We start from the raw sequence: 72,089 nt of genomic DNA, 5'->3' as shown, positions 1-72,089 counted from the left end.
CCTGCATCCCTGGGTCACTGACTGACATCACTACCATGGCCCGAACATTAAGTGTACAAGTCCCACCCTGGTTTGTTTCACAACAATGTAACACTTCACGTTTATCTTATTAAACTCCATCGAATAGTCTTCAGCCCACTATCCCAGTATTACTGTTCATCATGTTTATCATAGATAACCTTCTGCACTGTCCACTTTACCACCAATTTCAGTGTCACCCAAAACACTTACTTACAAGGAAACCAATATTCCCATCCAAACCATTTATCCAAATGACAAACAACAGGGAACGCACTCCACCACTGGTGACATGTCTCCAGTCAGAAAAACAACAAGCCCAATTTTGCTTCCAGTTGACTAGCTCCTCCTGAATGCAATATCCTTCTACATTGATCTGAGTTTATTACCCAGTTTACCATACAGAACGTAGAACACAGAACAGTACAGCACAAGACCCTTTGGTCATGATGCCATGCCCATCTTTTACCCGACTGTAAGATCAAACTAACCTACATACCCTTCATTTTGCTACCATCCATGTGCCTATCCAAGAGTCTGTTAAATGTCCCATTCCACCAATTCACCACTCTCTATTTAAGGACCTACATCTGAAATCTCCTCTTACCCATCCTCCAATCACCTTACAATTATGCCCCTGGTACCATGTATACCATGGGATAAAGAGGTCTCTCAATATTCACTCCATCTATGCCTCACACCATCTTGTTCACTTCTATCAAATCACACCACACTCTTCTTCACTCCAATGAGAAAAAGCCTTAGCTCCCTCAACCTTTCTTCATAAGACATGCCCTCCAGTTCAGGCAGCATCCTGGTAAATCTCCTCTTTATCCTCTCTAAAGCTTCCACATCCTTCCTGTAATGAACGGATCGAAACTGAACAAAGTATTCTAATTGGCATCTAAACAGGGCTGTATAGAGCTGCAGCATAACCTCATGGCTTTAAAACTCAATCCCACAGCTAATGAAAGCCAATACATCATATTCTTTCTTAACAACACTCTCAGCTTGGTGGCAAATCTGATGGATCTCTGGTCATGAAATCCAAGATCCATCTGTTCCTCCACACTATCCAGTATTCTTCCTTTATCTCTGTATTCTGCATTCAAGTCTCACCTTCCAAAATGCAACACTTCACACTTTTCCAGATTTGACTCTATCTGCCACTTCTCAGCCAGCTCTACATCCTGTCAATGTCCCGTTGCAACCTCCAACAGTCCTCCACCCTATTCACCACTCCACCAACCTTCATCTCATTGGCAAAGTTACTAACCAACTCTTTCACTCACACATCCAAGTCATTTATAACTCACAAAGAGCAGAGGTCCTGTAACCTCTCCGTGCAGAAAACCACTGGTCACCGAGCTCCAGGCTGAATGCTTTCCATCTGTCACCACTCTCTGTCTTCTATGGGCCAGGAATTCTGTATCCAGACAGACAGATTTCCATGTACCCCATGCTCTGTACTTCCTCAATGAGTCATAAATGTGTTTTGTCACATTTTTAAAGGATTCAATAAGATTTGTGAGGCATGACCTGTCCCTTACAGAGCCATGCTGACTATCCCTAATCAAACTATGGTTTTCCAAGGAATCACAAATCCCGTCTCTCAGAATCCTCTCCAATAATCTGCACATCACAGAGAGAAGACTGACAGGTCTGTGATTCAAAGGATTATCTCCATTCCCTTTCTTGAATAACGCATGGCTGATTCACATCTTTGGGCTGTGGGTGAAAACCGGAGCACCTGTCGGAAACCCACACAGACATGGAGAGAATGTGCAAACTCCACACAGACAGTCGCCCGGGGCTGGAATTGTAATCGCGTCCCTGGTGCTATGAAGCAGCAGTGCTAACCACTAAGCCACCGTGCTGGCCCATGTAACTCTCTAGAGCCCTCCTTCTGATCCTTGGTTCCTCAACCTTATGTCAGCTTCCTTCTTCCTCTTGACTAGATGTTCTACATCCCTTGGAACCTTGTCAAATGCTTTGCTGAAATCCATGTAGACAACGCTGACTGCTCTGCCTTCATCTATCTCTTGGCCACCTCCTCGAAGAGTCAATCCAGTTTGTGAAACATGGTTTTCCACTCACAAAGCCATGCTGAATATCTCGAATCAGCCCTTGCCTTTCCAAATATATGTAGCTCCTTTCTCCTCCAACAACTTACCCAGCACTGGCTCACTGGGCTGTGATTTCCTGGCTTTTCCCTGCAGACCTAAAGTGATGGAATAGCATTTGCCACTCTCCACTCTTCCAGTAACTCATTGTGTCTGTTGATAATATAAATTTCTCTGTTAGGGACAATGCAATCTCATGAATATTCAAGGTAGACCTAATGAGCTACTGAGGATTAATTAACCTTTAATTGTTTTAAGATTCCAACACTTTCTCTTCTCTGGTGAGGATTCTTTCATGACATCGCTATTTATTTCCCCAAGCTCCCGAGATTCCATGTCTTTCTCCACAGTAAATTCTGACGACACTATTTTGTCTAATTTCTCACCCACTTCCTGATATTTAAGGTGCCCTATTCTGTCCCAAGTTACTCCTTAGCCCTTATTGAAACTTGTGTAAAGGTTTCTGAAAATTCAAATAAATCGTATCCTCGGTACAGCCACTCCTACCCCCGTATCTATCCTGCCATTCATACTCACACCAATAAAAATACAATCCTACAGGCTCAAAGCCACATTCTCTTTTTATTAAATGTGCTTCTAAGTGTCCGGTTAGTGTTCACTGACATATCCTTTTAAACATATTTTAGCTCCCGACCTACTATCAGGCTAACACTGTTTGGTTTCAGACTGGCAGCAGAAAGGGTTATGGGAGTTCGTGTTTAACAATCTGAAAAAGGGAGTTTACAGGTTCAACAGGTAATAGAGGTTTTGGAAATAAGGAGGGTCATGGGGACTGAAGGACATTATGGAGATAGCGAGTGATATGGGGACTGAATGAGATTATAGACATAAAGAGTGCAGTGGTGACTGAAGAACATCATGGAGGTAGGGAGTGCTGTGGGGTCTGAAAGGGGACAAAGAGATCGGGAGGGCTGTTGGGCCTGAACGCAGTTGCACAGATCAGGAGGATCATGGGAACTGAGGGAGGTTACACTGAATGGGAGGGTCGTTTGGTCAGGGTGAGATTATGGAGATAGGGAGGGTCATGGGGCCTTTTGGTGGTTATGGAGTTAGGGAGGTTTTGGGGAATGATTCAGGATACATGGATAGGAAGAGTCGTGGGGACTGAAGGAGTTTATGGAGATAGGGAGGGCTGTGGGGACTGAGGAGGTTATAGGAATAGTAAGTTTATAGAGAAGCACAGGAAAGAAGAGCAGGTATTGACCATTTGATCACAGAGTCGGTCCCACCATTCAATATGATCAGGACAGATATCTAACCCAGTACAGTGTTCCTGCTTTCAGACCTTACTCTGATATTATAGTGACACTGGCATTTAGTGATACAGCGGGCTGTAGTAACTGGGACGGGTGGGTGGGGCTGCGGGGGGGGGGGGGGGGGGGGGATCGGGGTGTTGTCTTACAGAGATGAGGAGGATCGTGGAAGCTGGGACATTCCTAAAACAGGGCGGGTTTTAGGAATGGGAGGACTTTACAGGGATTTGGAGGAATGCAGGGATGGGAAGTGGTAACAATCACTGGGAGGACTTTGGGAGCTCGATCTGAGACAGGTACAGCTGAGAACAGCAGTGAGTCAAACAGTCAGGGCAGGCAGGGACAAGGTACGATTAATAAATTAAACTGCATTTATTTCAATGCAAGGGGCCTAACAGGGAAGGCAGATGAACTCAGGGTATAGTTAGGAACATTGAACTGGGATATCATAGCAATTACAGAAACATGGCTCAGGGATGGGCAGGACTGGCTGCTTAACGTTCCAGGATACAAATGCTACAGGAAGGATAGAAAGGGAGGCAAGAAAGGAGCGGAGTGGCATTTTTGATAAAGGATAGCATTACGGCTGTTCTGAGGGAGGATATTCCCGGAAATGCACCCAGGGAAGTTATTTGGGTGGAACTGAGAAATAAGAAAGGGATGATCACCTTATTAGGATTGTATTAAAGACACCCCAATAGTCAATAGGAAATTACCAAACAAACTTGTAAGGAGATCTCAGCTATCTGTAAGAATATTAAGGTAGGTATGGTAGGGAATTTTAACTTTCCAAATATAGACTGGGACTGCCATAGTGTTAAAGGTTTAGATGGCGAGGAATTTATTAAGTGTGTACAAGACAATTTTCTGATTCAGTATGTGGATATACCTACTAGCGAAGGTGTAAAACTTGACCTACTCTTGGGAAATAAGGCAGGGCAGGTGACTGAGGTGTCAGTGGGGGAGCACTTTGGGAGCAGCGACATAATTCTATTCGTTTTAAAATAGTGATGGAAAAGGAAAGGTCAGATCTAAAAGTTAATGTTCTAAACTGGAGAAAAGCCAATTTTGACGATATTAGGCAAGAACCTTTGAAAGCTGATTGGAAGCAGATGTTCGCAGGTAAAGGGACGGCTGGAAAATGGGATGGCTTCAGAAATGAGATAACAAGAATCCAGAGAAAGTATATTCCTGTCAGGGTGAAAGGGAAGGCTGGTAGTTATAGGGAATTCTGGATGACTAAAAAAATTGAGGGTTTGGTTCAGAAAATGAAGGAAGCAAATGTCAGGTATAGACAGGATAGATTGGGGGAATCCTTAGAAGAGTATAAAGGAAGTAGGAGTATATTTAAGAGGGAAATCAGGAGGGCAAAAAGGGGACATGAGATAGGTCTGACAAATAGAATTAAGGCGAACGCAAAGGATTTTTACAAATATATTAAGGAAAAAAGGGTAAATAGGGAGAGAATAGGGCCCCACAAAGATCAGCAAATCGGCCTTTGTATGGAGCCGCAGAAAATGGGGGAGTTATTAAATGAATATTCTGCACCAGTGTTTACTGTAGAAAAGGATATGGAAGATAGAGACTGTAGGGAAATAGATGGTGACATCTTGCAAAATGTCCAGATTACAGAGGAGGATGTGCTGGATGTCTGCAAACGGGTAAAGGTGAATAAATCCCCAGGAATTGACCAGATGTAACCGAGACCTCTGTGGGAAGCTAGAGAAGTGATTGCTGGGCCTCTTGCTGAGATATTTGTATCATCGATAGTCACAGGTGAGGTGCCGGAAGACTGGAGGTTGGCAAACGTGGTCCACTGTTTAAGAAGGGTGGTAAAGACAAGCCAGGGAACTATAGACCAGTGAGCCTGAACTCAGTGTTGGGCAAGTTGTTGGAGGGAATCCTGACGGACAAAATGCACATGTATTTGGAAAGGCAAGGACTGATTAGGAATAGTCGACATGGCTTTGTGCATGGGAAATCATGTCTCAAACTTGATTGAGTTTTTTGAAGAAGTAACAAAGAATATTGAGGAGGGCAGAGTGATAGATGTAATCTATATGGACTTCAGTGGGGCATTCGACAAGGTTCCCTATGGGAGACTGATTAGCAAGGTTAGATCTCTGGAATACAGGGAGAACTAGCCATTTGGATACAGAACTGGCTCAAAGGTAGAAGACAGAGAGGTGGTGGTGGTGGTTGTTTTTCAGACTGGAGGCCTGTGACCAGTGGAGTGCCACAAGGATCAGTGCTGTGTCCTCTACTTTCTTTCAATTACATAAATGATTTGGATGCAAGCATAAGTGGTACAGTTAGTAAGTTTGCAGATGACACCAAAATTGGAAGTGTAGTGGACAGCGAAGAGGGTTACAACAGGATCTGGACCAGAAGGGACAATGGGCTAACTGGCAGATGGAGTTTAATGCAGATAAATGCAGTGTGCTGCATTTTGGGAAAGCAAGTTTTAGCAGGAATATTACACGTAATGGTAAGGTCCTAGGGAGTGTTGAAGACCAAAGAGACCTTGGAGTACGGGTTCATAGCCCCTTGAAAGTAGAGTCGCAGGTAGATAGGATAGTGAAAGCGGCATTTGGTATGCTTTTCTTTATTGGTCAGAGTATTCAGTACAGGAGATGGAAGGTCATGTTGCGGCTGTACAGAACATTGGTTAGGCCACTGTTGGAATATTTTATGCAATTCCAGTCTCCTTCCTATCGGAAGAGTTGTCGTGAAACTTGAAAGGGTTCAGAAAAGATTTACAAGGATGTTGCCAGGGTTGGAGGATTTGAGATACAGGGAGTGGCTGAACAGGCTGGGGTGGTTTTCCCTGGAGCTTCGGAGGCTGAGGAGTGACCTTACAGAGGTTTACAAAATTATGAGGGCAAGGATAGGATAGGATAAATAGACAAAGTCTTTTCCCTGGGGTCAGGGAGACAAGAACTCGAAGGCTTAGGTTCACAGTAAGAGGGGAAAGATATAAAAGAGACTAAGGGGCAGCTTTTTCACACAGAGGGTGGTACGTGTATGGAATGAGCTGCAAGAGGATGTGGTGGAGGATGGTACAATTTCAACATTTAAGAGGCATTTGGATGGGTATATGAATAGGAAGGGTTTGGAAGAATATGGGCCGGGTGCTGGCAGGTGGGACTAGATTGGGTTGGGATATTTGTTTGGCATGCACGGGTTGGACCGAAGGGTCTGTTTCCGTGCTCTACATCTCTATAACTGTGTCACTCATGGAGGTTATAGAAATAAACTGTGTGGTCGCATCTGGAGGAGATTAAAGGGATAAAGATTTGTAGTTACTGAAGGAAATTACATCAATAGGGACCAGCAGAGTTTACAGAGACTGAGTGTGTCTTTGAGACAGGAAGAGTTTATAGTCATCATTAGAAATGCAGAAACTAATTTATGAGAGAAGCAGGGTCACTCTGCCTTGTGCCCAGAGACAAGGAGGAGTCTAACAGCTGGGGGAGGTTAGTAAGGTACAGAGCTTTTTTGTTGTCGTGACGAGAAGGTTACAGAGATCATGAAGGTAGTAGGAGTTCAAAAAAGTCACAAAGACAGGGAGGTTTTTCAGGTCTGGAAAGGACTACACTGACCGGGATGGCTTTAGGAACTGAAGAGTTGTTTTTCGCAGATAAGGAGAGATGTTACAGAACCCGGGATTAAAGGCAAAGGCAGAAACGTGGAGAGTTTTACTGATATGAGGAGCTTACAGGGATAAGCAGGATTGTAGGGGCTGATAGAGATAGGGGAAGTGGTATCGATGAAACAGAGCGTGGAGAAACTGACAGACATAGGGAGGTTCTGTGGAACAGATGAATTTACAGACAAGATGGTGATAATGAAGCCTGAGATTTTTCTCATGATCCTTGCCCAGCATTGTTCCTACATCATGCCCTCAGGGTCCGAATTAAAGCCCATGAACCCCTCCCTGTGCTGTTTACTGTGAGCTTACCAGCTGCAGGATTTACTGAAGAATCCAGATCTCACTCTCCATCTCTCTCCGGCTGACCAACCGTCTTCAATGTGGTGATGGACGAGACAGGAATTGGGAATTCGGTTGAGTCAGGGACATCAGGAATACCTACAGGAGACAGAGAAATAGACAGAATGCGAAATTAGACTGATGAAATGATGATTACACATGGACAATGGCACTGAGTCCCACAGAGATCTGGAAAATCACAGTCTCCAGCCATGGCCTGTGCAGTTGCTTCCCTCTGGAGTGGAGAATGCTGTTGGCTCAGGATCTGGAGTAACTGCAAGAGCGAGAGACACTGACAGAGTTAGCAATTAGACCCACACAGTGAGGGATACCACATGGAGAGAGGCTGAGTGATATCAGCAGAGTGCTGGAAGGTGTCAGGATCAAGCAATGGTATCATCAGAAGTGGTTCTGACCAGTGAGCACTGCTCCCAGTACTCAGGGAGGACTGAGCTATTTTATTGGGATAGGCTCTTCTGGTACCTGGATTATGCAGTGTGCGATAAACGGACACAGATGAGGAGGGGGACAGGTCTGAGGTGAATGGAAATTCCCAAGTCCAAAGAGAAAGGTTGAAATATTGGAACACCATGGAGATGTGGATGAAGATCAACAGAAATAAACAGTAAGAGACTGAGGTTAATTAAAATACGACATTGTCAAACAGATTTGTGACAGGAAATTATGTGTTAAAATAAAGTAAATGCCATTCCGCCCCTCACAATTCCTCATGCACCACAAGTGACATCACTTCCGCACCTCACATCATCGCTGATGTCACACACTCAGTGACTGCCGCTCCCCCCACTGCCGTGTTTGCCACCACTTCTGTCCCCACCAACGCCATCACCTGCATTCTGCTGACACCACCCCAGGTCCCACCGTCACCATCCCCGCCCACCAGAACCCTGAGGGGAACATCACCCCTGCTCATGACTCCATCCCATTCCCCCTAACACCACACCCACTCCAGTTACAGGCACCGTCCCCTCTCCCAACTCCACACCTACGCCTGGTCCCAGCTCCCACTCCTGCCGAGTTTTCACCATTCCCCCGACCTCCCCCTCACTGAGGACGAATGATCAGTCCTCAGCAAAGGCCTCATTTTTATCCCCCTCCATCCACACATCAATTAATTTAATACACGCCGTGACATCGAACACTTCTTCCACCATCTCCGCCTCAGAGCTTATTTTTACAATGAACATTCCCACCTATTTTCTGAGAACCCCTTTTCTGGCCTCCAATGCACTCCATCCACCTGGACACCCCGCGCTGGCCTATTACCTGCCTTCGATCTCTTCATTTCCAACTTCCACCGAGACATTAACCGCCTCAACCTATCTACCCCCTCCCCCACTCCAACCTCTCACCCTCACAACGTGCAGCCTTCCACTTCCTCTGCTCCAATTCCGACCTCACTATCAAACCAGCAGATAAAGGGGGTGCAGAGGTAGTCTGGTGCACTGACCTCTACACCGCTGAAGCCATGATGCCAACTCAAAGACACCTCCTCCTACTACCCTCTCTACCATGACCGATCCCCCATCACCAAACCGTCATCTCCCAGAGCATACAGAACCTCATCACCTCAGGAGGAGATCTCCCACCCACAGCTTCCAACCTCATAGTCTGAGATCCCCCACTGCCCGGATCTACCTCCTTCCCAAGATCCACAAGCCTGACCACCCTGGCCGACCAATTGTCTCAGCATGCTCCTACCCCACCGAACTCATGTCTGCCTACCTCGACATTGTCCGATCCACCAGTCTAGTAACTGTCCACATTCGTTCGAGATATCACCCACACCCTCCACTCCTCCAAGACTTCCGTTTCCCTGGCCCCCAACGCCTCATCTTCACAATGGATAGCCAATCCCTCTACACCTCCATCCACCATGACCAGGACCTCCAAGCCCTCTGTTTCTTCATCTCCGTTTCTTCATCTCCTGATGTCCAAAACAGTACCCTTCCACCGACACTCTCATTCGTTTGGCTGAACTTGTCCTCGCCCTTAACAATTTTTCCTTCAAATCCTCCCACTTCCTCCAGACCAAAGGGGTAGCCATGGGCACCCGTATGGGCCCCAGCTCTGCCTGTTTCTTTGTTGGCTATGTAGAACAGTCCATCTCCTGGAGTTACAATGGCACCATTCCCCACGTCTTCCTCCACAACATTGATGACTGCATTGGCACCACCTCGTGCTCCCGCGAGGAGGTTGAGCAATTCATCAACTTCACCAACACATTCCATTCTGACCTTAAATTACCTGGACCATCTCTGATACCTCCCTCCCCTTCCTGGACCTCTCCATCCCCATTAATGACAACCAACTTGACACCAACATCTTTTACAATCCTACCCACTCCCACAGCTGCCTAGATTACATATCTTCCTACCCTACCGCCTGCTAAATTCCCAACCATTATTCCCAATTCCTCCGCCTCCGCCGTACCTGCTCCCAGGTGGGCCAGTTCCAACACAGAACACACCAGATAGCCTCCTTTTTTGGAGATCGGAATTTCCCTTCCCAAGTGGTAAAAGATGCCTTCCAATGCATCTCGTCCACATCCCACAACTCTGCTTTCAAACCCTACCCCTCCAACCGTAACAAGGACAAAACGCCCCTGGTGCTCACCTGCCACCCTACCAACCTTCGCATAAACCAATCATCCGCCGCCATTTCCGCCATCTCCAAACGGAACCCACCACCAGGGATATATATCCCTCCCCATCCCTCTCCACTTTCCGCAAAGACCATTTCCTCCGTGACTACCTAGTCAGTTCCACGCGCCCCAAAAACCCACCCTTCCTTCGTGGCACCTTCTCCTGCCACCGCAGGAAATGCAAAACATGCACCCACACCTCTCCCCTCACCAGCATCCAAGGACCCAAAGGAGCCTTCCACATCCAAAGTTTTAACTGCACATCCACCAATATCATTTATTGTATCCGCTGCTCCCGATGCGGTCTCGTCTACATTGGGGAGACTGGACACCTCCTAGCAGAGCACTTTAGGGAACATCTCTGGTACACCCGTTCCAATCAACCCCACCGCCCTGTGACCCAACATTTCAACTTCCCCTCCCACTCTGCGAAGACATGCAGGTTCTGGGCTTCCTCCACCGCCATTTCCTCACCACCCGACGCCTGGAGGAAGAACGCCTCACCTTCCGCCTCGGAACACTTCAACCACGGGGCATCAATGTGGACTTCACCAGTTTCCTCATTTCCCCTTCCCCCATCTCACCCCACCTCCAGCCTTTCAGCTCAGCACCGCCCTCATGACCTGTCCTAATGGCTTATCTCCCTCCCCACCTATCCACTCCATCCTCATCTCTGACCTATCACCCCCATCCCCACTCCATTCACCCATTGTACTCATTGCTACCTTCCCGCATCCTCCACTCTGACCTATCACCTTCTTCCCCACCCATTCACCTATTGAACTCTAGACTACTTTCTCCCTATCCCCATCCCCATCTCATTTATCTCCCCACTCTGCCACACCTTGCCTCTGTTCCTGATGAAGAGCTTTTTCCCAAAACATCGGTTTTCCTGTTCCTCGGATGCTGCCTGACCTGCCGTGCTTTTCCAGCACCACTCTAATCTAGACTCTGGTTTCCAGCATCTGCAGCCCTTGTTTGTACCTTATTGGAGGTGGAGACGACTGAGTTAAGGCATGTTGTAGACACTGAAGTAAGTTACAGCCATAGGTTGGTAGTCTGGAATGCAGTACATTTCAAATATGTGGAGGGGCTATTGGGAAGCAAGGAGGTTACAGCGATAGGACCTGTTATAGCAATTAAATATTATTGAAGACACTGGACTACAAGACATGCCATAGATACAGTGTTGCAAAGTAGTGAGTTTTAATATATCCGAACTTACATTAGGGACGGTGATTGAGGCTGGGGTGTGTGTGCACTGTGCTCCCCCTCCAGCACCGTGTCTATGTCATGTTGTGTTAACAGATGCTTGGAGCCCTCTCATTGTTCTTTGCTCTGTGCACTGTGGGCGATCTTACCTCACTACAGGATTTATTGAAGGCTCCAGATTTCCCTGCCCTTTGTCTCTCTCTGGCAGACCAACCATCTTCAATGTGGTGATGGAACATCCACCCCGCAGCTGTGAAGGCTATTGAGTCAGGACTTTCCTGAGTACCTACAGGAGACAGAGAAATAGACAGAATGGGAAATTAAACAGATGCAGTGAGGGTACATGAGAAATTTGGGACTGAGTACCACAGAGATCTGTAAAATGGAGAGATATTAAGTAATAGTCCCAGATTTCTGGAAGATATCAGGATCACACAATCATGTTGGAAGAGCGGGTTTAGCTTCAGGATCCCCTGGTATCAGCTCTGAGGGATGAGCATCCTGTGAGCAGGTGAAGTAATGGCCTAGTGCTATTATTGCGAGAGGATGTATCTCAAATCTCAGCTAATGTTCAGGGGAGGCAGGTTTGAATCCCACCATCTGAAAAGGAGACATTTGAAATCAATTATTTTAAAAATAATTAACAATCCACAAATAAGTGTGAAACCATGACTGATGTACAACAAATACAAACCCCTGTCCTTTAGAGAAGGACATCTGCCCATCCTCATGTGGTCTGCATGACGTACCCACAGCAAAGTGTTTGCCTCTCAATGATCCTCTGAAATGGCCGAGCAAGCTACTCAGTTCAAGGGCAGCTCCGGCTGGGCAAGAAAGGCTGGTCAGCCAGAGACACCCACATCCCATACCTGATTTAATAAATAATCCATTAGGATGGTCCCACTGGAACTGTGCTGGGACCAGTGTCCTGGCCAATCATGTCAGTAGTTTTATGGACAGGGCTTTAAACTGACAGAGAGGATGCAGGGACAGGGTTCAGGTGAAAGGAGCTTTCCAAATCCAAATAGAAAAGGTGAAGCAATGGAACAGCATTGGGATGTGACCGAAGACAAGCAGAAAGGAACAGGAAGGGACAGAGTTTAACTAAAATTGTACATTAACAAATAGATTTGTGACAGAAAATTGTGGGAAAGAGTATATTATGTTTTTTTAATGGACAATGTCGCTGCAATACGATCGATGGATTTGTGATAAAAGGGATTTAGACAGCAGGGAGACATGGATACAGGGTGAACAAAAATATTCAGTGGTTCACAACCTTGTGCAAACTCAGGTAAAACGGACAACGCGAACAATAATGGATAACGAACGTATTACAGAGAAAGCATTTGGTCTCAGATCATGAAGTAGAGTCAGTCTGAATGTAAATTCTGGCTACTGCTTGCCAGGGACACAAGCAGCAGAACAGCTTTAGTCACTGAACAGTATTCCATTGCTCATCACTGCATTACACAGGAACTCTTTGGCATTTTGTAACAAACACATTGTGATAATTTTGGAAAAACTTCAATATTTGTATAATCTGGGACAATCACACGGACAACATTGACATTGCAAGAGGAGTTTGGTTAATTTTCTTTCAGTGTTTCTTTGAAAAACACATTGTGCAACTGGCTGGGGACATAACTACAGCAGAGTGACTGTGTAATGAAACTTAGTGAATGAGTAATGTCACCTGCAGAGATCCTTCGGGAAATTGTGATAAAGTGAAGTTTAAAGAAATATAAAGTTTTAAAGAGAATCACCGAAAGGACAAGCTACAACCAGAAACAAAAATAGCCAAATACATGGGTTTGAGAGGAGAACTGACAAAGGTAAACAGGCGAAACAAACTGAAATATGTGCCTGTAAATGAACAGTGGAAACCATTTGAAGGAACAATGTAAAACACAACAGAAGGACATTCGATTGTAACAGTAAAAACCTCAGCAAGAAAATCCCACTTATTCCTCACTCAGGACAAAAGGGATCATACTAGATCACGAAAAAGTACTTAAAATCCTGAAGTGAGAGATTGCTTTAGGAGTAAATGTTAATGGATTGCAATGTGTCTGCTCGCAGGAGGAGGGCTGTGGGAAGGGGAACCACGGTCTGGGTTTATTGACACGATAGGAGCAGGGAGAGGTGAAGGTGCTGGAGTGGTGAGAGTGTTACAGAGAGTGGTCAGGGTGTTACAAAGCCAGTACGGATTGCTTCAGCTGGAGGGGTTTGCAGAGATAGGGAGGGACATAGGTATTTGTATATATTCATTCATGGGATGTGGGTGTCATTGCCTGGAACAACGTTCTTTGACCCCACTGCTAATTACCCAGAGGGTAGCTCAGAGTCAGCCATATTGCTGTGGGTCTGGAGTCCCATGTTAACAAGACCAGGTTAGAATATTTGATGTCCTTCCCAAAAGGAGGTTAGTGAACTAGATGAGTTCTTCCTACTGATCATCAATGTTTTTATGGTGGCCCCACCAATGTCTTTTACAGCCACAACATGACATCCCAACTCTTAAACTCAATGATCTGCCCAATGAAGGTAACCATCCCAAATGCCTGCTTCACCAGCCTGTCTACCTATGACACCACTTTTAAGGAACTGTGTACCAGCATCCCTGGGTCTCTGACTGACAACACTACCCAGGGCCCGAATATTAACTGTACAAGTCCCACCTGGTTTGTTTCACCACAATGCAACACTTCACATCTATCTATTTAAACTACATCTGCTATTCTTCAGCCCACTATCCCAGCAGGACTGTCCATCCTGTTATTTCATAGATAACCTTCTTCACTGTCAACTTTACCACCAATTCCAGTGTCACCCAAAAACCTTACTTACCAGTAAACCAATACTCCGATCCAAACAATTTATTCAAAATGACAAACAACAGTGGACCCACTACACCGCTGTACACATGCCTCCAGTCAGAAAAACAACATGTCTCCCATTGCCCTCTGTCTCCTACCATCAAGCCAATTTTGTATCCAGCTCACGAGCTCCTCCAGAATGCCAAATCCTTTTTACACTGATCTGAGCTAATTACCCATTTTTTCAACAGAACATAGAACGCAGAACAGTTCAGCCCAAGGCCCTTCGGCCATGATTTCATGCCAACCTTTTATCCAACTGTAAGATCAAACTAACCTACATAACCTTCATTTTACTATTATCCATGTGTCTATCCAAGGGTCTATTAAATGTCCCTAAAGTATCTAAATTTACTACCACCATTGGCAGTGCATTCCAACCACCTACCATTCTCTATCCTCTTATCCATCCTCCATTCACCTTAAAATTATGCCGCCTTGTAATAGCCATTTATTCCATGGGAGGTAAAGTATCTGACTATTCACTCTCTCTGTGCCTCTCATCATCTTGTTCACCTCTACCAGGTCGCCCCACCCCCTTCTGCACTCCCATGAAAAAAGCCTTAACCCCCTCAACCTTTCTTCATAAGAAATGCCTTCCATTCCAGGCAGCATCCTGCTAAATTTCCTGTGTACGCACTCTAAAACTTGCACATCCTTCAGTAAAGACGGGACCAGAACTGAACACAATATCCAAGTGTGATCTCACCAGGACGCTATAAAGATGCAGTAAAACCTAACGACTCTTAAAATCAATCCCCCTCTCAGGAAAGCCAACACAACATAGGCCTTGATGAAGGGCTTATGCTCAACGTTGAATTCTCTATTCCTGAGATGCTGCCTGGCCTGCTGTGCTTTGACCAGCAACACATTTGCACTGTGATCTCCAGCATCTGCAGACCTCATTTTTTACTTTTTAACAACCATATCAATGTGCGTGGCGATTTTGAGGGATCTATGGACACGGACCCCATGATTTCTCTGTTCCTCCAAACTGCCAAGTATTTTGCCTTTCACTCTGTATTCTGTATTCAAATTCTACCTTCCAGAATGAATCACTTCACACTTTTCCAGATTGGACTCCATCTGCCACTTCCAGCCCAGCTCTGCGTCCTGTCAATGTCCCAATGCAACCTACAACAGAGATAAAGAGGTTTGTATCATCTGGAGGAACAAATAGAGATATGGAGGGTCATCGTGACTGAAGATGTTTATAGATCTAGGAAGGCTTAGGTTCTGGGGGTTATTTAGACACGGAGGCTGTGGAATCTGGATTTTTTTTTGAGAGATTGGGTAGCAAGTTTGGTTGGAGACAGTTTCACATATAAGGGAGCATAGCACAAATAGAAGGAAGTTTCTGTATTAGGTTCGAGTGGAGAATGATGTTTACACAGATAGGGGGGTACGAGCTGGAGAAGGTTATGGAGATCGGTAAATGGATGGAGATACAGGAGGAGCTTACACTGACACACAGTGGGTGACAATGACGGGAGGATGTTACACAGTTACAAGGAACAGGAACGGGAGAGGCACAGGCATAGGAGTGGGATCTACAGATCGGGAGTGTTGCAGGGACCTGAGAGGCTAACATAGATAGGGATGGTGGTAGGGTCTCCATAGACTGATTGCGGTGTAGGGACTGGAAGAGGTTATGAAGACAGGGAGGGCTGTAAGAGCGGCAGGAGCTTATGGAGAGTTGAAGAGTTGGAGCAGTTCACAGAGGAAGGATTCTCTGACAGGAGTAGGTCACAGATAGTGAGGGTTGTGTGGCCTGAGAAAGTTAAAGAGAGGGGGTTTTTCGGCTCTGGAAGATATTACACTGACAGGGACAGTTGAAGAGACTGAAGGAAAAATGCATGCAGAAGGCTATACAGATAGGGAGGCGAGTCGGGACTGAAGGTGAATACACAAGCATGGACAATTGTATTGTTAGACGGAGCTTAGAGGGATAGGGACTGGTATAGGGAATTATACAGATAGGGAAGGTTGTGTTTTGGGTGAAGATTACAATGATACAGATAGTGTTAGGGAGTGTTTAATGGACTACAGAAGAGCTCAGAGAGAATGAATTCTGGGGAGTGGAGGATATTACAGACACAGAGATGGCTGTCGGTTTGAAAAGAGCTTCTACAGATCCTCAGTGCTGTAAGGCTGGACGGAGGTTACAATAATAAGGGTTACCTGCACTTAATTATTTTTTGATATAGAGAAAGTCTCAGAACGGGACTGTCAAAAGGAAGTATAGACAGTTCAGATGAGTTTACAGAGATATAAATGTTTTGGGCGGTTTCAGGATGGAACAGTGATGGGAGTGATGTAACCAATGACAACAGTTATAGGGATTGCTCGTGGTAAGGACAGGAGAAGCTTACATCGCCCAGGAGTGTTTTAGAGACTGTTGGAGATTACACATCTAAGGAGAGTATTGGGGATGAGGCAAGGTTCAAGACACAGGGATGGTTGACAGGACTGGACAATAACCTGAATAGAATCTCCACACTGTGGAAACAGGCCATTCGGCCCAACAAGTCCACAGCAATCCTCTAAAGAGTATCCAAACCAGACCCATTTATCTCCCTGTCCATTAAACCCTACATAAATCGCGGTGAACTCACCTATACCACACTTGCCAGAATACTACGCTCAATTAATGATGGCCAATCCACCTATTGTGCAAATGTTGAGCTATGGCAGAAGAAACCCACACAGTCAGGGGGAGAACATGTAATGTTCACACAGACAGTCGGCCAAGGCTGGAATTGAAGTCAGGTTCCAGGCACAGTGAGGCTGATTACTAGGTCACAAAGTTCACAAGGTTCATTGGAACAGGAGGAGAATATAGTCAGGATCAGGAGAAGGTTACATAAATGGTGTCCATGTGGTTAACGCAATAGGGAGGATTGTGGATTCCCTTGACAATTAGAGGTAAGGGCGGTTGGGGAGACTGGATGAAGTTAGGCATACTCAGAGTTGTACACACAGGGTGAGGTTACCGAGTTAGCAAAGGTTTTTTGGACTGGCTGAGGTTATGGACAGATGCAGTTGTGGGAATGAGAGTTGTTACAACAATTGAGAGGATACCTCAGGCACATGGATGGTTTTAGTGGCTGCAGGATGTTCGAGAGCTAAGGAGGCTAGAACTGACTGGAGGTGGTCAGAGGTAAGGAACATTGTACTGATGGGAGTTAGTCACAGAGACAGAGAACATTGAAGAGAGAGAGGGGGCAAGGTTACAGATCACAGAAGCGTTCAGGTGGCTTCAGAACTATACACAAAGGAGGGCTGGCAGGAAAGGCTGTAGGAACTGGAGGACTCTGTACAGACAGTGAGGGGAAATGGATGGTGGAAGGTTAGAGGTAATGAAGGTGCTGTAGGACAGGATGGAGGAGTGCTGTTGGGACTGGAGAAGGTTACAGTGACATCATGTGCTGGAGAGGCTGGAGGGAGGTACACAGATGGGGAGGTCAGTAAGGGCTGGATGTTACAGACAGAGTGGGCTGTAGGTACTGGACAAGATGACAAAGTTTTGTTATAGTGTTTTGGTGATAGTGGTCATAACACTAGCTTTCAAAGTCATTTTGGAAAAAAAAATATAAAGATAGGCCAGAAGTGAAGAGGCCAAATTTGTGGAAACCCTCTCATCATTAGAATATCACTGTCACTGTGCATTATCATTATCACGAGACAGGATCTGGCAAACACAGACCGGGAGAAACTATTTGCAGTTGGGTTCATATTCAGAAAGAGGAAGTGTGTCAAAGTGATACAGGGAGAACTCAAGGCCAGTGTGTTCTGTGAAGAGTGAATGAAAAGGCAGTAACTCCAGTGAATACTGGTCAAGCGATATCCTGAGCTTGATAAAGGAAATACAATGCGATGAAAACAGGCAAAGACCGACCAATGTATAGAGAGTGCAAGGGGATCCTTAAAATGACGGGCAAATAATGGGAACGAAATATCCTTGGCAGACACTGTTATGGAAAGGCGATGAGGTATTTAACGAGTATAGTTGGAGGAAGTGGATTCCCAGGTAAAGAGCGAGGCTTGATAGAAACCAAAGGGACAAACTGTGCATGGAGCCAGAGGAAGTAGGTGAGGTCTTCAATGAATACTTCCCATCTGTATTCACACAGGAGAAAGGCATTGCAGCTGGGGATTTCATTTGGGACAGTGAGGTTCGAGAACAAGAAAAGATGAATAAGGAGGAGATATTAAATGTTTTCACGGGCATAAAGGTGGAGAAAGCCCCAGCCCAATGAAATGTATCCCAAGCTGCTATGGGAGGGAAGGCAAGAGATTGCTGGGGTCCTGGTGGATGTATGTAATACTTTGCTGGCCACATGTGAAGTGCCGAATGACTAGAGGATGGCTAAAGTGGTTCATTTGTTCAAGAGCAGCAGGGACAGGCCAGGTAATTACAGAGCGGATAGTCTGACAGCAGGGAGAGGGAAATTATTGGGAACGATTCTGAGGATGCATCAACACTTCCAAGGATCACCTCGGCAGCGTCACCACGGATTTGGTCTGAGGAAATACTGTCTGAGGAAATCAGTTCAGTTTTTTTTTAACTGGTGTTTTAAAATATTGAGGAGGGCAGTGCAGATGATGTGGTTTACATGGACTTGAAGAAGGCCTTTGACAAGGTCCCTCATGGAAGGCTGGTCAAAACGTAAAGAGCCACTGGGATCCAAGGCAAGTTGGTAAACTGGATCCACAATTAGTGGATAGACTTCTTCGTGTTTGGAATTCTTGCAACAGTGGGCGTCCAACAGGGATCTGTGCAGGAACCATTGCTGGTTATTATGTACATTAATAACTTGGATGCGAAAGCAGAAATAAAAATTAGCAGGTTTGCAGAGGATATGAAAGATGAGGGGATGTTCTCAGCCTGCAGTCTGATGTCCATCATATGATAAACTGTGTAGAGTAATGGCAGATGGTGTTTACTTCTGATCACTGTGAGGTAATGAACTGTGGAAGTCTCATAAGCGAAGGATATACATCATGAATGGCAGGTCGTCTTGGAGTACCGAGGAACACAGGGACCTTGGTGGGCAAGTCATTGGATGTCTGAAGTTGTAAGAACAGGTAGACAGGGTGGGGAAGACACCTGAACTGGATCAGGAAGGGGACGCATATCCTGGTGGGGCGAATTGTTAGAGCTGCTTGAGAGGATATAAACTAGTCTGGCACTGTGTTGGATCTTAAACAATCGTAAGGCCAGACAGAAGATTGAGGCTGGTGCACAAGTTAGAGAGAGCAATTTCAGCAGACAAGACAGGAAGAATATAGCAGGAAATGGGGCGAAAACCGATGATTAAACTACATTTATTTCAATTCAAGGGGACTGACAGCTAAGGAAGATGAACTCAGGCCATGGATTGGAACAGTGGAATGGGAGATTATAGTTATTACAGAAACACAGCTGAGCGAGGGGCAGGACTGACAGCTCATTGATTCAAGATAAAGGGACTGCAGGAAGGGGAGGCAAGAGAGGACGCGTGATGGTGGGTTTTGATTGCATGAATAATCACAGCAGTACTTAGAGAGGATATTGCTGTGGGATTGCCCACTGAAGTTATGTTAGTGGAACTGAGAAATAAGAATGGGTCATCACTTTGATAAGATTGTCCTACTGACCCCGAATAATCCGTGGCAGACTGAGGAACAAATATATCAGGAGATCTCAAATATCAATCAGAATAATAGGGCTGTTATGGTTGGGATTTTTCAACTTTCCAAATCTAGACTGGGACTGCCAGTGTTCAGTATTTGCAAGGGAGGAATTTGGTAATTGTGTTCCAGAAAACTCCCAATCAATATGTAAATGGCCTGAAAAGAGAAAGGGCAAAACCTGACCGCCCCTTGGGAATCAAGGTCGGGAAAGGGACTGAGGTGTGAGTGGGAACGCATTTTGTCAAAATGACCACAATTCTATGAGCTTGAAAATAGAGATGGAAAAGGACAGGTCTGGTCCACAAGTTCAATTTATGAAATGGGGCCAGACCAATCTTGATAGTATTAGACAGGAACTTTCAAAAGGTGATTTGCGAGACTATTTGCAGGAAAAGGGAAGTCTCGCAACGAGAATATTTAAAAAGTGAGTTAAATTGAGCGATCACCACCAGTATGTTCCTGTTTGTGAGCAGCTCAATGCTGACAGCACTCGGAAACACTGGCTGTCTATTGAGGATCTGGTCAAGGAAAAGGGGGCACATGTCAGGTATCGCCAGCTGGATCAAGGGAATCCCTGAGGATCACAGGGGCTGTAGGAATACACTTTGGGTGGAAATTAGGAATGCAGAAAGGGTATATGAAATAGCCTCGGCAGAAAAGGATAAGGAAAATCCAAAAGTGATTGTATAAATATATTGAGTAAAAGAGTAACTCGAGACAAAATAGTGTCCCTTAAGGAACAATGAGACCACTGATGTGTGGAACCGCTGGAGATTGCTAAGACGTTTAACACATTTTTTTACTCCAGAACTTACTGTGGCCAAACACTGGGGAACTCAGGGAACAAGAGTAATACGTTAGACCATATTTGGAGTTCGCTGCAATTCCAGTATCCCTGCTCTAGGAAGGATGTTGTGAAATTTGAGAGTGCTCAGAAAAGATTTACAAGATGTTTCTGGGGTTGTTGCTGAATAAGCTGGGGTTATTTTCCCTGGAGCATCGGAGACTGACTGGTGACCTGACAGAGGTTTATATAAACATGAGGGATATTGTGTAAATATTCAAGGTCTTTTCCCGGGGGTTGGAGAGTCCAAAACTAGAGTGAACAGGTTTAAGGTTAAAAGGGAACGGTTTAAAAGCGACTGAAGGGTCAGCTTTTTTATGCACACGGTAATGTGTGCATGGAATGAGCTGAGAGAGAAAGTAACACATACTGATACTATGACAACCTTTACGAGATGGATGGGTATATGAATAATAAGGGTTTAGAGGTACATGGGCCAAATGCTGGTAAAAGGGATGGATTTATTTACATCTTCTGGTCAGCATGGATGAGTTGGACCGAAGGGTCTGTTTCCATGCTGTACATCTCTATGACTTGAAAAGAGGGCATTTATAGAAGAGATGGTGTTGGAGGTTTTAAAAACACAATGATTATGTAAAGCCCCAGGACCTGATTAAGTGTATCACAGTACATTGTGGGATGTTAGGGAAGAAATTGTGGAGCCCCGAGCAAAGGTATTTGTACCATTGACAGACATATGTGATGGGCTGGAAGGCTGGAGGCTGACATAGTGGACAGTGAAGGAGGTGTGCTACGATTACAAAAGGGATCTTGATGATTTGGGTGAATGTGCTGAAAAATTGTAGATGGACTTCAATCTGTATAAATGCAAGGTAATGCACTTGGTAAAACAAACAAAGGTAGATTCGATACAATTACTGTTCGGACCTCAGTTAGTGTTTTAGAGCAGAGGGACCTCCGAGTTCAGGTACATAATTCTTGAGGTTTGCATCACAGGATGGATAAGACAGTGCTTGGCATACCTGACTATTGCTCAGTCCATTGAGTGGAGGATTTGGGACGTCATGTTGAGATTACACAGACATTTGTGAGACCTGCAATAGTCTGTACAGTTCTGCTCGCCCAGTTATAGGGAGGATATTATTGAGCTGCGGGGGGTTCAGAAGAGATTTACCAGGACGTTGCTGGATACGGAAGGTTTGAGTTCTGAAAAATGGCTGGATAGGCTGAGTTTTTTTACTGGAGCCTGGAATTTGAGATGTGATGTTATAAAAGTTTATTTTAAAAAATGACTTATGGATCAATTTAATGGTAGTTGCCTTTTCCCCAGGATGGGGGAGTCTCAAGAGGAGGGACCACATCTTTAAGGTTAGAAGAGAGAGATGTTAAAAAAAATGGGTGCAAATTGTTACACAGAGGCTGTTTTGATTGTGGAATGAACTTCCTGAGGAAGTGGTGGATGTGGATACAATTACAACGTTTAAAAGCCAGAGATACTAAACGAGTATTTTGCATCAGTTTTTACTGTGGAAAAGGATATGGAAGATATAGAATGTAGAGAAATAGATGGCGACAACTTGCAAAATGTCCATATTACAGAGGAGTAAGTTCTGGATGCCTTGAAATGCATAAAGGTGGATAAATTCCCAGGACCTGATCAGGTGTACCCTCGAACTCTGTGGGAAGTTAGAGAAGTGATTACTGGACCTCTTGCTGAGATATTTGTAACATGGAATTCTCACAGGTGAGGCGCCGGAAGACTGGAGGTTGGCTAACATGTTGCCACTGTTTAAGAAGAGTTGTAAGGAAAAGCCAGGGAATTATAGGCCAGAGAGCCAGACGTCGGTGGTGGGCAAGTTGTTGGAGGGAATATTGAGGGACAGGATGTACATGTATTTGAAAAGGCAAGGACTGATTAGAGATAGACATTTGTGCGTAAGGGATCATGTCTCATAAACTTGATTGAGTTTTTTGAAGAAGTATCAAAGAGGATTGATGAGGGCTGAGTGGTAGATGTGATCTATATGGACTTGAGTAAGGCGTTTGACAAGTTTCCCTATGGGAGACTGACTAGCAAGGTTCGATCTCACAGAATACAGGGAGAACTAACTATTTGGACACAAAACTGGCTCAAAGAAAGAAGACAGAGGGTGGTGGTGGAGGCTTTCTTATCAGACTGGAGGACAGTGACCAGTGGAGTGCCACAAGGATTGGACCTAAGAATGGTGAAAATGCCAAGGGTAAGGGAGTCCAAAACGCAAGGGTACAAACTGGAGGTGAGAGAGCAAAGATTGAAAAAGGGAGCTGAGGGGCAACACTTTCCACAGAGGATGGTGTACAGATAGAACGGACTGCCAGGGGGCACATGCGAGAAACAAGAACAATGACAACATGGAAAACACATTTGTGCATGAACATGGAGAGGAGAAGGTTTGAAGAGCTAAGGGCTAAACGCAGGCAAATGAGACTCATTCAATATATGAAACATGGGCAGCATTGACGAGTTGGGCCACAGTTTCTGTTTCCGTGCTGTATCACTCTGTATCCAGCTAAAGAGGATTACAGTACGGAAATAAAGCATGCTGTAGACACTGAAGCAAGTTACAGCGATAGGGATGGTAGTCTGGAATGCAGTACGTTTCAAATATGTGGAGGGACTATCGGGAAGGGAGGAGGTTACAGGGGCAGGAACTGTTATAGGAGTTAAAAATGACTGAAGACACTGGTACACAAGCCAAGTCATAAGTACAGTGTTGCAGAGTAGTGAGTCTTAGCACAGTGTTGGAGGGAGAACTCAGAACAGAAAGATCCCAGGCAGCATTCACAACATCTTGTCGGAGGCCTGCTTTCCCCTCTGATGTTCTGATGCTCACTAAGACAGCACAGGACTGGATTGATAACTATGAACTCCCTATGCTGTCTCAATGCAACATAAATTAAAGTAGAGTTGGTGTTTGAGCTAGGGGTATGTCTGTACTGTACTGTGCTCCCACTCCAGCACTGTATCTATGTCATGTCTTGTTAGCGATGTTAGCAGCCCTCTCATTGCTCTCTGCTCTGTGCACTCTGAGTGATCTTACTTCACTGCAGGATTTATTGAAGGCTCCACATCTCCCTATCCTTTGTCCCTCTGGCTGACCAATCATCTTCAAAGAGGTGTTGGACGAGACACCTAGCAATTGGGAAGTCTATTGAGTCAGCACCTTCCTGAGAACCTACAGGAGACAGAAATAGACAGAATGGGAAATTAGACTGATGTAGAGAGGATTACACATGGAGAATGGAAATGAGCCCCAAAGAGATCTGGAAAATCCCAGTCTCCATTCCTGGCCTATACTGTTGCACCTCTCTGGAATGGAGAATTCTGCTGGCTCAGGATCTAAAGGAAGTGCAAGAGTTGGAGGCACTGACAGAGGCGGCAATTAGATCCACACAGTGAGGGATACCACATGGAGGGAGACTGAGTGATATCACCAGAGTGCTGGAAGACCTCAGGATCACACAGTCATATTGGAAGAATGGGTTTAGCTTCATGATGCCCTGGTATCAGTGCTCAGGGATGAGCAACCAGTGAGCAGGTGAAGTGATGACCGAGTGGTGTTATTGCTAGAGCATGCATCCAAAACCTCAGCTAATGTTCAGGTGGAGGTGGATTTGAATCCCACCATCAATAAATTTAAAAATAGTAATTAACAATCCATGAATAAATATGAAACCATTGCTGATGTAAAAAAGAGAAGGACATCTGCTCATCCTCACGTGGTCTGCACGATATCCCCACAGCAAAGTGTTTGCCTCTCGATTACCCTCTGCAATGGCCGAGCAAGTTACTCAGCTCAAGGGCAGCTCGGGCTGGGCAAGAAAGGCTGGTCAGTCAGAGACACCCACATCCCATACCTGATTTAATAAATAATCCATTAGGATGGTCCCATTGGAACGGTGCTGGGACCAGGGTCCTGGCCAATCACGTCGGTAGATTACTGATAGAGAGGATGCAGGGACAGGGTTCAAGTGAAAGGAGCTTTCGAAATCCAAAGGAAAAAGGTGAAGTATGGGAGCAACATGGGATTATGGCTGAAGACAAGCAGAAAGGAACAGGATGGGACAGTTTAACTGAAACTGTACATCAGGGAATCGAATTGTGACAGGAAATTATGGGAAAGAGTAAATTATGGATAATGTCTCATCAATAAGGTAGATTGATTTGTGCCAGAGAGAAAAGAGATTTAGACATCAGAGAGATGTGGTTACAGAGCGAACAAAAGGTTGACATAAATATTCAATTGTTCACAACCTTGCGGAAACTCAGGCAAAATGGGTAACACTAACAATAATGGGTAACAAAGGCATTACAGTGAAAGTATTTGGTCTCAGATCATGAAGTAGAGTCAGTATGAATGTAAATTCTGGCTACTACTTGCCAAGGACACAAGCAGCTGAACAGTTATACCCACCGAACAGCATTCCGTTGCTCATAACTGCAATAAACAGGAATCAATTGGAATTTTTAATAAAAGCTTTGTGATAATTTTGGGACACTTCAATATTCCCAAAATCTCACACTGACAAGAGCGATATTGAAAGAGGAGTTCAGAGAATTAGTTTTCAGTGTTTCTTTAAGTAACAAATTGTGCAATGGTTAGGGTCACAACTATCTCAGAGCGACTGTTGTGTGATCAAACTTAGTGAATGAGTAATGTCACCTGGGGAGATCCTCTGGGAAATTGTGATAAAGTGCAGTTTAAAGAAATATAAAGTTTTAAAGTGAATCACAGAGAGGACAAATTACAACTAGAAACAAAAACAGCCAATTACATGAGTTTGAGAGGAGAACTGACCAAGGTAAAGAGGCGAACCCGACTGAGATATGTGCCTGTAAATGAACAGTGGAAAATATTTGAAGGAACAGTGTAAATCACTCAACAAAGAATATACCATTGAAACAGACAAAACCTCAGCAAGAAATTCCCACCTGCCCCTCACTCAGGACAAAATGTATCCTATTAGATTATGAGGCTTAGAAGATCACCAAAAAGTACTTAAAATCCTGAAGTGAGAGTGTGTTTTCGAAGTAAGTTTTAAAGTGATTGCAAAGGGTCTGCTAGCAGGAGGGCAGCAGTGGGAAGGGGAATCACTGTCAGGGTATAATGTCACAAAAGGAACAGGGAGAGGTGAAGGTGCCGGAGGTGGTGAGAGTGTTACAGAGAGTGGTCAGGGTGTTACAAAGCCAGTACGGATTGCTGCAGCTGGAGGGGTTTGCAGAGATAGGGAGGGACATATGTACTTTTATTTATTCATTCATGGGCTGTGGACATCACTGCTAATTACCCAGAGGACACTTCAGAGTAAGCCATATTGCAGTGGGTCTGGAGTCACATGTTAGCCAGACCAGGTTAGAACGTCAGATGTTCTACACAAAATGAGGTCAGGGAACCAGATGAGTTCTTCCCACTGATCAACTCTGCTTTTATGGTGGCCTGACCAATGTCTTGTACAGATACAAGATGAAGTCCCAACTCCTACTCTTAATGCTCTCCCCAATGAAGGTAACCATCCCAAACGCCTGCTTCACCGGCCTGTCTCCCTGTGACACCACTTACAAAGAACTGTGTACCTGCATCCCTGGGTCACTGATTGACAACACTACCCAGGACCCGAACATTAACTGTACAAGTCCCACCCTGGTTTGTTTCACCAAAATGGAACACTTCATATCTATCTAATTAAACTCCATCTGCTATTCTTCAGCCCACTATCCCAGCAGTACTATTCATCCTGTTGTATAACAGATAACCTTCATCGCTGTCCAGTTTACCGCCAATTTCAGTGTCACGCAAAAAACTTACTCAACTTACTTAACAATATTCCCATCCAAACCATTTATCCAAATGAAAAACAACAATTGACCCACTCCACCGCTGGTCACATGCCTCCAGTCTGAAAAAACAATACGTCTCCCATCATCCTCTGTCTCCTACCATCAAGCCCAATTTTCTGTCCAGTTGACAAGCTCCTCCAGAATGCCATAACCTTTTACACTGATCTGAGCTTATTACCCAGTTTAACATACGCCATTTAGAACACAGAACAGTACAGAACAAGACCCTTCGCCCATGATGACCCGCCAATATTTTATCCGACCGTAAGATAAAAAAAAAGTATCAGATAGAGTTTAATTCAGATAAATGCGTGGTGCTGCATTTTGGGAAAGCACATCTTAGCAGGACTTATACACTTAATGGTAAGTTCCTAGGGAGTGTTGCTGAACAAAGAGATCTTGGGGTGCAAGTTCACAGCACCTTGAAAGTGGAGTCACAGGTAGATAGGATAGTGAAGGTGGTGTTTGGTATGCTTTTATTTATTGGTCATAGTATTGGGTACAGGAGTTGGGAGGTCATGTTGCAATCGTACAGCACATTGGTTAGACCACTGTTGGAATACTGCGTGCAACTTTGGTCTCCTTACTATCGGAAAGATGTTGGGAAACTTGAAAGGGTTCAGAAAAGATTTACAAGGATGTTGCCAGGGTTGGAGGATTTAGGCTCAAGGGAGAGGCTGAACAGGCTGGGGCTGTTTTTCCTTGGAGCGTCGGAGGCTGAGGGGTGACCTTATAGAGGTTTACAAAATTTTGAGGAGCATGGATAGGATAATAGACAAAGTATATTCCCTGGGGTTGGGGAGTCCAGAACTAGAGGGCATAGGCTTAGGGTCAATGGGAAAAATATAAAAGAAACCTAAAAGACAACTTTTTCACACAGATGGTGGTACGTGTATGGAATGAGCTGCCAGAGGATGTGGTGAAGGCTGGTACAATTGCAACATTTAAGAGGCATTTGGATGGGTATATGAATAGGAAGGGTTTGGAGGGATATGGACTGGATGCTGGCAGGTGGGACTAGACTGGGTTGGGATATCGGTTCAGCATGGACGGGTTGGACAGAAGGGTCTGTGTCCTTGAAGTACACCTCTATGACTCTACCTTCCATACCCTTCATTTTATTATCATCCATGTGCCTACCCAGAAGTATATTAAATGTTCCTAATGCATCTAATTTTACTGCCACTGCTGGCAGTGCATTCCATACAGCCACCAATCTGTATGTAATGAACCTACCTCTGAAATCTCCCCTTAACCATCCGGTAATCACCCGAAAATTATAACCCCTTTTAATAACTATTTTTGTCAGGGTAAAATAACCTCTCTCTATTCACTCCATCTACGAGTTTCGTCACCTTGTTCACCTTGCCAAGTCACCCCTCACCCTTCTTCACTCCAATGAGAAAAACATTAGCTTCATCAACCTTTCTTCATAAGACATGCCCTCCAGTCCAGGCAGCATCCTGGTAAATCTCCTCTTTACCCTCTCTAAGGCTTCCACATCTGTCCTGGAATGAGGGAACCTGAACTGAACACAATATTCCAAGTGGTGTCTAACCAGGGCTCTATAGAGCTGCAGCATAACCTCACAGTTTTAAAACTAAATCCCCAAACTAATGAAATCCCACGCAATATATCCCTTCTTAACAAGCCGATCAGCTTGGGTGGCCACTTTGAGGGATCTATGGACTTGGAACCCTAGATCCCTCTGTTTCTCCACACTGCCAAAGATCCTGCCTTTAACCCTGCATTCTGCATTCAAATTCAATCTTCAAAATGAATGACTTCCAGATTGAACTCCATTTGCCATTTCTCAGTCCAACTCTGCATCCTGTCAATGTCCCCTTGTAACCCACAACAGACCTCCACACTATCCACCACTCCACCATCTTCGTCTCATTGGCAAACTTACTAATCAACTCTTCCACTCACACATCCAACTTATTCATAAAATCACATAGAGCAGAGGTACTGAAACCACTCCCAGCAGAAAACCACTGGTCACTGAGCTCCAGGATGAATTGTTTCTACGTATCATTACCCTCTGTCTTCTGAGGGCAAGTAATCCTGTATCCAGACAGACAGGTTTCCCTGTATCCCATGTCTCCGTACTTTTTGAATGAGCCATAAAGGTGTTTTGTCACATTCTCAAAAGATTCAATAAGATTTGTAAGGCATGACCTGCCCCTGATACAAACATGCTGACTATCTCTAATCAAACTATGGTTTTGCAAGGAATAATAAATCCTGTCTCTCAGAGTCCTCTCCAATAATCTGCACACCACAGACATAAAACTGACAGATGTGCAATTCCCAGGATTATGCCTATTCCCTTTCCTGAACAAGGAATAATATTTTCCTGCCCACAATCATCTGGTCCGACTCCAGTGGACAGTGACGGTGCAAAGATGCGCAGCAGTTCATTCCCCCGGTTCCTGAAGAAACCTTGGACGCATCCAGTCTGATTCAGCGACTAATGTATCCTTATCTTTTACAAACTTCTCAGCACATCCTCCTTCTTAACATCCACCTGTTCACGTCTATCAGTCTGTTTCACACTGTCCTCACAAACGACAAGACCCTTCTCAGCAGTGAATACTGAGGCATAGTATTCATTAAGGACCTCCCCTACCTCCTGTGATTCCAGACACAAGTTCCTTCCACTATCCCAGAGTGGCCTTATCCTCACTCTGACCATCCTCTTGTTCCTCCCATAAGTGGAGAATGCCTTACGGTTTTCCTTAATCCTTCCCAACAAAGCTTTTTTTATGTCCCCTTCTAGTTCCCCTAAGTCCATTCCTCGGTTCCTTCCTGGTACCTTCAGGAAATCCCTACAGTATGGAAACAGGCCATTTGGCCCAACACCTCCATAACAACCCTCCAAACAATATCCAACGCAACCCCATTCCCCCACCGTTTTACTCTCCATTTGCCCTGACTAATGCGCCAAACCTACACATCCCTAAACACTATGGGTAATTTAGCATGGCTGAGTCACCTAACATGTACATCTTGGGCTGTGGGGGAAAAGTAGAGCACGTGGAGGAAACCCACACAGACACGGGGAGAGTGTACAAACTCAAACAGACAGTCGCCTGAGGCTGTAATCGAAATGGAGTCCGTGGTGCTGTGAAGTCGCAGTGCTAACCACTGAGACACCGTGCCACCCAATGTAACTCTCTGGAGCCCTGTCTGATCCTTGCTTCCTCAACCTTAAGTAAGCTTCCTTCTTCCTCTTGACTAGATGCTAAAGTCCATGTGGACAACGTTGACTGCTCTGACTTCACCTATCTTTGGCCACCTCCTCGAACTGTCAATCCGGTTTGTGAAACATGGTTTTCCACTCACAAAGCCATGCTGACCATCTCGAATCAGCCCTTGCCATTGTAAATGTAAGGAGCTGCTTTCTCTCAGAATCTCCTCCAACAACTTCCCCATTACTGGGCTCACTGGGCTGTAATTTCCTGGCTTTTCCCTGCAGCCCTTAAGTGGTGGAACAGCATTAGCCAACCTCCAGTCTTCCAACACCTCACTGTGTCTGTTGATAATATAAATATCTCTGCTGGGGACATTGCAATCTCTTCCCTAGCTTCCCACAATATTCTAGGATCGACCTAATGAGCTACTGAAGACTGATCTATCCACAACAAATACTGGCTAGACTATTTTGTCTAATTTCTCACCCATCTCCTCTGGTTCCACACATAGGTGAACTGATTGATCTTTAAGGGACCCTATTCTCTACCAAGTTACCCTTTAGCCCTTATTGAAACTTGTGTAAAGGCTTCTGATAATTCAAATACACCACATCCCCCACATCACTACACCCCTCCTAAACCCCTACAATTTAGCCATTAATATTCACACCAACAAATTAAATCTAACAGGCTCAAAAACACATTCTCTTTTATCAAATGTGTTTCTAAGTGGCCAGTTATTGTATATTGACATATCCTTTCTAACAATGTCAGTATGGTCCCGACGTACTGTGAGGATAACAATATTTGGTTTCAGACTGACAGCAGAAAGGGTTATGGGAGATCTTGTTTATCAATCTGAAAAAGGTAGCTTACAGGTTCAGCAGGTAATAGAGAAGGCAAATCAAATGCTGCCATTTATTACAGAGGGAATGGAGTCTAAAAATAGGCGGGTCTAGCTAAAACTATACAAGGTACAAGTCAGTCCACACCTCAAATATTATGAACAGTGTGAGTGCCCGAAGGAAAGATATTGTCGCATTGGAGGCAGGTCAGAGAAGGGTCACTCGGCTGATCCTGGGAATGGAAGGATTTTCCAATGAGAAGAGGTGGAGTAGGTTGTGGTTGAACCCATTGAAGTTTAGATATTGCGAGAGAAATGGAATGAACCATCCAAGATTCTGAGGGGCTCTGATCGGGCAGATGCTGATAAGTTCGAAAATAGAACAGTAGAGCACAGCAACTGGCCCTTCGTCCCACCACCTCTATGCTGTTCATGAAACTATTCCAACTCATACCATCTGCCTGCACATGGTCCATATCCCTCTGTTCTCTGCCTGTTCATGTTTGTCTCAATCCCACTTCAAAACTTTACTCACATTTCTGCTTCTACGTTCTCCCTCGGTAACATCCACTCCACGTAAAAAAACAAACTTGCCTCACACATCTCGTTTAAACTTCCTCTTTCTCACTTTAAACCTATGCACACAAGTATTTGAAAATTACACATTGGGAAAGAGATTCTGACTAACTGCATTATCTATCCCTGTTCCCAATGTTATATTCCTGTGCCTAGTCAGGTTGTGTTACTCTCATTAAACAATCCAACTTTGTTTAATTTCCTCTTACACCTAACATACTCTTAAAAAAACCTTAACACAGACAACGTGCTGATAAACCCCTTTTGCACCCTCTCCAGATCCTCCCCATCCTCCCTGTTGTGTGGGGATGAAAACTGCACACAGTTCTCCAAATATGGCCAAACAAACGTTTCATAAAATTGCAGCGTCAGATGCAAACCACTTTACCCACTGTGCCCGATGAAGGCCAGTGTTCCATTTGCCTGCCTTCCCATCTGACATACTTCTGTTGCCATTTCTGGGGTTACTGACTTGCACCAAGATCCTTCTGTATATCAATATCCCTCAGTATGCGAACTTTCTTCTTGAATTTGACATCATCTCACACTTGTCCAGACTAAACTCAATTTGCCATTTCTGTCTATTTCTCCGACTGTTCTGTAACCTCCTGCAGACTTTAATGCATCAGGGAAACAAGGGTTTTGAGGAGAAGGCAGGAAAGTATAGTTTATCAGAGTCAGATCAGCCATGATCTGATTGAAGAACAGAGCATACTCAATGGGACAAATGGCATCATTCGCCTCCTACATCTCATGGTCTAAGCACAAACTCAATATGTCCTGCATAATATTATGGGTCTCTGCTCACAAATCTCCTTTATAATGGGATTGTTGTTTATTTATTAGTACACAGCATTTGATCTACAAATATGACATTATGTTGGAGAAAACCATCTCACATACAATCCAGGATTCTATCCGTTACAGCACTGATACTCACTGCTGTATCAGTCGGCATGGAGACCACTGTCACACACAGTTACTGTACTGCCCTTGCAACAAGTACATTCAGTGTCCTGACTGTAACCATATTGACATTCCCATCACTGTTTGGTGCCTACAAAAGAATTCCTGCTAACAGTTGCTGCTGCATGCTTATTCTCAGATCCACTTTTGATATTCAGATCCACATGATTGTCTTATTAATGCGTTGACCTCATCCTTCCTTCACAACTTGTTGGCTTTTTGCCTAGTCTGCTTATTGGGACTAGATTGGGTTGGGATATCTGCACAGCATGGATGGGTTGGACCGAAGGGTCAGTTTCCATGTTGTAGTACATCTCTCTGACTCTATGACTCTATCCCAACAACCCTTCAGTTTTCACTTCCCAGCGATTATCATTCTGCAGCTAAATCTCCAGAAAGAAAGTTCCATCATATCTGTTCACTGTCATTCCATCTGCCTTATGGTGAATGCAGGGAGTCATTCCTCAGTAGTGAGGGGTTGAACAGATTGTTAGAGTTACAGAGATAGGGAGGCTTAAAGGGAATCGAGGAAGTTAGAATTAAACAGAGTTACATCTCGTAAAGAATGTCAGTGGGACAAAGGGATTTGGGGATTGGAGGAATTTACAGAGATTCAGGGAGCTGGATTAGATTCTGGAGATAGGGATAGGGATGGAGAAAGGAAGAGGTAGGCAGACTGAGAGGCACAGACAGGGGACTATTTCATCTAGGAGAGTATTGTGTATAATAACAGAGATATGGAAGGTGGTCATGACTGAAGACATTTACAGATATAAGGAGCTTCTATGCTCTGGAGGCTACATAGATAAGAAGGCAATGGAGAATGCCAGGTTACTGGGTTGGAGACAGTTACACAAATGGGGAGGGTTACACAAACTGAAAGAGTTTTCTGTGGGCGTGAATGGTGTAGGGAATGAGGTTGACATTTAACAAGATAAAGATCAAAGAATTGGAAAAGGATAAGGAGATTACAAAGTTTTCACAGCTAAGGGAGGTTTCTAGGAGCTGGAGAAGATTACATAGGTAGGGACCCATGGAGAGTTTCAAGTCAAATACATTGACATGGAGGGTGGTGTTGGTGGGAGGAGCTTACAAGGATAGACAGGACAGTCAGGGATGAAGGCATTTAGTATCTCCTGCAGAAGTTTAGGAATTAGGATGTTAGGTATTGGAGAACCTGACAGAGACAGAGAGAATGATGTGGACTAGAGAAGATTCCAGACAGAGGTAGGATTATTGGGACTGGAGGATATTACAGAGATCACTAACACAGCATGGGCCAGGATTGATGCCTGCGATCCCCTGTGCTGTCGCATTGAGGACCAGTACAGCAGAGGTGAAAGCAGGACCCTCACAAAATGGTGGGAATGAAGCCTAGAATGTTGCTGTTCCTTGCCCAGCTCTGTATCTATGTCCTGTATTCCAAGTCTGAATATAGAAGTCTACCACCCCACCCTGTGCTGTTTACTGTGAGTGATCTTACCGGCTGCAGGATTTACTGAAGGCTCCAGATCTCCCTCTCCACCTCTCTCACTCGGGCTGACCAACCAGTTTCAATGAGGTGATGGATGAGACAGGAGTGAGGAACATCCTGATTACCTGCATGAGACAGAAGTAGACAGAATGGGAAATTAGACTGATGCAATGAGGATAACTCATGCAGAGTGGCACTGAGTCCAACAGAGATCTCGAGAATCCCAGTCTCCATCCCTTGCCTGTGTTGCTGTGTCTCTCTGGAGTGGACAATTCTGTTGACTCAGGATCTCAGGCCATCTGTAAGAGGGAGAAATGCTGCCAGAGGCAGCAAATAGACCGACACAGCGAGGGATACCACATGGAGAGATACTGAGTGATATCACATTATTAGACACTGCATTAACAGGGAATTTTTTGAATTTGTAACAAAGGCACTGGGATAATTGTGAGGGGATTCAACATTCCTGTCTCGTCATCCCTTTGGCGGTGGGTCACAGACGAGGCTGACTCTCTCCCACTCTCGGGGCGGGCGGGGGGTAGAGGGGAAGTTTGTTGTTGGCTGTACAGACCGATGTGGACTTTCACACACACTGTTAGACTTGGGGCAGAAGGTGGCCATGGGAAAGGGGTGGGTGGGGCATTGATGTGACAGCGCGCTCCTTGTGCTGTTTTCTCCTGGATTCCCAATTTCACCACAGCAAGTCTCGAGGTGCTCAACATTTACATATAATAAATAGAAAGCAGGAGACAACAGCTTCGCTTCACTTAGAGGTCACCACTGATGATGTTACCGAGCCAGGTAACGAAATCTCTGGAAATCAAACCTACAGCTCAGCGAGCAAACCTACACCCTAAACCTCAACCTGAGCTACAAACCTTCACAAAACGTGCGACATTCCAGCACGTTCCCTACTTACTGTCAGGCTAACATCGTTTGGTTTCAGACTGACTGCACAAAGGATTTTGGTAATCCTTGTGTATCAATCTGACAAAGGGAGTTTACGGATCAGCAGGTAATTGAGAAGGCAAATCAAATGCTGGCATTTATTACAAAGGGAATGGAGTTTAAAAGTAGGGAGGTCCTGCTACAACGATGTAAGGTAAAAGTCAGACCAACCTAGATTAAATGAACAGTATGTGTGCCCTAAGGAAAGATATTCTTGTATTGGAGGCAGGCCAGGGAAGGTTCACTCAGCTGATCCTGGAGATGGCAGGTTTTTCCAATGAGCAGAGGTGGGGTAGATTGGCCTTGAAATTATTGGGGTTTTGAAGAATGGGAGAGAAATCGAAAGAAACATCCAGGATTCTGATTTGCTTTGACAGGGTAGATGCCGTTAAGTTGGAAAATAGAACAGTACAACACAGTAATAGGCCCTTCGGCACACCATGGCTGTACTGACCATGATGCTATTCTCAACTAATCGCATCTGCCTGCACATGGTTGATATCCCTCTATTCTCTGCCTGTTCATGTTCCTGTCTAAATGCCACTTCAAAACTTTGCTCTCATTGCCACCTCTCCCACCTCCTGAGCAGCTTCCACTCTCTCGGTAAAGAAAACTGGCCTCATTCATCTCACTTAAAACTGCTCACTCTCACCTTAAACCGAGGCAGACTAGTATTTGATATTTCTACAGTGAAAGAAGGATTCCAACTCTCCACACTGTTCACACCTCTCCTAACGCTATATACCTGTACCAGGTTACACCCCAGTCTCTGATATTCTCACAAAATAATCCAACTGCGTCCAACCTCCTTACAGTAAACACATTCTCATCCATGCAACATTCTGCCAACCCTCTGTTACACCCTCCCCAAAACCTCCACATCCTTCCTGTAGCGTGGAGATGAGAACGACACACAAACCTTCCAAACATGGCCGAATGAAGTTTCATTCAGTCACAACATGACATGCAAACGTCTGTACTCAATACTGTGACCAATGAAGGTAAACATACCATACTCCTCCTTTACCACCACATCCTACTGTGTTGTTATTTTGCGGGAGCTATGGATTTGCATCCAAGGTCATCTGTTTATCAATGTTTCCAATTAGTCAATCATTGTACTTCTCTCTTCCATTTGACTTCATAAATGTATCACTTCACACTTGTCCCGATGAAATTCGGTTTGCAATTTCTCTGCACAGCGTCCCAGCTGATCTACACACTGCTGCAACCTTTAACACTCCTCCTCACTATCCACAATTCCCCTAACTATCCCTGATCATTACATGCTTTTCCAAATTTCATCTGCAAAATACTAAGCAAACTGCTGACCTTTTCATCTGAAGCACAGATATAAATTACACACAGACACCGCAGCACTGATCCTTGTGAAACACCATTGGCCACAGACGTCCAATCAGAAATTGACCACTCCACATGCCTCTGTCTACTATCACCAAGGAAATATTGTATCCAACTTACCAACGAGCATGGATTGTGATTTGATCTTCCAGATCCCCCTTGCTATTTGGAAGCTGCAAATTCAAAATGATTCGATATTTTGATTCCCAGATTAAATTGGCTGTCTCACTAAAGCACTGACTGTATCCTTTCTTCACAACAGACTGGATCTTGCTTTTTTTTTGCTGATCCTGCCTAAATCCCTACAACCCCTCAATAATCACATTGCTGTCATGATCATTCTGCAGCCACCCCTCCACAATAACAGTTGGATCATATCTGTTCACCTCAGTTAATGCTGGCATTCCATCTGCCTTGTTGCAAATGCATGGCGCGTGTCACCGAGAGAGGGCCTTGGAGGGATGTTTGGGAGCGCAACAATGTTAAATGTAGTTATAGTTGCTACAAAATGTTCGCAGGAGAAAACATTTTATTGTTTGGAGGAAGTTAGAGAGATAAAGCAACTTTGATTAGACTTCAGAGACAGGGATGTGTGTAGGGCTGTGGATCATTACATGAGAATATCACAGTGATAGGGAGGGTGGTATGGAATGGAGAATATTACAGGGAAAGGGAGGGTGGTATGGACAGGAGAATGTTGCAAGCACATGGAAGATGCTATAGACTGGAGTATGTAGCAGGGATAGGGAGGAAGTTGTAGACGGCATAAAGTTAGAAGGAGAGATGATTTTATGCACTGGAAGGTATGTCAGAGAGAGTGAGTGGTGTGCATGCTGCAAGATACGACAGGGATAGGGAAGCTTGTAGAGACTGGATGAGAGAGTCGTAGAGAGTCTTGTGAGAGACCAGATTCACTTATGAGCATAGGATGTGCTGCAGTGAGCGGAGCCTTTTGCAGATATAAACGAGGATACAATTGCCACAAAGCAGTCACACCAATACATAGGTATATAGGAACGGAAGGATTTAAAGAGATTACACAGACTCGGAGTGTTGTATGCAGTGGAGGAGATTAAACTGATAGGGATGGTTTTCGAGTCTCAAAAATGTTAGAAAATAATGAGAGTTGCGATGGTGAGGGCAAGTTTCAACAATTTGGAGGATATAGATCTAAAGGAGCTTTGTCAGTTAGCGATGGTACAGTAAAGGGAATTGTAGTGGCTTCCCTTCCATAAGCAATCCATAAGCACTTAAAATAGCCGGTTTGACATCTGCATTATCTCTCGACCATTCATCAGACAGTGCTGCAAATACTTCACTGCCTCCGCCTACCAGCTTAGACTGAACTAGCATTTGTCAGAAGATCTCGGGCCACTCTATCTCTCTGTGCAATTTTTCAAATGAAATATAGAGTTCCTTGACACTAGAGTCACACATAGACAGGATAACGAAGAAGGTGCTTGGTATGCATTCCTTTATTGTTCAGAGTATTGAGTACAGGAGTTGGGGGGTCATGTTGCGGCCGTACAGGACAGTGGTTAGGCCACTTTTGGAAGACCGCATGCAACTCTGTTCTACTTCCTATCGGAAGGGTGTTGTGAAAATTGAAAGGGTTCAGAAAAGATTTACAAGGATGTTGCAAGTGTTGAGCTATAGGGAGAGTTGAACAGCTGATGGTTGTTTTCCCTGGAGAGTCGGAGGTTGAGGGTGATCTTATAGAGGTTTATAAAATCAAGAGAGGCATGGATAGGTAAATAGACAAAGTTTTTCTCCTGGGGCGTGCGAGTCCAGAATTGTAGGGCGAGGTTTAGGATGAGAGGAGAAAGATATAAAAGAGAACCAAGGGGCAACATTTTCATGCAGAGGGTAGTACATGTATGGAATGAGCTGCCAGAGGAAGTGGTGGAAGCTAGTACAACTGCAATAGTTAAAAGGCATCTGGATGGATGTATGAATAGGAAGGGTTTAGAGGGAGATGAGCTGGGTGCTAGCAGGTGGGTCTACATTGGGTTGGGATATCAGATCTGCAGGATGGGACCGTGAATGGGTTGTGGGACCTGGAAGATGTTATGATTTGAGCTACCTATAATTTTTGATTGGATCTTTTAGCTGATCTTACAGCTGGTACAATTGCAACATTTAAGAAGCATTTGGATGGATATATGAATAGAAAGAATTGGGAGGGATATAGGCCAGGTACTGGCAGGTGGGACTAGATTGGGTTGGAATATCCTGTCGGCATGGCCGGGTTGGAATGAAGGGTCTGTTTCTATGCTGTACATCTCTATGACTGTAAGACTGGCTGAATGGTCCAATCAAAAATTACCTCCGGTTCAAATCATAATATCCTCCATGTTCCACAACCCATTCTCGGTCACATCCTGCATGTTCTATGAATTCCGTAACGTCCTGCAGGTCCCAAGTCCCTTCCTACATTTGTACCATCCTCCATGTTCTGCAGCCCTTCATACCTCGTAACATGGCCCAGGCTCTCCCACTCCTCCTTCCTCTGCAATGTTCCCCAGAAGGGCACTGGAGGATGGTGGGGGTTACAGATATATGGAGGGACATCAAGACGGCAGGATTTTGTAGATATTAGAAATATAGGGACTTGAGGAGTTTAGGAGTGTTGTAGGGACTGGAGGAACTTACAAAAGGTAGGGATAGTTTTAGATTGGAGGATTCTGCAGAAAACCTTTACGTGGTAAAAGGCAGGATTCTTAGCAGCGTGCAGGAACAAAGGGATCCTGTGTCCTTCAGGTCACCACCCAAGTTGACAGGGTGTTAAGAAGGCGGATGGTGTGTTGGCTTTCATTAGCGGGGGGGGGGATTGATTGTCAGAGATGAGAGGTTTTCCTGCAGCTCTACAGAACCCCAGTTAGACCAAACTTGGAATATTGTGAACAGTTCTATTCGCTTCATTATAGGAAGGATGTGGAAGCTTTAAAGACAGTGCAGAGGAGATTGAGCAGGATGCAACCTGGACTAGAGGGCATGCCCATAGAAGGTAGGTTGTGGAAGCTGGGGCTTTTCTGATCAGAGCGAAGAAGGAAGAATGGTGACATGATAGAGGTGTACAAGGGAATGAGAGGCATAGATAGAGTGAATAACCAGAGACTATTTCCCATGACGAAATGGCTATCACAAGGGGACATAAGTGTCAGGTAATTGGCGGAGTGTTTAGCTTAGATATCAGAGGGTCTGGTGCTGGCAGGTAGAACTAGATTGGGTTGGGATATGCTGTCGGCGTGGTCAGGACTGGTACGTTATTTACACAGAGTGTGGTGGGTGCGTGGAATGGACTGCCAGCTTTGGTAGTAGATTCAAACACATTACAGACATCTAAGCAACTCTTGGATCGGCATATCAATGATAGTAAAATGTAAGGTATGTAGGTTTGTTTCGTCTTCAGAATAGGATAAAAGGTCAGCACAATATTGAGGGTGGAAGAGCTTGTACTGGAACATGCAATTCCATGTTCTAAATAGCAAGCGTAATGTTGGCAGCAAGATGTTTTGGGAGATGGGAGAGGATGTGATCTGAATGAAGTGACACAAATAAGAGGCGTTGCTAAGGTTGTAGGAGGGAACAGAGACAGAAATTGTCTGGTCTTGAGCAGATGACCCTGACTGAGACGGGTGTGGGGACTGGAGGTGGTTTCACAGGGAAAGAGGACCATAGAGCCACGGGAGGTTGCAGAAATGTGGAGAGCTACCGGGCCTACAGGAGTTCATGGAAATGGGAGGTTGGGAGGAATGGAGCAGTTTACAGGGATAAGGATAGTGGTAGGATGGGGTGTTTTACACAGACAGGAATGTTTCAGGTGAATGGTGCTGAGTACAGAGATAAAGTGGGTTGTACAGATTGGAAAAACAAATAGACGTATGGAGGGTAGTCGTGACTGAAGATGTTTGTATTTTCAGGAAGGCTTAGGTTCTGAAGGTTATTTAGATAAAGAGGGTGTGGAATCAATCAGATTTTCCAAGTCATAAAGACAGCAATTTTCTTTGGAGACAGTTTCACAGATTAGCGAGCATTAGTAACCTCCTCCAGTTTGGTCAAAGTGGGAAGGATTGTCGGGGAGGGTGATGTTTACACATGTAAGAGCTGGAGAAGATTATGGAAATGAGTGGATGGATGGAGACACTGGAGGAGCTTCCATTGACAGGGTGGGGCTGGCAATGAAAAGATATCACATAGATAATGGGTCTTGTAGGAACTGGATCGGAAGAGTCACAGGGATTGGAATGATTTCTGCAGATTTGGAGTCTTAGAGGGACTGAAAGAATTGTAGGGTCTCCACAGATTGATCGTGTCTTTAAGAATAGAAGAGTTTATGTAGATACGGATAGCTTAAACCCAATGCAAGCAGTCTTCATTTCAAGACCAGAGCCTTATTATCCCTCACCAGCCAAGGATTCCTAACCCTGCCAGTTTTTCCCTTTATCCCAATGGGGAAGACTGGTCCTGGATTCTTGAGATCACACTCTAACAACCCTCCCATTTACCAGTTGTTCCCTTTCCTTCAAACAGACTCACCCAATCGACTGGAATCATAATGTGGAGGTGCCAGTGTTGGACAGGGGATGTACAAAGTTAAAAATCACCCAACACTCAGTTCCAGTCCAACCGGTTTATTTGAAAGCACTAGCTTTCAGAGCACTGCCCCTTCATCAGGTGGTTGTGGAGCACAATCCTAATACACAGAATTTATAGCAACAGGATGGCAGGGTCATGGAATATAATATCAAACAAATTTAGTTGAAGCCTTTCATCTGTAACGGTGATCACCAGCGCTTCCAAAGCGAGTTGGATTATAACTGGGCATTGTGCAATTTTAAATTCACAGCATTGACGCTGGCCAGATCCTGCAGAATGGCCCCAAACCTGGCCCTGTTCCAGTTTTCCTACTCAATCTGGGGACCTGCTGATCTTCCTCCATAACTATGTTAAAACGAAGACAGTTGTGGGCACTGGACCCAAAGTGCTCTCCGAATGACACTTCAGTCACTAGTCCGACCTTGTTTTGTGAGGGGTGTTCCAGTGTTGCACCTGCTGAGTAGAGTAGGGCCCTCGGCATACTGATTTAGAAACCTTCCTTGGACACATTTGAAAAATTGCACTCCGTCCAGGTCTTTTATACTCCAGGTGGCCCAGTCAATACAGGGAATATTAAAATCTCCAGCCTGTACTCCTCTTCCAATCCTATAGTTATCAGCAATCTCTCTACACACCTGCTCCTCTGGCATCTGTTGTGTCTATAACAGCCTACAATACAGTCCCAACAAAGTGACCACCCCCCTTCTTCTTTATAAATTCTAACCATGTGGAATTTTAAATGAGTATATGTTTTAAAAATTGGAATTAACAATCCATAAATAAGTATTGATAAAAATCCAAACACTTGACCTTCAGAGAAAGACAACAGTTCACTCTCATGTGGTCTGCACGACATACCCACAGCAAAGTGTTTGCCTCTCAATGACCCTGTGAAATGGGCGAGCCAGCTGCTTAGCTCAAGGGCAGCAAGGGATGGGCAATAAAGGCTGTTCAGCCAGAGACACCCACATCCCAGACCGGATTTTTTTTAAAAAAATCCATTCAGATTGGTCCCAGCTCAGTTCCAGTGGAACAATGTCCTGGCCAATCACGTTGGTAGGTATATGGACAGGGCTTTAAACTGACAGGGAGGATGCAGGGACAGGCTTCAGGTGAAAGAAGCTTTCCAAATCCAAAGAGAAAACGTGAAGCATCAGAGCAGCGTGGGAATGTGACTGAAGACAACAGAAAGGAACAGGATGGGACAAAGTTTAACTAAAACTGTACATCAGCAAATCCATTTGTGACAGGAAATTGTGGGAACGAGTAAATTATGTTTTTTATTAATGGCCAAAGTCTCTGCAACAAGGTAGATGGATTTGTGACACAGAGATAAAAGAGGTTTAGACACCAGAGAGATGTGGTTACAGGACGAACAAAAGGTGGACAGAAATATTCAATGGTTCACAACCCTGTGCAAATTCAGTCAAAATGGGTAAGAATAACAATAATGGGTAAGAAAGGCATTATAGAGAAAGCATTAGGCCTCAGATCATGAAGTAGAGTCAGTTTGAATGTAAATTCTGGCTACTACTTGCCAAGGACACAAGTAGCAGAACAGTTTTAGACCACCAAACAATATTCCATGGCTCGTCACTGCAATAAATAGGAATTCATTGGATTTTTTAATAAAGGAATGGTGAACATTTAGTGAAATGTCAATATTCGCAAAGTCTGGGACACTCACACTGACAACAGTGATATTGGAAGAGGAGTTCAGAGAATTTTTTTCAGTGTTTCTTAGAATAACACATTGTGCAATTGGTTATGGACGTAACTGTCTCAGAGCGACTGTTGTGTGATAAAACTTAGTGAATGAGTAATGTCACCTGGAGAGATCCTTTGGGAAATTGTGATAAAGTGCAGTTTAAAGAAATATAAAGTTTTAAAGTAAATCACAGAAAGGACAAGCTACAACTAGAAACAAAAATAGCCAATTACATGGATTTGATAGGAGAACTGACCAAGGTAAACAGGCTGAACAGACTGAAATATGGGCGTCTGGAAATGAACAGTGGCAAACATTTGAAGGAACAGTGTAAAACACTCAACAAAAGGACATTCGACTGAAACAGACAAAAACTAAGCAAGAAATCCCCCCCGGTCCCTCACTCAGGACAAAACTGATCATATTAGATTATGAAGCTGAGAACATCACCAAAAAGTACTTAAAATCCTCAACTGAGAGAGAGTTTTAGAGTAAGTTTTAAAGGGATTGAAATGGGTCTGCTAACAGGAGGAGGGCAATGGGAAGGGGAACATTGTCAACGTTTATTGACACGAGAGAAACATGGAGAGACGAAGGTGCTTGAGTTAGTGAGAGAGTTACAGAGAGTGGGCAGGGCCAAAACGGTGTTACAAAGCCAGGACAGATTGCTGCAGCTGGAGGGGTTTGCAGAAGTAGGGAGGGACATATGTACTTTTATTTATTCATTCATGGGATGTGGGTGTCATTGCCTGGACCAGCATTCTTTTACCCTACTGCTAATTACCCAGAATTTGTTGGGCTCCGGTGGATATATATAATACTTTGCTGGACACAGGTGAAGTGCTGACTGACTGCAGGGTCGCTAATGTCGTTCCTTTGTTCAGGAAGGACAGCAGGGATAGGCCAGGTAATTACATAGCAGATAGTCTGACAGCAGGGGGAGGGGAATGATTGGAATGAATTGTGAGGATGAATCGACACTTGCAAAGATAAGGACCAACTTGGTTTAGTCATCACAGATTTGGCAGAGGAATGTACTGTCGGAGGAATTCAGTTCAGTTTTTTCTTTAAATGGTGCTGAAGTATATTGATGAAGGCAGTGCAAATGAGTGTTTTACATGTACTTGACTAAGTCCTTGAACAAGATGCAAAATGTAAGGCTGATCCAAAAGAACTGCGTTTCAAGGCAGGTTGGCAAATTGGATGCAAATTTGGTGAATAGAATACTTTCACCAGCGGGTGTACCACAGGGATCTGTGCAGGAACCTTTGAACATTAATAACTCGGATGTGAAAGCAGAAGGTATCATTAGTAGGTTTGCAGATGATATGAAAGGTGAGGGTGTTGTTCACAGTGAGGAGGATCATCTCCGTCTGCTGTTCGATGTCGATCAGATGAAAATCTAAGCAGAGTTTAGTTCTGATAGAAGTGAGGAGATACTCTGTGGGAGGTACGATAAGCGAAGGACAGACATAATGAATGGTAGGACCTTGCGGAGTATTGAGGAATACAGGGACCTTGGTGGACAAGTCCATAGATCCCTGAAGGTGTCAGCACAGGGTGACAGGGTGGGAAAGGCACCTAAACTGGGAGCGGGAGAGGGACCCACATCCTGCTGGGGTGAATTGCTAGACATGCTTGAGAGGATATAACCTAGTCTGGCAGGGTGTTGGACCTTAAATAGACGTAAGGCCAGAAAGAAGATTGATGCTGGTACACGAGTTACAGACAGTAATTTTAGCAGACAAGGCAGGCAAGAACATAGCAGGGAATGGGGGAAAACCGATGATTAAACCGCATTTATTTCAATCCAAGGGGCCTGACAGCTAAGGAAGATGAACTCAAGGCATGGATTGGAACATGGGACTGGGATATTTTAGTTATTACAGAAACACAGCTGAGGGAGGGGCAGGACTGGCAGTTCATTGTTTCAAGGTAGAGATGCTACAGGAAGGGGAGGCAAGAGAGGACGTGTGGTGGTGAATGAATCATCCCAGCAGTACTTAGAGAGGATATTCCTGTGGGATCGCCCAGTGAAGCTATGTTAGTCGAACTGAGAAATAAGAATGGGTCATCACTTTGATATGATCTGACTGCTGACCCCGAATAATCCGTGGCAGACTGAGGAACAAATATGTTGGGACATCTTAAATATCAACCAGAATAACAGGGCTGTTATGGTCGGGTTTTTGAACTTTCCAGACCTAGATTGGGACTGCCAGTGTTCAGCGTTTGCAAGGGAGGAATTTGGTAATTGTGTTCCAGAAAACTCCCAATCAATATGTAAATGGCCTGAAAAGAGAATGGGGCAAAACCTGACCTCCCCTTGGGAATCAAGGTCGGGAAAGGGACTGAGGCGTGAGTGGGAAAGCATTTTGCCAAAGTGACCACAGTTCTAGTAGTTTGAAAACAGCTTTGGAAAAGGACAGGCCTGGTCCACAAGTGCAAGTTATAAAATGGAGCCTGACCAATCTTGATCGTATTAGCCAGGAACTTTCAAAATATGATTGGGGAAGGGAATTATTTACAGGGAAAGGGAAGTTTGCCAAGTGAGAATATTTTAAAAGTGAGATAAACTGATCGATTAGCGCCAGCATTTTCCTGTTTGTGTGCAGCTCAATACTGACAGCATTCGGAAACACTGGCTGTCTATTGAGGGTCTGGTCAAGGAAAAGGGGGCACATGTCAGGTATAGCCAGCTGGATCAAGGGAATCCCTGAAGATATACAGGGGCTGTAGGAATACACTGAGTAGAAAACAGGAATGGAGAAAGGGTACAAGAAATAGCCTCAGCAGAGAAGGAAAGGGGAATCCAAAAGTGATTGTATCAGTATATTAAGAGTGCATAAGTAACTCAGGACAAAATAGTATCCATTAAAGATCAATGATGCCATCGATGTGTGGAACTGCAGGATATTTGCTAAGATCCTAAACATTTTTTTCACCCCAGAACTTACTGTGGAGAAAGACCGGGGACCTCAGGGACCAAGAGCAATTCGTTAGACCACATTTGGAGTCCTCTGCAATTCCAGTCTCCCTGCTATAGGAAGGATGTTGTGAAACTTGAAAGGGCTCAGAAAAGATTTACGAGATATTGCCCGGGGTGTTGCTGAATAAGCTGGGGTTACTGTCACTGGAGAATCGGAGGCTTAGGGATGACCATATAGAAGTTTATATGAACATGAGCGGTATGGATAGGGTAAGCATTCAGGGCCTTTTCCCAGAATTTGGGGAGTCCAAAACTAGAGGGCATAAGTTTAAGGTTAGAGGTGAATGGTTTACAGAGGGACTGAATGGACAACGTCTTCACACACATGGTGATGTGTGTATGGAATGAGCTGAGAGAGAAAGTAATGGAGACTGATACAATTACAACATTTAAAAGGTATCTGGATGGGCAGCTGAATAGCAAGGGTGTAGACGTATATGGGCCAAATGCTGGAAAAGGGAATGGATTTATTTAGGTCTTCTGGTCAGCCTGGACGAGTTGGGGACCAAAGGGTCTGCTTCTATGCTGTATATCTCTATGACTTGAAAAGAGGTGGTGCTGGAGGTTTTAAAACACAAAGCTATGGCCTGTCCCAGAACCTGATTAAGTGTATCACAGGACACTGTGGAATGCTAGGGAGTAAATTTTGGAGCCCCTAACAAACGTACGTGTACTATGTGTGATGGGCTGGCAGGCTGGAGGGTGGCGTCATGGACAGTGAAGGATGTTTTCTGAGATTACAAAGGGATCTTGATGAAGTGAGTGAATGGGCTGAAAAACTAGAGATGGAATTCCATCTGAATAAATACAAGGCAATGCATTTTGTAAAACAAACAAGGGTAGAGCTTATACAATTAATGTTCGAGCCTCGGTTGGTGTTTTAGAGCAGAGGGACCTCCGGGTTCAGGTACATAATTCTTGATGAATGCATCACAGGATGGATAAGACAGTGCTTGGCATGCCTGACTATTGCTCAGTCCATTGAGTTGAGGAATTGGGACGTCATGTTGAGATTGCACAGACATTTGTGAGGCCTGTTCTGCAATACTCTATCCAGTCCTGGTCGCCCAGTTAACAGGGAGGGTATTATTAAGCTGCAGGGCATTCTGAAGAGATTTACCAGGATATTGCTGGGTATGTAAGGATTCAGTTCTGAAAAATGGCTGGATAGTCTGAGCCTTTTTTCACTGGAGCCTGGATTTTGAGACATTATACTATAAAGGTTTATGAAAAAAATGAGGAATATAGATCAATTTAATGGTCGTTGCCTTTTCCTCAGGATGGGGGAGTCTCAAGAGGAGGAGCCACATTTTAAGGTTAGAGGAGAGAGATGTTCAAAAAAAAGATATGGGGCTATTTGCTACACCGAGGGTGGTTTGAGTGTGGAATGAACGTCCTGAGAAAGGGTTGATGTGGGTACAATTACAACATTTAAAAGGTATTTGGATAAACAGGTGAATAGGGAAGGGTTGGAGTTATATGGGCCAGCAACAGGCAGCTGGGAAGAGTTTAGTTTCAGATCATGGTGAGTATCAGCTGAAGAGTAAAAAATGAGGTCTGCAGATGCTGGAGATCACAGCTGCAAATGTGTTGCTGGTCAAAGCACAGCAGGTTAGGCAGCATCTCAGGAATAGAGAATTCGACGTTTCGAGCGAGTATCAGCTGAAGGGTCAGTTTCTATGCTGTATGGCTCTATGACAAGAATATGGTTTTATTCCTTTATTGAATAAAGGATCAGGGCTGGGTCCACTGATGTGCATCATCTACATAAAGGAATTGGTTGAAAATATAGGAGTGATTGTGTGAAAGTTTGTTGATGATCAAATTAATGGTGTAGTGGGCAGTAAATACGGTTATCAAAGGGGATCTTGACCAACTGGGCCAGTGGACCAAGGAATGAAAGATGGAGTTTAATTCAGATGTTGGATTTTGTTAAGACAAACCAGGGAGGACTAACACAGTTAATGGAAGGGCTCTGGCCAGGGTTGTCGAAGAAAGAAAGAGAGAGAGAGACCAGGGGGTGCAAGTTACATTGTTCCTCGGAAGTGGCATACCAGGTGGACAGGGTGGGGAAAGCGGCATTTGGCACACTTGTCGACATTGGCCAGCACTTTGTTACATACGTTGGAGATATTTGTATCATTGTCCTAAATATTTCCCTTGGGCAGAGGAGGCCACGGGGTGACCTAAGAATGATGAATACCCAAGGGTAGGTGAGTCCAAAACTCGAGGGTATAAGCAGGAGGTGAGAGAGCAAGGATTTAAAGAGGGAGTTAACGGGGAACGTTACCCACAGAGGATGGTGCATAGACGGAACAGACTGCCTCAGGCACATTCGAGAAACAAGAACAATTACAGCATGGAACAGACATTTGGGCAGGAACATGGAGAGGATAAGGTTGGAAGAGCTAAGGGCCAAATGCAGGCAATTGAGACTTATTCAGTTTAGGAAACATGGGCAGCATTGTGGAGTTGGACCACAGGTTCTGTTTCCGTGCTATATCACTCTGTATCCAGTTAAAGAGGATTAGTGTACCAAAATAAGGCATGTTGTAGACACTGAAGCAAGTTACAGTGAGAGGGATGGTATTCTGGAATGCAGTACATTTCAAATATGTGGAGGGACTATCGGGAATGGAGCAGGTTACAGGGCCAGGGACTATTGTAGGAGTTAAAACTGACTGAAGACACTGGTGCACAAGCCATGCCACAGATACAGTTTTGCAGAGTAGTGAGTCTTAGTACAGTGTTAGAGGGAGACCACAGAACAGAAAGATCCCAGGCAGCATTCACAACATCTCGTCGGAGGCCTACTCTCCCCTCTGTTGTCCTGACGCTCACTGAGACAGCACAGGCCTGGATTGATAACTATGAACTTCCGATGCTGTCTCAGTGCAATTTCAGTTAAAGTAGATGTGGTGACTGAGCATGGTGTGTGTCTATACTGTGCTCCCCACGCAGCACTGTATCTATATCATGTATCGTTAGCCAATATTTGCACTGTGCTCCCTGCTCTGTGCACTGTGAGTGATCTTACCTCACTGCAGGATTTATTGAAGGTTCCAGATCTCTCTGCCCTTTGTCTCTCTGGCTGACCAACCATCTACAATAAGGTGATGGATGAGACACACAGCAGTTGGGAAGTCTATTGAGTCAGGAACTTCCTGAGTACCTACAGGAGACAGAGAAATAGACAGAATGGGAAATTAGACTGATGCAGTGAGGGTTACACAAGGAGAATGGAAATGAACCCCACAGATATCTGGAAAATCCCAAGCTCCATCCCTGGCCTGTGCTGTTGCGTCTCTCTGGAGTGGAGAATTCTGTTAGCTCAGGATCTGGAGTAGCTGCAAGAGTGAGAGACACTGACAGAGGCAGCAATTAGACCCACAGGGAGGGATACCACATGGGGAGAGACTAAGAGAGATCACCGGAGTGCTGGAAGGCTTCAGGATCACACAATCATGTTGGAAGAATGGGTTTAGCTTCATGTATCAGTGCTCAGGGATGAACAACCAGTGAGCAGGTGAAGTGATGACCCAGTAACATTATTGTTAGGGCATTTGTCCAAAACCTCAGTTAGTGCTCAGGGGAGGCAGGTTTGAATCCAATCATAAGATATGGTGGAATTTAAAATCAATAATTTTAAAAATAGCAATTAACAATCCATAAACAAATATGAAACCATTGCTGATGTACAAAAATCACAATCTCTTAGATTAGATTCCCTCCAGTGTGGAAACAGGCCTTTCGACCCAACAAGTCCACGCCATCCCTCGAAAGAGTAGCCCACTCAGACCCATCTCCCTCCACCTAATACACCTAACATTATAGACAATTTAGCATGGCCAATTCGCCTGACCTGCACGGCTTTGGACTGTTGGAGGAAACCGGAGAATCTGAAGGCAATTCACGCAGACACGGGGAGAATGTGCAAACTCTACACAGTCGCTGGTATCGAACCTGGGACCCTGGTGCTGTGAGGCAGGAGTTCTCAGCACTGAGCCAGCGTGCCGCCCACTTGTCCTTTCGACAACGAGGTCTGATCATCCTCATGTAGTCTGCATGACATGCCTACAGGAAAGTGTTTGCCTCTCAATTGCCCTCTGAAATGGCCAAGCAAGCTACTCAGCTCATGGGCAGATAGGGCTGGGCTACAAAGGCTGGTCAGCCAGAGACACCCACATCCCCTACCTGATTTATAAAAAAAATCCATGAGGATGGTCCCACTGGAACTGTGCTGGGACCAGTGTCCTGGCCAAACATGTCAGTTGATTTATGAACAGGGCTTTAAAGTGACATAGAGGATGCAGGGACAGGGTTCGGGTGAAAGGAGATTTCCAAGTCCAAAGAAAAAAGGTGAAGCATCAGAACAGCATGGGGATGTGACTGAAGACAATCGGAAAGGAACAGGATGGGACAGAGTTGAACTAAAACTGTACATCAGTGAATAGGTTTGTTATAAGAAATTGTGGGAAAGAGTAAATTATGGGTTTTTTTTTAAATGGACGAAGTCTTATCAATAAGGTGGATGGATTTGTGACACTGAGATAAAAGAGGCTTAGAAACCAGAGAAATGTGGTTACAGGGTGAACAAAAGGTGGACATAAATATTCAATGGATCACAACCTTGCGGAAACTCAGGCAAAGTGGGCAACACGAACAATAATGGGTAAGAAAGGCATTACAGAGAAAGCATTTGGCATCAGATCATGAAGTAGAGTCAGTATGAATGTAAATTCTGGCTACTACCTGCCAAGCTACAAGCAGCAGAACAGGTTTAGCCACCGAACAGCATTTCATGGCTCATCACTGCATTAAACAGGAACTCTTTGGAATTATTTTAACAAACATATTGCGACAATTTTGGGAAACATCAATATTCCCATAATCTGGGACAGTCACACTGACAACAGTGATATTGGAAGAGGAGTTCAGAGAATTAGTTTTCACTGTTTCTTTGAAAAACAAATTGTGCAACTGGCGAGGGACAAAACTATCTCAGAGCGACCGTGATCAAACTTCGTGAATGAGTAATGTCACCGGGAGAGATCCTCTGCGAAATTGTGATAAAGTGCAGTTTAAAGAAAGATAAAGTTTTAAAATGATTCACAGAAAGGACAAGCTACAAGTAGAAACAAAAATAACCAATAACATGAGTTGGAGAGGAGAACTGACCAAGGTAAACAGGCTAAACAGACTGAAATATGTGCCTGTAAATGAGCAGTGGAAAACATTTGAAGGAGCAGTGTAAAACACTCAACAAAAGGACATTCCATTGAAACAGACAAATCCTCAGCAAGAAATCCCCATCGGTCCCTCACTCAAGTAAAAAGGATCATATTAGATAATCGGGCTTAGAGGATCACCAAAATGTACTTTGTCCTGAAGTGAGAGAATATTTTAGGAGTAAGTTTTAAAGGGATTGCAAAGGATCTGCTCGCAGGAGGAGATCTGATGGAAGAGGGAATAATTGTCAAGGTTTTATGTCACAACAGGAACCGGGAGAGCTGAAGGTGCTGGAGGTGGTGCGAGTGTTACAGAGAGTGGTCAGGGCCTGAACGGTGTTACAAAGCCAGTACAGATTGCTGCAGCTGGAGAGGTTTGCAGCGGTAGGGAGGGACATAGGTATTTTTATTTATTCATTCATGGGATGTGGATGTCACTGATTGGACTAACGTTCTTTGCCCCACTGCTAATTACCCAGAGTATAGCACAGAGTCAGCCATATTGCTGTGGATCTGGTGTCCCGTGCAGGCCAGACCAGGTTAGAATGTCAGATGTTCTTCTCTAAAGGATGTAAGTGAAACAGATGAGTACTTCCTACTGGTCAACAATGCTTTTATGTACAGCCACAACATGACATCCCAACTCCCAACTCCTACTCTCAGTGCTGTGCCCAAAGAAGGTAACCACCCCAAACGCCTGCTTCACCAGCCTGTCTACCTGTGACACCACTTACAAAGAACTGTGTACCTGCATCCCTGGGTCTCTGACTGACACCGCTCCCCAGGGCCCGAACATTAACTGTACAGGTCCCGCCCTGGTTTGTTTCACAACATTGGAACACTCCATCTGCTATTCTTCAGCCCACTATCCCAGCAGTACTGTTAATCTTGTTGTATCATAGACAACTTTCTTCACTGTCCACTTTACCAACAATTTCAGTGTCACTCAAAAAACTTACTTACCACAAAACCAATATTCCCATCCAAACCATTTATCCAAATGACAAATAACAGGGGACCCACTACAGCACTGGTCACATGTCTCCAGTCAGAAAAACAACATGTCTCCCATCACCCTCTGTCTCCTACCATCAAGCCCAATATTGTATCCAATTGACTAGCTCCTCCTGAATGCTATACCTTTTTACACTGATCTGAGCTTATTACACAGTTTACCAAACAGAACATACAACACAGAACAGTACAGCACAGGACCCTTCGGCCATGAAGCCATGCCCATCTTTGACCCGACGGTAAGATCAAACTAACCTACATACCCTTCATTTTACTACCATCCATGTGCCTATCCAAGAGTCTGTTAAAATATCTCATTCTACCCACCCACCACTCTGTGTGTAAAGGACCTACATCTGAAATCTCCCCTTACACATCCTCCAATCACCTTATAATTATGCCCCCTGGTACCATGTATGTCGTGGGATAAAGAGGTCTCTCACTGTTCATTCTATCTTTGCCTCACACCATCTTGTTTACTTCTATCAAATCACAGCACACTCTTCTTCATTCCTATGAGAAAAGCCTTAGCTCCCTCAACCTTTCTTCATAAGACATGCCCTCCAGTACAGGCAGCGTCCTGGTAAATCTCCTCTTTCCCCTCTCTAAAACTTCCACATCCTTCCTGTAATGAAGGGATCAAAACTGAACACAATATTCTAATTGGGATCTAAACAAGGCTGTATAGAGCTGCAGCATAACCGCATGGCTTTAAAACTCAATCCCCCAGCTAATGAAAGCCGATACAACATATTCTTTCTTAACAACACTCTCAGCTTGGTGGCAAATTTGATGGATCTCTGGTCATGAAACCCAAGATTGATCTGTTCCTCCACACTATCCAGTATTCTGCCTTTATCCCTGTATTCTGCATTCAAGTCTCACCTTCCAAAATACACCACTTCACACTTTTCCAGATTTGACTTCATCTGCCACTTCTCAGCCCAGCTCTACATCCTGTCAATGTCCCATTGCAATCTCCAATAGACATCCACACTATTCACCACTCCACCAACCTTCATGTCATTGAGAAACTTACTAACCCAATCTTCCACTCACACATCCAAGTCATTCATAAAATTACCAAAAGCAGACGTCCTGTAACCTCTCCGTGCAGAAAACCACTGGTCACCGAGCTCCAGGCTGAATGCATCACCCTCTGTCTTCTATGGGCCAGGAATTCTGTATCCAGACAGACAGGTTTCCATATATCCCATGCATTGTTCTTTCTCAATGAGCCATACATGTGTTTTGTCACATTCTCAAAGGATGCAATAAGATTTGTGATCATGACCTGTCCCTTACAAATGCTGACTTGCTCTAATCAAACTATGGTTTTCCAAGGAATCATAAATCCTGTATCTCAGAGTCTCCAATAATCTGCACATCACAGACAGAAGACTGACAGGTCTGTAGTTCCCAGGATTATCTCTATTCCCTTTCTTGAATAACGCATGGCTGATTCACCTAACCTGCACATCTTTGGGCTGTGGGTGGAAACCGGAGCACCTGTTGGACACCCACACAGACATGGGGAGAATGTGCAAACTCCACACAGACAGTCGCCCGGGGCTGGAATTGTAATCGCGTCCCTGGTGCTATGAGGCAGCAGTGCTAACGACTAAGCCACCGTGCTGGCCCATGTAACTCTCTAGAGCCCTGCTTCTGATCCTTCGTTCCTCAACCTTCGGTTTAGCTTCATTCTTCATCTTGACGAGATGTGCTACATCCCTTGGAACCTTGTCAAATGCTTTGCTGAAGTCCACGTAGACAACGCTGACTGCTCTGCCTTCATCTATCTCTTGGCCACCTCCTCGAAGAGTCAATCCAGTTTGTGAAATACGGTTTCCCACTCACAACGCCATGCTGAGTATCTCTAATCAGCCCTTGCCTTTGCAAATATATGTCGCTCCTTTCTCTCCGAATCTCCTCCAACAACTTAGCTAGCACTGGCTCACTGGGCTGTTATTCTCTGGTTTTTCCCTGCAGACCTAAAGTGATGGAATAGCATTAGGCACCCTCCACTCTTCCGGTAACTCATTGTGTCTATTGATAATATAAATATCTCTGTTAGGGACACCACAATCTCTTCCCTAGCTTCCCATGAATATTCAAGGATAGACTGAATGAGCTATTGAGGATTGATCTACCTTTATTTGCTTTAAGATTCCAGCACTTTCTCTTCTCTGTTGAGGATTCTTTCCAAGACATCACTATTCATTTCCTCAAGTTCCCGAGATTCCATGTCTTTCTCCACACTAAATACTGACATCACTATTTTGTCTAATACCTCAACCACCTCAAGGTAAGGTGCCCTATTTTCTACCAAGTTACTCTTTAGCCTTTATTGAAACTTGTGTAAAGGTTTCTGAAAATTCAAATAAACCGTATCCTCGGTACAACGACCCCTACACCCGTATCTACTCTGCCATTTATACTCACGCCAATAAAAATACAATCCTACAGGCTTAAAGCCACATTCTCTTTTTATTATAAGTGTTTCTGGGGGTCCAGTTATTGTTCACTGACATATCCTTTCAAACATATTTTAGCTCCCGACCTACTGTCAGGCTAACACTGTTTGGTTTCAGACTGGCAGCAAAAAGGGTTATGGGGGTTCGTGTTTAACAAACTGAAAAAGGGAGCTTACAGGTTCACCAGGTAATAGATGTTTTGGAAATAAGGAAGGTCATGGGGACTGAAGGACATTATGAAAATAGGGAGTGATGTGGGGACTGTATGAGGTTATGGAGATAGTGTGTGCAGTGGTGACTGAAGAACATCATGGAGATAGGGAGTGCTGTGGGGCCTGAAAGGGGACAAAGAGATCTGCATGGCTGTTGGGCCAGAAGGAAGTTGCACAGATCAGGAGGATCATGGGAATTGAAGGAGGTTACTCTGAATGGGAGGGTCGTCAGAAATGGATGAGATTATGGAGATTGGGAGGGTCGTAGGGCCTTTTGGAGTTTATGGAGTTAGGGAGGTTTGTGGGGAAGGATTCAGGTTACATGGATAGGAAGAGTCGTGGGGACTGAAGGAGTGTATGGAGATAGGGAGGGCTGTGGGTACTGAAGGAGGTGATATAGATAGTAAGTTTATAGAGAAGCACAGGAAAGAAGAGCATGTATCGACCATTTGAACACAGAGTCGGTCCCACCATTCAATATGATCAGGGCTGATAATCTAACCCAGTACAGTGTTCCTGCTTTCACACGTACTCTGATATTATAGTGACGATGGCATTTAGTGATACAGCGGGCTGTAGTAACTGGGACGGGGGTGGTATCTTACAGAGATAGGGAGGGTTGTGGAAGTTGGGACAGGTGACAGATACAGGGCGGGTTTTAGGAATTGGAGGACTTTACAGGGATTTGGAGGAATGCAGGGATGGGACGTGGTAACAATCACAGGGAGGATTTAGGGAGCTGGATCTGAGACAGGTACGGCTGAGAACAGAAGTGAGTCAAACAGTCAGGACTGGCAGGGACTAGGTAGAGCGAATAAATTAAACTGCATTTATTTCAATGCAACGAGCCTAACAGGGAAGGCAGATGAACTCAGGACATGGTTAGGAACGTGGGACTGGGATATCATAGCAATTACAGAAACATACCTCAGGGATGGGTAGGACTGGCAGCTTAATGTTTCAGGATACAAATGCTACAGGAAGGATAGAAAGGGAGGCAAGAGAGGAGGGGGAGTGGCATTTTTGATAAGGGATAGCATTACAGCCCTGCTGAGGGAGGATATTCCCAGAAATACATCCAGGGAGGTTATTTGGGTGGAACGGAGAAATAAGAAAGGGATGATCACCTTATTAGGATTGTATTATAGACCCCCCAATAGTCAGAGGGAAATTGAGAAACAAACTTGTAAGGAGATCTCAGCTATCTGTAAGAATAATAGGGTAGTTATGGTAGGGGATTTTAACTTTCCAAACATTGACAGTGACTGCCATAGTGTTAAAGGTTTAGATGGAGATGAATTTCTTAAGTGTGTACAAGACAATTTTCTGATTCAGTATGTGGATGTACCTACTAGAGTAGGTGCAAAACCTGACCTACTCGTAGGAAATAAGGCAGGGCAGGTGACTGAGGTGTCAGTGGGGGAACACTTTGGGGCCAGCGACATAATTCTATTTGTTTTAAAATAGTGATGGAAAAGGATAGACCAGATCTAAAAGTTGATGTTCTAAATTGGAGAAAGGCCAATTTTGACGGTATTAGGCAAGAACGTTTGAAAGCTGATTGGAGGCAGATGTTCACAGCTAAAAGGACGGCTGGAAAATGGGAAGCCTTCAGAAATGAGATAACAAGAATCCAGAGAAAGTATATTCCTGTCAGGGTGAAAGGGAAGGCTGGTAGGTATAGGGAATTCTGGATGACTGAACAATTGAGCGTTTGGTTCAGAAAAAGAAGGAAGCACATGTCAGGCATAGACAGGAAAGTTCGAGGGAATCCTTAGAAGAGTATAAAGGCAGTAGGAGTATACTTAAGAGGGAAATCAGGAGGGCAAAATGCGTACATGAGATAGATCTGACAAATAGAATTAAGGAGAATGCAAAGGGTTTTAACAAATATATTAAGGAAAAAAGGGTAACTAGGGAGAGGATAGGGCCCCACAAAGATCAGCAAGGCTACCCTTGTGTGGAGCCAAAGAAAATGGCAGAGATATTAAATGAATATTTTGCATCAGTATTTACTGTAGAAAAGGATATGGAAGATATAGACTATACGGAAATCGATGGTGACATCTTTCAAAATGTCCAGATTACAGAGGAGGAAGTGCTGGATGTCTACAAACGGTTAAAGGTGATTAAATCCCCAGGACCTGATCAGGTGTACCCGAGAAATCTGTGAGAAGCTAGAGAAGTGATTGCTGGGCCTCTTGCTGAAATATCTGTATCCTCGATAATCACAGGTGAGGTGCCGGAAGACTGGAGGTTGGCAAACGTGGTGCCACTGTTTAACAAGGGTGGTAAGGACAAGCCAGGGAACTATAGACCAGTGAGCCTGAACTCAGTGTTGGGCAAGTTGTTGGAGGGAATCCTGAGGGACAAGATGCACATGTATTTGCAAAGGCAAGGACTGGCTTGGCTTTGTGCGTGGGAAATCATCTAGAATCCGGAATTCCTGATGAAGGGCTTGTGCCCGAAACGTCAAATTTCCTGTTCCTTGGATGCTGCCTGACCTGCTGCGCTTTAACCAGCAACACATTTTCAGTATGGGAAATCATGTCTCATAAACTTGATTGAGTTTTTTGAAGAAGTAACAAAGAATATTGAGGAGGGCAGAGTGATAGATGTGATCTATGTAGACTTCAGTGAGGCATTCAACAAGGTTCCCTATGGGAGACTGATTAGCAAGGTTAGATCTCCTGGAATACAGGGAAAACTAGCCATTTGGATACAGAACTGGCTCGAAGGTAGAAGACAGAGAGTGGTGGTGGGGGTTGTTTTTAGGACTGGAGGCCTGTGACCAGTGGAGTGCCACAAGGGTTGGTGCTGGGTCCTCTACTTTTGTCATTTACATAAATGATTTGGATGCGAGCATAAGAGGTACAGTTAGTAAGTTTGCAAATGACACCAAAATTGGAAGTCTAGTGTTCAGCGAAGAGGGTTACAACAGGATCTGGACCAGACGGGACAATGGGCTAACTGGCAGATGGAGTTCAATTCAGATAAATGCATGTGCTGCATTTTGGGAAACCAAGTTTGAGCAGGACTTATTCACGTAATGGTAAGGTCCTACGGAGTGTTGCTGACCAAAGAGACCTTGGAGTGCAGGTTCATAGCTCCTTGAAAGTAGAGTCGCAGGTAAATAGGATAGTGAAGGTGGCATTTGGTATGCTTTTCTTTATTGGTCAGAGTATTCAGTACAGGAGATGGAAGGTCATATTGCGGCTGTACAGGACATTGGTTAGGGCACTGTTGGCATATTTTATGCAATTCCAGTCTCCTTCCTATCGGAAGAATTGTTGTGAAATTTGAAAGGGTTCAGAAAAGATTTATAAGGATGTTGCCAGGGTTGGAGGATTTGAGCTACAGGGAGAGGCTGAACAGGCTGGGGTGGTTTTCCCTGGAGCATCGGAGGCTGAGGGGTGACCTTACAGAGGGTTACAAAATTATGAGGGCATGGATAGGATAGGATAAATAGACAAAGTCTTTTCCCTGGGGTCAGGGAGACAAGAACTCGAAAGCATAGGTTTAGTGTAAGAGGGCAAAGATATAAAAGAGACCTAAGGGGCAGCTTTTTCACACAGAGATATGGAACGAGCTGCCAGAGGATGTGGTGGAGGCTGGTACAATTGCAACATTTAAGAGGCATTTGGATGGGTATATGATTAGAAGGGTTTGGAGGGATATGGGCCGGGTGCTGGCAGGTGCGACTAGACTGGGTTGGGATAACTGGTCGGCATGGACGGGTTGGACCGAAGGGTCTGTTTCCATGCCGTACGTGTCTATGACTGTATCACTCATGGAGGTTATAGAAATAAACTGTATGGTTGCGTCTGGAGGAGATTAAAGGTATAAAGGTTTGTAGTTACTGAAGGAAATTACATCAATTGGGACCAGCAGAGTTTACAGAGACTGAGTGCGTTTCAGAGACAGGAAGAGCTCATAGTCATCATTAGAAATGCAGAAACTAATTTATGAGAGAAGCAGGGTCACTCTGCTTTGTGCCCAGAGATAAGGAGGAGTCTAACAGCTGGAGGAGGTTACTAAGGCACAGAGCTTTTTTGTTGTCATGACGGGGAAGGTTACTGAGATCATGAAAGCAGTAGGAGTTCAAAAAAGTCACAAAGACAGGGAGGTTTTTCAGGTCTGGAAAGGACTACACTGACAGGGATGGCTTAAGGAACTGAGGAGTTGTTTTTCTTCAGTTAAGGAGAGATGTGACAGAACCAAGGATTAAAGGCAAAGGCAGAAACTTGGAGAGTTTTACTGATATGAGGAGCTTACAGGGATAAGCAGGATTGTAGGGGCTGATAGAGATAGGGGAAGTGGTATCAATGAAACAGACAGTGGAGAAAATGACAGACATAGGGAGGGTTCTGTGGAACAGATGAATTTACAGAGAAGGTGGTGATAATGAAGCCTGAGATTTTTCTCATGTTCCTTGCCCAGCATTGTTCCTACATCATGCCCTCAGGGACTGAATTAATGCCCATGAACCCCTCCCTGTACTGTTTACTGTGAGTGATCTTACCGGCTGCAGGATTCACTGAAGGATCCAGATCTCACTCTCCATCTCTCTCTGGCTGACCAACCGTCTTCAATGTGGTGATGGACGAGACAGGAATTGGGAATTCTGTTGAGTCAGGGACATCAGGAATACCTACAGGAGACAGAGAAGTAGACAGAATGGGAAATTAGACTAATGCAATGAAGGTTACCCATGGAGAATGTCACTGAGTCCCACAGAGATCTGGAAAATCCCAGTCTGCATCTATGGACTGTGCAGTTGCTTCCCTCTGGAGTGGGGAATGCTGTTGGCTCAGGATCTGGAGTAGCTGCAAGAGTGAGAGGCGCTGACCGAGGCAGCAATTAGACCCACACAGTGAGGGATATCACATGGAGAGAGGCTGAGTGATATCAGCAGAGTGCTGGAAGGTGTCAGGATCACACAATGGTATCATTAGAAGTGGTTCTGACCAGTGAGCACTGCTCCCAGTACTCAGGGAGGACTGAGCTATTTTATTGGGATAGGCTCCTCTGGTACCAGGATTATGCAGTGTGCTATAAACGGACACAGATGAGGAGGGGGACAGGTCTGAGGTGAATGGAAATTCCCAAGACCAAAGAGAAAGGTTGAAATATTGGAACACCATGGAGATGTGGATGAAGACCAAAAGAAAGAAACAGTAAAGGACGGAGTTTAATTAAAATACGACATTATCAAACAGATTTGTGACAGGAAATTATTGGTTAAAATAAAGTAAATGCCATTTCCGCCCCTCAGCATTCCTCATACACCACAAGTGACATCACTTCCGCCCCTCACATCATCGCTGATGTCACACACTCAATGACTTCCGCGCCCCCCCCACTGCCGTGTTTGCCAACACTTCTGTCCCCACCAACACCACTCACCTGCATTCTGCTGACACCACCCCCAGGTCCCACTGTCACCATCCCTGCCCCGAGAACCCTGAAAGGAGCAACACCCCTGCTCATGACTCCATCCCCATCCCCCCTAACACAACAACCACTCCAGTTACAGGCTCCGTCCCCTCCCCCAGCTCCACACCTACGCCTGGTCCCAGCTCCCAGTCCTGCCAAGTTTTCACCATCCCCCCCGACCTCCCCCTCACTGATGACGAATGATCAGTCCTCAGCAAAGGCCTCACCTTTATTCCCCTCCGTCCAAACATCAATTAATTTAATATACGCCGTGACATCGAACACTTCTCCCACCGCCTCCGCCTCAGAGCTTATTTTGATAATGAAAATTCCCGCCTATTTTCTGAGAACCCCTTTTCCGGCCTCCAACACACTCCATCCACCTGGACACCCCAAGCTGGCTTATTACCTGCCTTCGATCTCTTCATTTCCAACTTTCACCGAGACATTAACCGCCTCAACCTATCTACCCCCTCATCCACTCCAACCTCTCACCCTCACAACGTGCAGCCCTCCACTCCCTCCGCTCCAATCCCGACCTAACCATCAAACCAGCAGATAAAGGGGGTGCAGTGGGAGTCTGGCGCACTGACCTCTACACCACTGAAGCCATGATGCCAACTCAAAGACACCTCCTCCGACCACCCCCTTTACCATGACCCACCTCCCATTACCAAACCGTCATCTCCCAGAGCATACAGAACCTCATCACCTCAGGAGGAGATCTCCCACCCACAGCTTCCAACCTGATTGTCCGGGATCCCCCACTGCCCGGTTCGACCTCCTTCCCACGATCCACAAGCCTGACCACCCTGGCCGACCCATTGTCTCAGCATGCTCCTACCCGACCGAACTCATGTCTACCTACCTCGACATTGTCCTATCCTCCAGTCCAGGAACTGTCCACATTCGTTCGCGACACCACCCACACCCTCCACTCCTCCAAGACTTCCGTTTCCCTGGCCCCCAACGCCTCATCTTCACAGTGGATATCCAATCCCTCTACATCTCCATCCACCATGACCAGGACCTCCAAAGCCCTCCGTTTCTTCATCTCCCGAAGTCCACAACCGTACCCTTCCACCGATACTCTCATTCGTTTGGCTGAACTGGTCCTCACCCTTAACAATGTTTCCTTCAAATCCTCCCACTTCCTCCAGACCAAAGGGGTAACCATGGGCACCCGCATGGGCCCCAGCTATGCCTGTCTCTTTGTTGGCTACGTAGAACAGTCCGTCTCCTGGAGTTACAATGGCACCATTTCCCACGTCTTCCTCCGCAACTTTGATGACTGCATTGGCGCCACCTCGTGCTCCCGCGAGGAGGTTGAGCAATTCATCAACTTCACCAATACATTCCACCCTGACCTTAAATTTACCTGGACCATCTCTGATACCTCCCTCCCCTTCCTGGCACTCTCCATCCCCTTATGACAACTGACTTGACACCGACATTTTTTACAAACCTACCGACTCCCACAGATGCCTAGATTACATATCTTCCCACCCCACCGCCTGCAAAATTCCCAACCCCTATTCCCAATTCCTCCATCTCCGCCGTACCTGCTCCCATGTGGGCCAGTTCCACCACAGAACACACCAGATAGCCTCCTTCTTTACAGATCGGAATTTCCCTTCCCACATGGTAAAAGATGCCCTCCAATGCATCTCGTCCACATCCCGCACCTCCGCCTTCAAACCCCATCCCTCCAACCGTAACAAGGACAGAATGCCCCTGGTGCTCACCTTTCACCCTACCTACCTTCACATAAACCAAATCCTCCGCCGCCATTTCCACCACCTCCAAACGGACCCCACCACCAGTGATATATTTCCCTCCCCAACCCTCTCCACTTTATGCAAAGACCATTCCCTCATTGACTACGTGGTTAGTTTCACGCCCCCCAAAACCCACCCTTCCTTCCTGGTACCTTCTCCTGCCACCGCAGGAACTGTAAAACATGTGCCCACACTTCCTCCCTCACCTCTATCCAAGGCCCCAAAGGAGCCTTCCACATCCATCAAAGTTTTACCTGCACATCCACCAATATCATTTATTGTGTCCGTTGCTCCCGATGCGGTCTCCTCTACATTGGGGAGACTGGACACCTCCTAGCAGAGCACTTTAGGGAACATCTCTGGTACACCCGCACCAATCAACCCCACCGCCCTGTGACCCAACATTTCAACTCCCCCTCCCACTCTGCCGAGGACATGCAGGCCCTGGGCTTCCTCCACCACCACTTCCTCACCACCTGACGCCTGGAGGAAGAACGCCTCACCTTCCGCCTCGGAACACTTCAACCCCAGGGCATCAATATGGACTTCACCAGTTTCCTCATTTCCCCATCCCCCATCTCACCCCACCTCCAGCCTTCCAGCTCAGCACCGCCCTCATGACCTGCCCTATTGGCTTATCTCCCTTCCCACCTATCCACTCCATCCTCATCTCTGACCTATCACCCCCATCCCCAACCCCATTCACCCATTGTACTCATTTCTACCTTCCCCCATCCTCCACTCTGACCTATCACCTTCTTCTGCACCCCATTCACCTATTGTTGCCCCCTCTCATTTATCTCCCCACTCTGCAGGCACCCTGCCTGTGTTCCTGATGAAGGGCTTTTCAAATACATTTCAAATATGTGGAGGGACTATTGGGAAGGGAGGAGGTTACAGCGATAGGACCTGTTACAGGAATTAAAAATTATTGAAGACACTGGACCACAAGACATGCCAAAGATACAGTATTGCAGAGTAGTGAGTTTTAATATAGAACTTACATTGGGGCGGTGATTGAGTCTGGGGTGTGTGTGCACTGTGCTCCCCTCTAGCACTGTATCTATGTCATGTTGTGTTAACAAATGTTTGGAGCCCTCTCATTGTTCTTTGCTCTGTGCACTGTGGGGGGCCTTACCTCACTAAAGGATTTATTGAAGGCTCCAGATCTCCCTGCCCTTTGTCTCTCTCTGGCAGACCAACTGCGTTCAATGTGGTGATGGACAATCCACCCAGCAGCTGGGAAGGCTATTGAGTCAGGACTTTCCTGAGTAACTACAGGAGACAGAGAAATAGACAGAATGGGAAATTAAACAGATGCAGTGAGGGTTACACACGGAGAATGGCACTGAGTCCCACAGAGATCTGTAAAATGGAGCGATATTAAGTAATAGTCCCAGATTGCTGGAAGATGTCAGGATCACACAGTCATGTTGGAAGAATGGGTTTAGCTTCATGATGCCCTGGTATCAGTGCTCAGGGATGAGCACCCAGTGAGCAGGTGAAGTGATGGCCTAGTGGTATTTTTGCGAGAGAATATATCCAAAACCTCAGCTAATATTCAGGGGAGGCAGGATTGAATCCCGCCATCTGAAAAGGAGACATTTGAAATCAATAATTTTAAAAATAATTATTAACAATCCACAATTAAGTATGAAACCACTACTGAAGTGTAACAAATCCAAACACTTGTCCTTTAGAGAAGGACATCTGCCCATCCTGACCTGGTCTGCACGACGTACCCACAGCAAAGTGTTTGCCTCTCAATGACCCTCTGAAATGGCCGAGCAAGTTACTCAGCTCAAGGGCTTCTAGGGCTGGGCAAGAAAGGCTGGTCAGCAAGAGACACCCACATCCCAGACCTGATTTACAAAAAAAAAATCTATTAGGATGGTCCCCCTGGAACTGTGCTGGGACCTGTGTCCTGGCCAGTCATGTCGGTAGGTTTATGGACAGGGCATTAAACTGACAGAGAGGATGCAGGTGAAAGGAGCTTTCCAAATCCAAAGGGAAAAGGTGAAGCAATGGAACAACATGGGAATGTGGCTGAAGAGAAGCAGAAAGGAACAGGATGGGACAGAGTTTAACTAAAATTGTACATCAGCAAATAGATTTGTGACAGAAAATTGTGGAAGAGAGGATATTATTTTTTTTTAATGGACAATGTTGCTGTAATAAGGTCGATGGATTTGTGACACAGAGATAAAAGAGATTTAGACACCAGGGAGACATGGATACAGGGTGAACAAAAATATTCAGTGGTTCGTAATCTCATGAAAACCCAGGCAAAAATGGGCAACGTTATCAATAATGGATAACAAAGGCATTACAGAGAAAGCATTTGGCCGCAGATCATGAAGTAGAGTCAGTCTGAATATAAACTCTGGCTACTACTTGCCAAGGACACAAGCAGCAGTTTTAGCCACCAGACAGCATTCCATTGCTCATCACTGCATTAAACAGGAACTCATTGGAATTTTTTAACAAAGGCATTGTGATAATTTTGGAAATCTTCAATATTTGTATAATCTGGGACAATCACACGGTCAACATTGATATTGGAAATGGAGTTCGGTTAATTTTTTTTCAGTGTTTCTTTGAAAAACACATTGTGCAACTGTTAAGGGACATAACTATCGCAGAGCGACCGTGTAATGAAACTTAGTGAATGAGTAATGTCACCTGCAGAGATCCTTCGGGAAATTGTAATAAAGTGCAGTTTAAATAAATATAAAGTTTTAAAGTGAATCACAAAAAGGGCAATCACAAAACTAGGAACAAAAATAGCCAATTACATGAGTTTGAGAGGAGAACTGACCAAGGTAAACAGGCTAAACAAACTGAAATATGTGCCTGTAAATGAACAGTGGAAAACATTTGAAGGGACAATGCAAAACACTCAACAAAAGGACATTCAATTGAAACAGTAAAAACCTCAGCAAGAAATTCCCACTGATCCCTCACTCAGGACAAAAGGGATCATACTAGATTATGAGGCTGAGAAGATCACCAAAAAGTACTTCAAATCCTGAAGTGAGAGAGTGCTTTAGAAGTAAATGTTAAATGGATTGCAAAGGGTCTGGTAGCAGGAGGAGTGCTGTGGGAATGGGAACCACGGTCAGGGTGGAAAGGAACAGGGAGAGGTGAAGGTGCTGGAGATGGTGAGAGTGTTACAGAGAGTGGTCAGGGTGTTACAAAGCCAGTCTGAATTGCTGCAGCTGGAGGGGTTTGCCGAGGTAGGGAGGGACATAGGTATTTTTATTTATTCATTCATGGGGTGTGGGTGTCACTGCCTGGAACAACGTTCTTTGACCCCACTGCTAATTACCCAGAGGGCAGCTCAGAGTCAGCCATATTGCTGTGGGTGTGGAGTCACATGTTAGCCAGACCAGGTTAGAATATTTGATGTCCTTCCCTAAAGGAGGTCAGTGAACCAGATGAGTTCTTCCCGCTGATCAACAATGCTTTTATAGTGGCCTGACCAATGTCTTGTACAGATACAACATGACATCCCAACTCCTACGCTCAGTGCTCTGCCCAATGAAGGAAACCATCCCAAACGCCTGCTTCACCAGCCTGTCTACCTGTGACACCACATTCAAAGAACTGTGTACCTGGGTCACTGGATCTCTGACTGAAAACACTACCCAGGGCCCGAACAATAACTGTACAAGTCCCACCCTGGTTTGTTTCACCAAAATGGAACACTTCACATTTATCTAATTAAACTCCATCTGCTATTCTTCAGCCCACTATCCCAGCAGTACTGTTCATCCAGGGACACACACACACACACACACACACACACACACAGCGAGGAAGGGACACGGACACACACAGCGAAGGGGGGAACATGCATCCGCACACACACACACACACACACACAGACACAGCGAGGGAAAGGACACTCACACACAGTGAGGGGAGGACATGCACACACATACACACACACACACACAGTGAGGGACACACACACGAGGGAGGGACACACACACAGTGAGGGACACACACACAGTGAGGGACACACACACAGCGAGGGACACACACACAGCGAGGGACACACACACACACACACACAGCAAGGGACACACACACACACACAGCGAGGGAGGGGGGACACGCGCACACACACAGCGAGGGAGGGACACACACACAGCGAGGGAAGGGGGCACACACGCACACACACACACACACAGTGAGGGACGGACACGCACACATACACAGCGAGGGAGGGACACACACACACACAGCGAGGGAGGGGGACACGCACACACAGCGAGGGAGGGACAAACGCACACACACACAATGAGGGAGGGGGACACGCACACACACACACAGCGAGGGAGGGGGACACGCACACACAGCGAGGGAGGGGGACACACGCAAACACACACACACACACACAGTGAGGGAGGGACACGCACACACACACAGCGAGGGAGGGACATGCGCGCACACAGCGAGGGAGGGACACACACACACACACACAGCGAGGGAGGGGGGACACAAACAGCGTGGGAGGGGGACATGCACACAGTGGGGGGGGACACGCACACAGTGAGGGGGACACACACACACAGTGAGGGGGGGGACACGCACACACATACACACACACACACACAGTGAGGGACACACACACGAGGGAGGGACACACACACAGTGAGGGACACACACACAGCGAGGGACACACACACAGCGAGGGACACACACACACACACACACACACAGCAAGGGACACACACACACACACAGCGAGGGAGGGGGGACACGCGCACACACACAGCGAGGGAGGGACACACACACAGCGAGGGAAGGGGGCACACACGCACACACACACACACACACACAGTGAGGGACGGACACGCACACATACACAGCGAGGGAGGGACACACACACACACAGCGAGGGAGGGGGACACGCACACACAGCGAGGGAGGGACAAACGCACACACACACAATGAGGGAGGGGGACACGCACACACACACACAGCGAGGGAGGGGGACACGCACACACAGCGAGGGAGGGGGACACACGCAAACACACACACACACACACACAGTGAGGGAGGGACACGCACACACACACAGCGAGGGAGGGACATGCGCGCACACAGCGAGGGAGGGACACACACACACACACACACACACAGCGAGGGAGGGGGGACACAAACAGCGTGGGAGGGGGACATGCACACAGTGGGGGGGGACACGCACACAGTGAGGGGGACACACACACACAGTGAGGGGGGGGACACGCACACAGCGAGAGGGACACACACACACACACGCACACAGCGAGGGACACACACACACACACGCACACAGCGAGGGGGGGGGACACACACAGCGAGAGGGACACACACACACACACACACACACACACGCACACAGCGAGGGGGGGACACGTACACAGCGAGGGTGGGGACGTGCACATAGCGAGGGGGGGGACACGCACACAGCGAGGGGGGGACACGCACACAGCGAGGGGGGGACACGCACACAGCGGGGGGGGACACGCACACACAGCGAGGGAGGGGACGTGCACACACAGCGAGGGGGAGAGACACGCACACACAGGGAGGGTGGGGGGACACACACACACAGAGCGAGGGAGGGGACACACACACACAAACATACACAGTGAGGGAGGGACACGCACAGATACACAGCGAGGGAGGGACAGACACAGCGAGGGAGGGGGACACTCACACAGCGAGGGAGGGGGACACGCACATAGCGAGGGGGGGACACGTACACAGCGAGGGTGGGGACGTGCACACAGCGAGGGAGGGGGTGCGCACACAGCAAGGGAGGGGGACACGCACACACACAGTGAGGGAGGGACACGCGCGCGCACGCATATACACACACACACACACACACACACACACACACACACACACAGAGCGAGGGAGGGACACACACACACAGCGAGGGAAGGGGGCGCACACACACACACAGTGAGGGACGGACACGCACACACACACAGCGAGGGAGGGACACGCACACACACAGCGAGGGAGAGGGACACGCACACAATGGGGGGGGACATGCACACACACAGCAGGGGGTGACACACATAGCGAGGGGGACACACACACACACACACACACACATCGAGGGAGGGGGACGCGCACACAGCGAGGGAGGGGGACACATGCACACACACACACACACACACACGCACGCACAGTGAGGGAGCGGGACACACACAGAGCGAGGGGGGGAACACACACACACACAGTGATGGACGGACACGCACACGTACACAGTGAGGGAGGGACACGCACACACACACAGCGAGGGAGGGACATGCGCGCACACACAATGAGGGAGGGGGACACGCACACACAGCAGGGGGGACACACACAGCGAGGGGGGACACACACAGCGAGGTAGGGGGACACACACACACACAGCGAGTGGGAGACACACACAGCGAGGGAGGGACACGCACAAACACAGCAAGGTAGGGGACATACACAAACACACAGCGAGGGAGGGACACGCGCACACACAGCGAGGGAGGGGGACACACACACACAGCGAGGTAGGGGGACACACAAACACAGCGAGGGAGGGACACGCACAAACACAGCAAGGTAGGGGACACACACAAACACACAGCGAGTGAGGGGGACACACACACACAGAGGGAGGGGGACACACACACACAGAGGGAGGGGGACAGACACAAACAAACACACACAGCGAGGGAGGGACACGCACACACACAGCGAGGGAGGGACACACACTCACAGCGAGGGAGGGGGACAGACACAAACACAGCGAGGGAGGGGGACACACACAAACACCGCGAGGGAGGGGGGACACACACACAGCGAGGGAGGGACACACACAGCGAGGGAGGGACACACGCACACACACAGCGAGGGAGGGGAACACACACAGCAAGGGAGGGACATGCACACACAGCGGGGGAGGGACATGCACACACAGCGGGGGAGGGACACGCACACACAGCGAGGGAGGGGGACACGCACACACAGCGAGGGAGGGGGACACGCACACACAGCGAGGGAGGGGGGACACACACAGCAAGGGGGTGGGACACACACACAGCGAGGGAGGGACACACACACACAGCGAGGGAGGCACACGTGCACACACAGCCAGGGAGGGACACGCACACACACAGTGAGGGAGGGACACGCACACATACACAGCGAGGGAGGGACAGACACAGCGAGGAGGGGGACACACACAGCGAGGGAGGGGGACAGACACAAACACACACAGCGAGGGAGGGACACACACACACAGCGAGGGAGGGGGACAGACACAAACACAGCGAGGGAGGGGGACACACACAAACACCACGAGGGAGGGGGACACACACAAACACCACGAGGGAGGGACACACACAGCGAGGGAGGGACAGACACAGCGAGGGAGTGGGACACTCACACAGCGAGGGAGGGGGAACACACACACACAGCGAGGGGGGGACACACACACAGAGCGAGGGAGGGACTCACACACACGCGCGCGCGCGCACACAAACAAACACACACACACACACACAGCGAGGAAGGGACACACAGACACACACACCGAGCGGGTGGGACACACACAGCGAGGGGGTGGGACACACACAGCGAGGGGGTGGGACATACACACAGCGAGGGAGGGACACGCACACGGACACAGCGAGGGAGGGACACCGACACGCACACACAGCGAGGGAGGGGGCGCACGCACACACACACACACACACACACACACACACACACACACACACACAGCGAGGAAGGGGGACACACACACAGTGAGGGAGGGACACACACACACACACACACACACACCCACACACACACACACACACACACACACACACACAGAGCGAGGAAGGGACGCACACACACACACACACAGCGAGCAGGTGGGACACAAACAGCGAGGGGGTGGGACACACACACACAGCGAGGGAGGGACACGCACGCACACACACACACACACACACACACACAGCGAGGGACACACACACACACACACACACACACACAGCGAGGGAGGGGACACACACAGCGAGGGAGGGGACACACACACACACACACACACACAGCGAGGGAGGGGACACACACAGCGAGGGAGGGGACACACACAGCGAGGGAGGACACACACACACACACAGCGAGTGAGGGGGGACACACACAGAGCGAGAGAGGGACATGCGCGCACACACACAGCAAGGGAGGGGGACACGCGCAATCACACAGCGAGTGGGGACACACACACACATAGCGAGGGGGTGGGACGCACACACAGTGAGGGAGGCACACATGCGCACACAGCGAGGGGGGGGGACACGCACACACACAGCGAAGGAGGGACACACACACACACACACACAGCGAGGGAGGGACACACACACACACGCATACACACACGCACAGCGAGGGAGGGACATGGACACGCACACACAGCAAGGGAGGGGGCACACACCCACACATACACATACACAGCGAGGGATGGGGACACACACACACATACAGAGCGAGCGGGTGGGGGACACACACAGCGAGGGAGGGACACACACACACACACACACACACACAGAGAGCGAGGGAGGGGACACACACAGCGAGGGAGGGGACACACACACACAGCGAGTGAGGGGGACACACACAGCGAGGGGAGGGACACAAACAGCGATGGGGACACACACACACACACACACACACACAGAGCGAGGGAGGGACATGCGCGAACACACAGCGAGGGGGGGGAAACGCGCAATCACACAGCGAGTGGGGGGGGACACACAGCGAGGGGGGGAGAACACACACAGCGAGGGGGGGACACACATAGCGAGGGGGGGACAAACAGCGAGGGGGGGACACACAGCGAGGGGGTGGGACCCACACACAGCGAGGGAGGCACACATGCACACACAGGGAGGGGCGGACACACACACACACACACACACACACAGCGTGGGGTGGGGACACGTACACACAGCGAGGGGGGGGACACGCACACACACACACACACACACACACACACAGAGAGCGAGGGAGGGGACACACACAGCGAGGGAGGGGACACACACACACAGCGAGTGAGGGGGACACACACAGCGAGGGGAGGGACACAAACAGCGATGGGGACACACACACACACACACACACACACACACAGAGCGAGGGAGGGACATGCGCGAACACACAGCGAGGGGGGGGAAACGCGCAATCACACAGCGAGTGGGGGGGAACACACAGCGAGGGGGGGAGAACACACACAGCGAGGGGGGGACACACATAGCGAGGGGGGGACAAACAGCGAGGGGGGGACACACAGCGAGGGGGTGGGACCCACACACAGCGAGGGAGGCACACATGCACACACAGGGAGGGGCGGACACACACACACACACACACACACACAGCGTGGGGTGGGGACACGTACACACAGCGAGGGGGGGGACACGCACACAGCGAGGGAGGGACACACACACACACGCACAGCGAGGGAGGGACATGCACACACACACACACATACACACAGCGAGGGAGGGGGACACACACAGCGAGGGAGGCACACGTGCGCACACAGCGAGGGGGGGGACACGCACACACACAGCGAGGGGGGGACACGCACACACAGCGAAGGAGGGACACGCACACACACACACACACACGCACAGCGAGAGAGGGACGCGGACACGCACACACAGCGAGGGAGGGGGACACACACACACACGCATAGCGAGGGAGTGTCACGGACACGCACACACAGCAAGGTAGGGGGCACACACCCACACATACACATACACAGCGAGGGATGGGGACCCACACACACATACAGAGCGAGCGGGTGGGGGACACACACAGCGAGGAAGGGACACACACACACACACAGCGAGGGAGGGGACACACACAGCGAGGGAGGCACACGTGCGCACACAGCGAGGGGGGGACACGCACACACACAGCGAAGGAGGGACACACACACACACACACACACGCACAGCGAGGGAGGGACGCGGACACGCACACACAGCGAGGGAGGGGGCACGCACACACAGCGAGAGATGGGGACACACACACAGCGAGGGAGGGGGGGACACACACACACATATGCACACGCACAGCGAGGGAGGGACACGGACACGCACACACAGCAAGGGAGGGGGCACACACCCACACACACATACACAGCGAGGGATGGGGACACACACACACAGAGCGAGCGGGTGGGACACACACACAGTGAGGGAGGGACACACACACACACACAGCGAGGGATGGGGACACACATAGCGAGGGTGGGACACACACACAGCGAGGGTTGGGTGGACACACGCACGCACACACACACACACACACACACACACACAGTGAGCGGGTGGGACACACACAGCTAGGGGGAGGGACACACACACAGCGAGGGGGAGGGACACACACACAGCAAGGGAGGGGGCACACACTCAGACACACACACACACACACAGCGAGCGAGTGGGACACACACAGCGAGGGAGTGGGACACACACACACAGCGAGGGAGGGACATGGACACGCACACACAGCGAGGGAGGGGGCACACTCACACTCACACACACACAGCGAGGGATGGGGACACACACACACACACACACACACACACATTGAGGGAGCGGGACACACACAGAGCGAGGGAGGGGGTGGACACACACACAGTGAGGGACGGACACGCACACATACACAGTGAGGGAGGGATATGCGCGCACACACAATGAGGGAGGGGGACACGCACGCAC

The 72,089-nt window shown here is 46.7% G+C and overlaps 1 long non-coding RNA gene across 1 annotated transcript; it reads right to left on the bottom strand.

Annotated features, from left to right (window-relative positions):
• Window positions 1–15,222: 15,222 nt before the first annotated feature.
• On the bottom strand, window positions 15,223–58,731 carry LOC132813924 (uncharacterized). The gene is made up of 4 exons (XR_009644216.1): window positions 58,635–58,731; window positions 48,222–48,356; window positions 33,588–33,703; window positions 15,223–15,296 (listed from the first exon to the last, which is right to left on the bottom strand). It is a non-coding gene; the product is annotated as an uncharacterized LOC132813924 (long non-coding RNA).
• Window positions 58,732–72,089: the final 13,358 nt, after the last annotated feature.

Source organism: Hemiscyllium ocellatum, unplaced genomic scaffold (genome assembly GCF_020745735.1).
Source record: "Hemiscyllium ocellatum isolate sHemOce1 unplaced genomic scaffold, sHemOce1.pat.X.cur. scaffold_540_pat_ctg1, whole genome shotgun sequence".
Classification (NCBI taxonomy): Eukaryota; Metazoa; Chordata; class Chondrichthyes; order Orectolobiformes; family Hemiscylliidae; genus Hemiscyllium; species Hemiscyllium ocellatum.
The sequence above is the reverse complement of the archived record's forward strand: the minus strand, read 5'-3'. Positions and strand labels throughout refer to the sequence as shown.